General features: G+C 36.4%; 1 protein-coding gene across 1 annotated transcript; it reads right to left on the reverse strand.

The window, feature by feature from the left end:
* Positions 1–16,798: 16,798 nt before the first annotated feature.
* On the reverse strand, positions 16,799–52,696 carry tacr3a (tachykinin receptor 3a). The gene is made up of 5 exons (XM_028019308.1): positions 52,049–52,696; positions 46,829–47,017; positions 44,917–45,067; positions 21,776–21,972; positions 16,799–21,344 (listed from the first exon to the last, which is right to left on the reverse strand). Exons 1-5 carry the CDS (start codon positions 52,414–52,416, stop codon positions 21,020–21,022), a joined length of 1,230 nt encoding a protein of 409 aa, XP_027875109.1. The 5' UTR covers positions 52,417–52,696; the 3' UTR covers positions 16,799–21,019.
* Between the last annotated feature and the right edge of the window lie 8,252 nt (positions 52,697–60,948).

Consider the following 60,948-nt stretch of genomic DNA (forward strand, 5'->3'; position numbering starts at 1 on the left):
AATGTCTTTTTAATATATGTATATAATAATATATATAATATGTCTTTTTTGGCATGCTCTTCTTTTATCCCATGCTAATTCAGCTGTTTGTCTCAACACTTGTGACCCTCAGGAATATATAAACATGCAAAACATTTTGTCAGTACAATTCATCAACACGATTCTCACTGTAATAAATTGATTTTAAGCTTCCACGTGTCTTATGACTTTGTCTTCCAGCTCTCCTGTTAGATGCCCCAGAGATATTTTGGACCAAGATGGGTTTTTTTATCTCCTGCACAACACAAATCTCTTGGCTACTACATCCAAAACGAGAAACATCATGGTGATTAAAGAACACCAGAACACACTATGTTCCAAAAGCTCTGAAAAGCCTCCAGCTAATCTTAAATGCCGTGCCAGCAGTTTGGATGCAAAATGGAAGGAGATATCATTTTAATAAAATTATTTTCAATTCTTTATGAAAAATATTGGTTAAATTTAAAGCACTTTTCACAGACTGGAGAGTTGATAGAGCCTCAACATTTCTAAAGGAAGAGTGGAGGAATGTGTTTACAGTTTACATTCAAGAGACAAAAATCTTCTTTGTTTTTAAAATTAGGCTAAACAGTTTTAAAGAAAATTCATTATTAATGCTAAACTTTTGTAAATGGCAGATGTGTTACATTTGTTAATTTTTTTGATCTTTAATTACACATGACAAACCTCATAACTAATCCTAAATATAAAACATAAAATGCATGTATTTCGTTATGGGAGATAATGATGGATTTCTGTCCTCACTGTGAAAACAGATTTATCTTCTCTGCACAAGCTTTGTGAGACAAATTGCATCTCAGGGGCTGGATTCAAATGAATGCTGAATGCTTAATAAGCAGTACACAGCTGCTGCTGCATAACAGACTCTGAGAATCCATAGAGAAGAAAATATAAGAGATTCTACCTAAGCTGCCGGATAGGTATTGATGGGAAAGAATTTGATGTTCTTGTAGATTTTACTATTAGCCTTTGTAAAGTTAATTTAGACCAGTCGTTGTGTAATTCATGAATGCAAAGTTAAATTGTTAAGGAACACTTTCAAGAATGAGGCAAAGTAAACGCTACATTTATGTTACTTGTTGCAGCTCCTTAATGGTTTATTGACTGGTTTGAGTCAAAAGAGAAAATGAAATAACTCCCCTCCTGGAGGCAGCATATGCATTAAATCCAAGGAGATCTGTCAAGGAAGTCTATATGGCCAACTACGTTAGTTTAAATGTATCAAGTTAATGGGTGTTGAACCAATATAGTGCATTACCAGCATCGAAATAGTTCATTTCAAAGCAAAGATTGCATCCGTTACAACAATTTGCTAAATAAATAAATAAAATCATACTCTTGAACTCTCTCACTTTTTGTTATATTACAGACAAATATTCTTGTGGCATAGTAACAATAGTAGTGCAGAAATGGGAAGTGAAATGAAAACATTTTTCAAAGGAAGATATAAACACACAAAAAGAAAGAAAGGGGGGTTGAATCTACCAAAAAGGTCAATTGTAAGGTGAAGACTAGTTCTCTGACAGCTGCTTAGATCTCCAGACTCAAATGGGGTGATTGTTGACAGTTGTGTGATCTACAGCAGGCCAGCAGAGATATTCTATTTAGGAAGAAATCTTTCTCTCACACGCTCACACGCCCACCAACGCCCCCACACCCCCCCACGCCCGCACACACACACACACACACACACACACACACACACATTCCAAGACGGTATCTCAAATGGGCTAATATATCTGGGAAAGAGTTACATTATATTCCATCTAAACATCCTAAGCATACATTTTCATTCACAGGTTGACACTTGTATCTGCAGATTCTGTGAATTTCAATCCACATTCACAAAGTACAAAGATATATGACTGGAGAAATTGTTCTGTTTTATTTCCAACTGTAAATTTTTATTTAAATACAGGAAGATTTAAATCTTGTAGTCACAGTTCTATCTGAAAATCTTTCTAGTCAGCCAGTGTTGAAATGGTCATAAGAGGAAAACAGAAAAGCTGTGGACAGAATGTATGTGTTTGGTTCTCAATTAAAACTAAACAAATGGTTCATGCTTACATAAGAACTAAGGCTCTGCTGGGGGAGAATGTTAGTTATGTTTCACTGTTTAATGACCAAACATAAATCCCTCACCAGCTTGTATAAATAATCACCCTTGTAGTTGGATCTTTCTTTGTTAAATCTGTCACACTGCCATCTGAAATATCTTGAATCCACCAGTCATTTTCTCGTTTATAGCAGCTGAAAGAGGAGAGCAAAGCAAAGGAGCCATGATTGTCCATCAGTACAATTGACCACTTATCATAGAATACATTGGGTGAATTTAACGCCTCTATAATGTCAAGACTAAAACCAACAGGGTAAAGTCTGGTATAACAGACCAACGCACTGCATTTCAAAAATATCTTCCTCTTTCACATTCAACTTGTTATTTTGTGAACATCTGAATAGAAAGAAAATCTCAATAGTGATTATTATTTACTTCAAATTAAAGTTTGAAGTAAATTAAAATTAAAATTGCTCAGTGTAATTTTGCAAAAAGTTATAAACAGATGGTAACAGATGAAATATTTGCAAACGATCATCTTATTTAACTCAGAGCAGAGAAGGTTTGAAATTTGGAGCTGAGTAGAGTTACAACAAATAAACCGCAACACATTTGCTAGTTCAATTAACGGAAAAGTCAAAGGTTAACACAACATACAGCTTGAGCTTGTGTACAAATAAGACAATAATCTGGCATTAAATCCGACCTAATTCACAATACAACAAAAATAACCTATGAATCTGATTTAAAAAAAGAAATTCTCCAGTTATTCAAAAGAAACAACTCAAAAGGCTGGAGATGTTTTGTTGCCACATATCACTGGTGGCCATGTTTAGGCTCATTGTGATTCAGGCCACATATGTATATTTGTTGAACTGCTAATAAAAATGGAATCACTACTTTAAAAAAAAGATGTAAAGAATCTAATAACAATTAACAAGACATTAACAAGTCAAATTTTTTAACAGAGGAAAGGAAGAAATTATGTTGCTTTTTCCATTTTGAGCTACTGATCCCCCTAAAGGATACGTTTCAAGCCTTCTGCTGTTGCCACGCTGATGTCTCGTCAGCCAGGCTGGGTTTAAAAAGCGAACAGATGGTCTTTCAGTATTAGTACCCAGTCAAATATGAATTCTTTCTGAGCATTTTCTGTTTCCCTGTGACTTACTTCTAACATTTCTCTGTGCTACTGAGAGACTTCTTCCTGTGATCTCCTCAGGGACCTGTTTGGGAAAGTTTCTCCATGACTAACAAACCACATAATAGATTTACCTACATGGAAACTTCCCTGCTCCATCATTACTTTCTGAGGGGTGCAGCCAAAAAACTTAAGTCTGTTACCATAACCCACAACTACACCCTGGCAGCTCCTCCTCTCAGGTCTGAGCTTATTCTTCAGCCTACCTGCCTTCCGACATGTGTTTGGAAATCAGCATTTTATATCTTAATTCAGAATAAAAACCTACTTGGACCTGCTCCTCTGGAATCAGCATCGGGCTTCCCCTGATTTCATCTGAACCAGCAAGTGCCATTTGTCAAGCCATTCTAATTCAGTTTTTTTCTGCTCAGAAAGAAACAACTGTGGACAGTTATTCAGAGTACTCAATGTCTTGTAAAGTGAACATCTTAAACTTTTTTCTGATTTCTTGGAATGTACCGCATGGGAGTCTTTAATATATCAGAAATTATTATGTCTCTTTGCAGTTTGAATAAAAGTTTCTATACAGATAAAAAAGTGTCAATGAAAACTTTAAAGTCTTTTAAGGACTTTAATGTATGAAGGTTGGTTTTGGAAATGCCCCAAACCTTCATACTTTATTTTTCAGATATTCATCACAAAACTCCTTTTCAGCACTTCTTTCATAGATTCATAAATAGCGTATTTTCAAGCGTATCTACAGCAGCCTTGCATGGTTTTGTTGAGGAACAAAAAATAAATACAGTTTTTGTGTTTATGTGCCAGCGTCAAAGATTCGTGCATATTCGTATATGCATATTTGTTAAGATCTTTTTGATGTGCAGTTTTACAAGGTTTTGTTTTACCTTTGTACAATGAGATTATTTGGAGCTGTACAAAGAACTGGAAGGTTTTCCATCAGTGCAACCCACATACTCATCTCAACCCACAAATGCTTTGCACTTTTTAAAGAGAATCAAATGTTACTGCCAACAGCAGTCACAGCACAGATTCTTTTATTATTACAATGAAAGACAAAAAATCCACAGAACGAACTTCCTTACTTTTTGTGCAAAACGTTGTAATAAAAAATTATCTCATTAAAAGAAAAAGAAACTTCTTTGGAAAATATTAAAGAAGGGCTTAAGAAAGACTTTTTAGCCTTCTGAATATATGATAACCAACAGAAAAAGAAGGATTAAATGGCAGACTTTTAATTGCATTTGTGTAAAGCAGTGGACGAAACTGACAAATGGAAAATAAAAAGAAACCCAGGATGTACCTCAGTAGTAAATGCTGTGTCCAACTAACTTACTCTCAGCCTGGCAGCTGTTTTAACAAAGTCATTGAAACAAAAATGAGACTTCAAAGAAGGAACACCAGCAGCAACTAACTTCAGAAATATGTCAAGTTCTTTTGTCGCTATCATTCTGTAGCTTGATGTGGTTATTTACAAAATGTCTGGTCGGCAGATTAAGTGAAGCTATTACCTGGAAATTCCCTGAAAATTCAAGAAAAGATGCTATAAAAAGGGAGCTGGAGGCAGTCAAACCCATTGTAGAGCTGTGTTGTTGAGGCACAAAAAGTGTAGCTATAATAAAACAGGGAATAGAAATCTTTACTCTTATTGTGACCTGATCGGTGCTCGTTTTCAACTGTGTGATGAGAACTCACAATGGGCACATACCGATTTACTTCAGTTTGTGCAATCCAAGTGCTCCCAGCAAGAAAGAAAACCAAGAGTTCTTGGAAATAAGCTTTCAAGAGGTTTGCAACAGAGCTTGACAGGCAAACGTTATTCAAAATCTTTTAGCTGTCAGTAGGTGAGGATGTTTGTGTAGGGAAAAAGACATTAAAGAAACTATTACACTAGATGTAGTGCAGACGCTGACCATTTTCATTGAATTTGGACCCAGAGAAAGATGATATCTGCTACATTACTTGTCATGTTACAAATTAAGGCAACACACCAGGTAATTCTATTGCGCTGCTCCTGCTTACAGCATTAACAGGAAGACAAGTCCAAAGCAAGGCACATATGTTTTGAAAGACATTAATTATATTTAATACAATTGTTTTCTCAGAGCTCTAGTATTGGAAATGACTTGATGTAATGTAATAAAAATACTAAAAGTCAATCTCTTGTTTACTCTTGATCTGATTGTTCTGCAAAGATAGCCACATTTATACTATACTGCTTGTATTATAAGAAATAAAATAAGCTTTTGTTGAAAATTGTGTAAAGTTGATAGGATTTTCTAGCAAAAAATCTTCTTCACAAAGCCTTGCCGGAGGATATAGTTTGCTGCCGCAAGGGATAATTTTGGCCAACCAGATCTTATTTCAAAGTAGTTTTGTGGGAATATGGTACAAAAACACACAATAGCATGTGATAACGGTTTGTACACCTTGTGCCAAAAGTGTCTGGCTTTGTATCAGCGAGGCAATGACACAATAGAACTTGTGGGGCTTGTGGGCATGAATAGGTCAGAGCTATTCTTGAAAAGGCCCTGAGATGAAGCGCCCTAATTAACATGAGCTCAAGAGGTCTTAATTGTGATTTGCTGTGATAGGATCCCCTTCAGTCATAACAAATTACATTCACACAGCCAGCATCAAGGAGAGCTTTAAGTGTCACATTACAAAAAGAACTTGTGGCAAATGAAGCAGATTATGGCTGGGAAAAAGGTTAAAGACTGTAATCAGATGTGATTATCCATCAGGGAGTAAAATCGACAGGCTCAGTTTTAGAACTGTTTTAGAAAAATATTCAAAAATGCTGGCTCATGCTTTCTTATAATATCATAAACAGTTTGAATTAACATTTAATATTGTACAGTAAAGACAGTAACCTATCATAGTGATATGACAGTTTTCTGAAAAGTAACAACTGAATCCATGTGTTTTGGAAAGATTCTGACATGCCGACTTGAAACCTGCTTTGATTCACAATCTGTCTGTGAGCCTGGTGAAGGAAGCAGATAATTATTATCCAATCTCAGAATGTTTGTGTCGTTGACTGACAGCAGATTCTGAGAACAACAAAGTATTTAATAAATGCTTTCATGGAGCTTGCATGCAGATCACATTTGACCAGATTTCTGAATCTCCATACTAATGTAATTTATTACTACCTCATGAATCTGATTTCAGACATTGATTTGCGTCTTATGAAAACTCTGCTTTGGTCGGTTCAACACCTCGACCAACATCTCATCATCTTTATTTCCGTTTCATCTTCTCCTCTTTGCACCGTCCACCTCCTGTCTGACCTTCACTTGCTATGTCAAGCACAATCTGCACCTCAAGCTGGGCTAATAATGAAGATGACAAAAAAAAGTGAGCATCTCCTCTTTGCCTGAACAAGCAAGACTGATAGGTTCAGTGAGGTCAAGTGCGTCTGCCAGGCAACAATGTAAATTGAGTTGAGTTGATAAACTTGCTTTCAAAATCAGACTTAGTTCAGCGGCAGATTGTCACTTCCAAACTTCCAGCTGCATTATTGGGCAGCCTGCATCCATAAAATTTCATTTTGGTTTCGATCTGTGGACTTCCCATGGTGCAAGTTGGAGGCACAATCGTGCTCCCTATCCTCACTAATTGCTCTTCTCACTTCCCCTATGACATTCAACCCCTCTGGCTTTACAAACAATCCTATAGTTTGTATTGTATTAAAAACTTGGTGCCAGTTTAGGAGGCACTTCAAATTTAACTCAGCATCTACTGTACACTTGCTTCTTTAATGAAGAATCCCTTGTTTCAACCAGCACTCACAGATTCAACCTTTTCATCATGGGGTAATAAAGGGCTGACATATTTTAATGATTTTTACAAGGAAGGTATCTTTTGCAGCTTCACAGACCTTTCACTAGAATTTCATTTCCCTTCTTCTCACCTATTCCGGTACTTTCAAATTAGACACTGTGCCAAAGTTTTGTTTCCCAGTTTTCCGAACTTGCACTGGGAGATGTTTCTGAGCTGGGATCCTCTTCAAAGGTCATATATCTCTAAAGTTTACAATGAAATTCTGTCTTTTGATTCTTCACCAATTACCAAGGTCAAGGTGGCTTGGGAGCTTGAACTGGGTCTAAATTTAGGAGAGGACTGGTGGAACAATGCTCTTAAGAAAATTCATACAAGTTCAATCTGTGCTCGACTTTCACTCATACAGTTTAAAGTTCTCTTTAGGGTTCATCTCGTCAAAACTCGCTTGTCTCAATTCTTCTCCTCTGTTTCTGACAATTGTGATAAATGTCATGCACCTTCCTGTAATTTAACTCACATGTTTTATTCCTGTTCATCACTCCATAGTTTATGGCACACCTACTTTGATACAATGTCAAAGATACTCTCAGTGGTTATTAAACCCTCTCCCCATGTTGCCATATTTGGGCTCCCAGTTGACTACAAACACTTCACTTCAAACCAATTGGATATTTTAGCATTTACTTCCTTATTGGCAAGACGTCGTCTTCCTTTTCATGGAAATGAACTAATCACCCTCTAGCGGTCAGTGGCTTAAAGACACCATGTCTTTTCTAAAATTGGAGGATTAGATATTCAGTGAAATACAATAAAATACCCCTAAATGTAAGTAAGTAAGTAGTATGTCACGTAAGTAATGTCACGTAAGTAGTAGACAGAGTACTCCTGTGTTTAATCTAATCTCAATATGAATCCATCTTTTCTGAAAATACCTCAGGGGTTTGCTAGAGAACATCAGTAAACAAACAGCATCACAAAGACCAAGAAACACTCCAGACAAGTTGCAGAGAAGTAAAGCAGGGTTAGATCATAAAAGGATTAGGTTATAAAAGAACATCTTGAGCTCGTAATATGTTAGCACTGTTTAATCCATCAACTGAAGTGGAAAATGTAAGGCTAAATTAATTTGAAACAACAAACCATTGGAGTTCTGGCCATCCAAGGAAAGCAATAATAAGAACAGCAGCCAAGAGATAACTTTGCAGAAGCTAAAAAGATGCACTGCTTAGCAGGGAGAATCTGTTAACATGACAACTATTAGTCATGAAAAAGCCATTGTTGAAAGAAAGCCATAAGACATGCAATTGTAATGTGTCCAAAATCTTTAAGGATGTATTTAAGAAGGGAGTCTGGTCAGGTGAAAGCTAAAATATATATTTTTTCTCTTATTTTTTGCTTTCTTGCAGGTACAAGGAAGCTGGTCAGAATTGGTTGCACGATAGATAAGATAGATACAGGGAGGCCCTGGAAGAAAATAGTTTTAGACCAAGGCAGAGGTCAATCTTTCTGCAAGACAATGGAGCTAAACAAACAACCAAACATGTAATGTAATGGTTTAGATCAAAATGTTTCAATGTATTCTAGAAAGTCCAAACTTAAAACTTGCTAAGAATTTGAAGTAAAGCTTGAAACGTGATGCTCTCCATCTAATCGGACTGAGTTTAAACTACTTCGTGAAGAAGAATGAGCAAAAATGTTTTTTTAAACAAGAAGATTTTCAGTGGTAATTGCAGAAAAAGAGGGCCCACAGAGAACTGACTCAAATTCACTGGATTATAATTACAGTTACATGTTCTGTCTTATCAAAGAAACAATTCAGAGTTGTGCATACTTTTCCTCACTTCACAATTGTCCACTGCTTTATGTTGGCCTGTCACATAAAATGCTTGGAAAATTCCTGTGGTTGGAACTACAAAAAGGGAATTTGGAATGTAGGGGTGGAATGGAAAGACAAACAAGCATAATAATAATGCCATTTAAACTAGCAACCAGGTGTTATGTTGAGTTTTGATCCTAATTATGTCTGCTAGAGGGATTTGTGCTGTCAGACAAGAACTAAACATTTTTGCTGGTCAATTTCTTATGTGTTGGGCAAAAAAAGCTATTTACTTGTAAAACTAGCAAAGCTGAACTTCTACTTCTTTTTCATGCACCACTCTGCTCTTACTCTGCAGTAATTCATAATGGTGGTACTTATAGTCATTATTCCTCTCACACACAGAGGAGATTTCCTTTAGTGGCATTTTTTACAGCTTTAGAACAACAGTGAGTTCTGTTTAGAGAAAGTCTATCACAAATGTATGTATTTTTCTTTTCTAAGCCAGCACAGTTGGATGTCCTATACAGAAGCCCTATGGCTCAAACGAATGGATTTCAATGTACAAAGGGTATAGATTTTAAACAGTCTATGAGTTATGACGCTTGGCAACTACTGTTGCTTTGGAGGGAAACTGGTCCGAGTTGCTGTTCAGAGACAAAGTGAACAAAACATGGTGCAATCAATGCTTTTATTGATGAATTCATCTTTCAAAAAACTATGATAATTGTTCGTAAATTTGAAAGTACTTCATTTTGCACTTAAACTATTACGAATCTAACAGTGTGTGGTCAAGAGCAACAACTATGGTGATATCCTGCCTGGTTTTAAAAAGGTAATGGCAAGATTAGCTGGGCAATGAAACATTACATTTTACATTTTAACTGTGCTACATTACCTGATCATCAGCAGCAGCCATCTGTATCCAACAAGAGCAGAAGCTTTACTCCCTACAGTATTCAAGTTTTTGTTTACAGAGTGTCAAAAGAAAATGGATGGCATTTGCATTTGCAATAGAACTAATAGATTTTTAATAAAACAATGTATATGAGAAGGGGTTATGAGGTCATTTCTAAACAATCAGGAGCAGAAAACAGTCAGGGCATGTACCAATCTGTGCAGCAGTGGACAGGTCTGCAGGTTCACTCAGAGGTCAGAATGTAAAATGCTGAGAGAATCCGCACCTAAGACCAATATATCAGACTCGACATGCCTCAGTTCGCAAGTTAAATGTTAAAGGTCCTGATGGCACAGCTAAAATAAGGGATGGAAAAAGAGAGCTTGATGGCTCCTTTTGCCTGTAGAAAAAAAGACAATGATTAAATAAAGGTATTAGGAAAACTTGGTTGTAGTAAATAGGTTTGCAAAACTGCATTTTTGATCTATATTGATGGATAAATGGGTGAAAGCCCCCATAAACCTGTTTGACAACAATAGGTTTATTTTGGCTATGAATAAGTATTAAGCCAATTATTAACAACATCCATTTTATTGAACATTACCCAGTCGGAGCATCACCTGATTATCAGGAAATAACAATCAAACTTCTCTCAGTCTCTATCAGTTATTTTATGAATACTTGTTGAGGTGTGGCATTATAGAACAATATAAAACAATGGATAACATAGTGAATTTGCGCACTGGTGCAAGCAATACACACAAATACAGGATAGACACAACATTTCTCCAAAGATTGATATTGAATCATGATACATTTTTTAAATTTTTTATTTAATATTTTTATTAGAAGGGAAGGAGACATTACAGGCATAATCTTTACTCTTAACAAAGTATGCCGTGATATACATCTTCTTTATGGCATCGATAGAAACAAACAGGTTACAGAAATAGAAGAGGTAGAAAGTACCTAACTGACAAAAGGCATACAATTTACCTCCTATGAGTATTTTTCTTTTTCATACAAGAACAAGACACAAGAACAAACCTAGTAAAAAAAAAAAAGAAAAAGGGGTGGGATGGGGTGTAGCATTCAATCTGGGGGAAGAGACTGAAGAGAGTGAAAGAATGTCATGAGAGGGCACCATAAGTTATAAAATTTGGCTGTGTTGCCTTTCACTGAATATCTAATTCTCTCCAGTTTTAGAAAGGACATGGTGTCTTTTAGCCACTGATTGCTAGAGGGTGGTTTAGTTGATTTCCAGTGGAAAAGAAGACGGCGTCTTGCCAATAAGGAAGTAAATGCTAAGACGTCCAATTGATTGGAAGTGAACTGTTTGTAGTTAACTGGAAGCCCAAATATGGCAACATGGGGAGAAGGTTTAATATCCAATGAGAGTATCTTTGACATAGTAACAAAGTAGGTCTGCCAAAAACTATGAAGTGATGAACAGGAATAAAACATGTGAGTTAGATTACAGGTAGGCGCACGACATTTCTCACAAATGTCAGTAATCATGATACATTTTGATGGGGTTTAACTAAATTTTAATGAAAAGAGGAATAAATTAGTAACCAGAACAATATAATTATTTACTAATACACATACTCATACACAGGAAATGTGCTGTAAAAACAGTTTACAATGTTGCAGAGTCAGGCAAAATGTCGTGTTTCTACTTTCTCATATGAGTGCCTCTTCTGTAATGCCTTGTCAACACACTGAAAGTAAGTGGAATTTAGTTTGTGGTGCTCATATCTCATTAAACTGTCACTTGTAGGATGTGATATTTATGTGTTTGCCTCCTTTTTGCGAGTGCACAACTCTCCCCGGACAAGACAAAATGGAGATAAACCAAGAGAGGAGGTGTTTTACTATAAATCTACTCACTGAAACAGAAAGGATCTAATTTGCTGCAACAGGGACATTGATTGCTTAATGAACAAGAAGGCTGTAGCGTAAAGGTCGACTGGCTTAACATTAGTGTGGCGCATACAGAGGAACACAGCATTTACCGCCTACTGTTTCTTCTGCTATTTCCTTCATCTTTTTGATGAATAATACATTTATACTTTTGCTTCTTATAAAAGTCTTCATTAAATGGTACAACATAGAAAATGATGTCAGTGTATTCCATGACACTTTTTTCTTGGATCATGGACATATTCAGTGGATTCTACACTGCTTTTGTAATTGATAATTTTAGAATTGTTACCGTTTTTTAAAATTTTGTGTTACTTTTTTGCTTTGCTGTTTGTGGTCTTCAGTATTACCAATGTGTTCTGTTTTAGACATACACTGTTATGAAGATAGTAAATGTTGCAAACATCATGTCTCTGTAGACTTCTGACAAAAATGATTTGATACTAAATCAGAGGACGCTACTGACTATAATGGTGACAGAAATTAGTCACCTTAAAATTGCTTAACATTTATCACATGGCAAAAATTACAGCAATGTATTGCAGTATTTAGACTGTGTGTGTTCGTATGTGTCATTTGATTTTATGAGTTTATTTGTTAAATAAATGCATGTCTACCTCTTATTTAAATATATACCAGTGTAAACCAGAGATAAGAACAGAGACTGAATTTTATGCTCTTATACACGTGGCTGTGTCTCTGGTTGATAAGTGACTTGGAAAAGAAATTACAAATTGTATGGTCAGAAACAGAGAAAATCCACAAATTAACCAGAAATCATCTCATTACTTCTGTCTGAACAAACTTTCAGACGTTTTCTTATGTGGCTAAATAAAGTGCATGATATATACTAAGCACTCTAAAAGATGGATTTGAGCCTGTTGAATGCTGTGGGTGGATTGGGCAGCGACAGCTGTGCAGACTTAACCTTAAATCTGTTATGTCCTAATGAAACAATATCAGTTCCCTTTTTGTCCTGTAGCTCAGGATTCATCTATACTACAGGAAATCCTTCATTTCACAATCTTCCCCCAAAACAAATGTTCATGATGCTTCTTAGGAGAAGCATGAGTGAGTTAAGTACTTGCCATGAACAGACCCACAAATTATTTTAATAACCTTGTGTCTTTATGATCAAGAGCATTTTCCATTACAAATTGCAGCACAGTTCAATCTGGAGTCATCTGGTTTAGATGGCACAATCTGTTCAGTACTACTTCAGCCAAGTTTCCATACAGGCTGGGTTGACGCTAAGCGTGAACCTAGAGATTTGATTAATGACCACACTTCTAGACTTCCTTGTTCTTTGTGATTGGACTGATATTTCACGTGTCTTTTTGTTAAAACACCAAACTCACGAAGCTTTTTAAGTTCTGCATAAATTAACTAGAAAGTTGTTTTTGCACTATGATCATGGAAGTAACTTACATTAGAGAGAAAGAAACTTCTAAACTCCAGGGACATTTGCAAATGTCTTTTGCACAATATGCCCACTTATTAGATACAATCCTGCTTTGAGCACTGATACACAGTGAGTCCACCCTTTCTTGATCATGTTGGAAGTGTTCCTATAAAGTTTGGAGAATGAGATTGTCTGAACTGTATTGGAGAAGTATTAAAAACACTAATGCTGAAGCATTATGAATTTAATTCAGGGGTCTTCCTGAATTAAACAGTCCAACACTAATCTCCTCTGAACCAAACGTTACAACCTACGTAATCATGCAGGCTCTAAGCTCCTGGCAACTGCCAACCCCACAAATGGATTGTCACATAGAGAGACATGATCTGTCATTCAAGAGTAAACAGCTCCACTCTTCTGCAGCGCAGTAGTCTAATAAATCACTCTTTCCAACGCTTTGCATAGCACACTGTGTGATATTAGGCTTTGATTCAGCTCGGTTACTTTGTTATAATGGTTTTTTAAACTAATCTGAAGGCCACATGAAGTTTGGAGGTCTGTAGCTATTGAATCTGCAACAACTTGGTGTCATTCCCAAACACTTTCTTTTAAATATACACTAATAGCAGAATTCAATGCAGAATAGTTGGTTTCAAGGAAATTTCACTATTTTCTTGTGAAAATACTGGCATGAAAATTTAAATATGAGTAGGTACTATTGGCAGTATAGTGCATTTTAGTATCTATATTTTTTTACTGTATATATACTGTATATGTATATATATTTCTATTTTTTTTTTCTGAAGAAAAGTGTGGTATACATTGGTATTCATCCCCTCTTCTCACCTAATTAAAATCTAGTGTAAACAATAACTGTCAGAAATCATTTTCTTTCCAAACAGTCCACTTGTATTTTCTACAGAGCCATTTCTGAACCTGAAGTTGTGACTTACCTTCATTTAGTGAAACCTGTCTCCAGCTCCCAAACATACCACATAAATGTTTGATAGTTAATCATCTGGTTGGTTGCTGTTACAGACAGTGGCACAAGGGACTACCAGTAAATTAATTTGGTCAATTAAAAAGGTAATGGCAAGATTAGCTGGGCAATGAAACATGACATTTTACATTTCAACTGTGCTACATTACCTGATCATCAGCAGCAGCCATCTGCATCCAACAAGAGCAGAAGCTCTTGTCAGATCCTTCAGTGTCTGGTGCATACAATATCCAAGAGGAGCAGTGGACCCACAACAATTCTTGAATATTAAAAAGTCTCTTTACAGAAAGAAAGTAAAATTCTCCAGATTAAATATAAGGCAACTGGATACTTGACTTAAAAATGATACAAGTTGTAATAAGAAGAGGAACATATCTCTTCTGGGAGAAATCTGGCCAGGGATGATGGATCAAAGTCATGATCCACCATCCATTTCCAATTAAGTGAACATAATGTGAATCAAAATGCCTTCAAGTGTGGAGTAAACAGATGTTAACCAGGAGCAAACATTTTATTTCTTGTCAAGAAGAAAGAAAAAAACCAAAATGAATGAAAATAATCTTGCCGATAAACCTGAGACATGCAGAAAACCTGTGAACCTTTAAATTAGAACTAAAAGCAATACTGTGTATTGTAGCTTACACATCAACCCTTTTTATTGTCTAATTTGTGTTTTTCCCCTTATTTATATTGTGCCTTATCTCTTGTATCTTATCTCTATTACTTTCTTTTTAAACACTTTGAATTACCCTGTTTATGAATGGTGCTTTACAAACGTCTCCTGCCTTGATGCACCATCAAATAAACTAAGAAATATATATATGATTGTATTTTCAAGTTCAGCTGACACAACTTCATTTTTAATTTGCATTCAATATATGCACAGTATTGACTACAAATGATAAGAATCAGTTTGATTCTTAACCCGGAGGATTTAAATGTATTGATGAAACAACTGCTCCCATGCATTTTGTCTCCTTGGATGGCTACATTTTAAAATTGACAACTTCAGAAAAATATTTTTATAAGATTGATGTGTAATTTCTCAGAACAGAAAAAAGCAGTTCTTTCACTTCAAAACCAATGAATTTTCTGTGACAGTGCATGCAAATGGATAAAAACTGTTGTAAAGAGAACAAGGACTGCAAAGCCACACAGAAGCTGTTTGTCATATTCCACAGGAAATGTGGAGCAGCAAACACAACTTCTGCTGCCATCCAGGACAATTCTAAGCATCACTTACAAGCAATGGCAACAACTGCTCTCAGTGTTCAGGTAACATAAAAAACCAGAGCATGAATGACTGAAGTGTTTTTTTCAAAGATAAAAAAGGAAGACGTAAATAATTTAAACTACCACACATAAAGTGTTTATTTTTCCCCAGCAGCAGCGCTCAGGGAAATTGAGAGCTTTGTTCCCCAAGCTCTTGTCACTGTGGTGGGTAAGAGACAGTTCTAAAAATGACTGACACAGACCAGCACTCCTAAAATGCATGCAGCAGATGCTGATTTCTGTGGAACAATGTCCTTATTTAGTGATGCGAACCATGCCTGATTGCGATGCAAAAAATCCAAAACAATTCTTCTTAAAAATAAATACACCCATGTCACGTGAAGGAAATAATGTTCTCAATGCAATATATTAGGCCCAGAAAGAATTTAGAAAACAATTAATTCATTCCCCAAAGTAAGATAAAATAAATTATTTTATAGTAAATAAAACATTCATACATCCACTGAGAAATCTGTGTCTAAAGGCTTAAATCTCCATCTAAATGGTAAAGAGTAAAATGCCCCCAAAGGGAACTTTTTAGAGTATCTCTCATTGTTGATTTACAATGATTTAGGTTTTTAATAGCTTATTAAAAACCTGTAAGTTTTGTAAAAATTTGTTTTTTACATGTTTGTTAAAACTGTCACTATGCCTTGACAGTGTATTAAGAGACATAAAATCTTTGGAAAAATCAAGCTCCACTGTCTTTTCTGTGGTCCTACAGCTAACTACAGAAATGCACCGCTCCCAATCAGAACAACCAATCATATATATATATATATATATATATATATATATATACTTTTTAAAATATTGATTTTGTTTATATGTGGGAATCTAAACTACTATTACTAACACAACTGGCAAGGAAAAACATTACGGCTGATGGCATATGCCATTAAACATTGTTAGATGGTGTTATTTTCTTCAATTGGGTCACAAATTTGTGTTTATTTGAACAAAGCAACATCATATGCTTGTCCTAGGACATGTTATAGCCTTTACAAGCTGAATTTATTAGGTAATCTCGTACATCAATACAGAGAAAACAAGAAATATTGGCACTTTATACGAGGTCAAATTGTATAATACACAACATTTGTATAATCTCAATTGTGACTACTTTATTGTTCAGGCAGAATCAATGACATGCATTTGTACTTACAGAATCGATCATCGAACCAACATTATTATACAGTTGTGTCACAGCAGTTTACTAGTAGAAGGGAGTGCCAATTAATCCATGACATGTTTCTATTATTTTTTACAGAAAAACTGAAAGGAGGCATTAATTGGAAATTAGAAAGCAAGCTTAGGATTCTTCTTTATTAGACCAAACATTACAGAATTATCTTTCATTGATTCTTCAGTGGAAGTCCAAATTTGAAGAGTTAGGTGCTCTGAGATTTATAAATGTTGTGAATTACTACAATATCTCCCATTGTTTTTGATAACCAACATCAAATAATAATTACTTTACATTTTCTTTTATTCTTCTGATACTGCAACAAGCCACAGCTATGTTGTATCGTACACATATCAAGACACATGTAAACATGAAACTATGCAGAGGACCATTGCAATAAACCTACATAAAGCAGATAAGATTAATACTATCTGATGCAAAGCAATACAAAACATTTCAGGCTCAGTAAAAGTAGTATGATGCAACATTGAAATTGTGTAGAAACATGAGTTCACCATTCCACATAATCATAATACTAATTCTATTTTAATGTAAAGCTTCACTCTACAATATAATTATTATTATTTATTTCTGAGCACTTGCTTAAAAGGATAATACAGCTACTTTCAATCTGAGTTTCCATTTATTTTGCAGTTTTGCAAAACATAAATGTTATTCAGATGAGATCACATGATTTATTGCATCACGGAAAAAAATGAGAACCAAATGAAACTGAGCTGAGATCAACACATTATCCTTTAAAAGCACAACAACAACAACAACAAAAACAGTTACCCTTCAACAGATAGAGGCACATCGTACTGTACATTCCAACACATTTAAAAAGAAGGATGTTCAAATGCCTTAGAGGGCATCTATCACCATATTTTAGAGCCAAATAACCTAAAAATATTTAATGTTTGAAACATGCATGAATTACCACCAGCCTTTACACTGGCTTTAATTTTTAAAAACCCTCTTCTGAACTAAAAAGAGCCTTTTGAGACAACTACAACAGAAAGGCACTATTGTGTATGGAGGGTGGCATTGGATCTGTAATGTGTGCAGACACCTAGAAGCCTTGAAGTCTGTCACTCTATGACTGTGATCAGAAAAAAAAAAAAAACTTTTAAGGGAACTGTGAGAAATGGGGGACGGTGAGGATTGCACAATGCCTAAGTTGGTACCACTGCTGCCTTGCTACAAGAAGGTCCTGGGTTTGAATCCCATCCTGGGGTTTTTCTGCATACAGTTTGCATGTTCTCCCTGTGCACATGTGAATTCTTTCCATGTACTCCAGCTTCCTCCCACAGTCCAAAAACATGTTAGATTTAATGGTCTCTCCAAACTGCCCTTTGGTGAGTGAGTGTGAAAGTACATGGTTGTTTGTCCTGTGTGTGTTGCCCTGTGATGGACCTGTCCACGGTGTACCCCGCCTCTCACCCAATGGCTGCTGGAGAACAGCAGGTGTAGACAATGGATGGCAAATTGGTGTGTCAATACTTATAAAATTACAAAAAGAATGGAGTTAGCACTTTTTGTTAGAATGGTAATCTGTGGAAGTGTGGGTGAGCATTGTGGAACTAAATACAGGCAAAGACGATGAATATCTCCTCAACCACCAAAAACAAACAAAAACATCAGATAGGTAAAAATGGGTGATCCCAGCTGTTGTTTGTGAGCACAATTTTTATTGGATAAAATAATGCTTTTTAAATAAAGTAAAAGAAAATACAGCGTTGAAGGAGATGAACTTAAAAGTTGTTGAGTGGAATGAGACGTGGACCTTTTTGCAAAATATTAATATTAGTGACGTAAAAACCTTAGGAGTAAAGTATGGGATGGATCTAATGCAAGAAAATTAAGACTTTCTCATAAACTCCATGGCACAAAGTATAAAGTATTATGATGCTTCAGCAGTTTTCAGAAATGGGAGAACTGATGTTCATCAGCATTAGAGTGATAATTCCGATGATCACAATATGAACAGAGACTATGTCTATCTAAATTCTTCTATATCTTGAGTTTTAACTATTTTGCATTAATGCTAGCATTCTACTCAATTCCATCACTCACCTGCAACATTCAATCTCTTGTGCTTACTATTTTTGTTGTTTTTTTAAATCTCGTTTATTGAGATTATAGTCATTGTGACCTACGAGTCTGAACACAATTAGGAAGAGAAATAAATAAAAATAATGGTATACGCCTTTTACATTACCATCAATAAGAAGTTGAACACCTTGCACAAAAATGATCTGACAACAGCTTAGAAATGTAAAACACTCATATGCACAGAGCATTTCTATTTCCTCACATTCTTATGGTAATACTTTCATAAAGTCTCCAAACATTCAAATTTATGTTGACTTGTAACCATAATGTACAAAAGTAAAACTTCAACAAGTAAATCAATATAATACAATACAATAAAATCAGTGTTATCTTTCAGTCAAATAGTTTAACATGTTTAAAAAAAAAAAAAGAAGCTGTTTTTGGTTTCTTTTATGTTTTGTACTGTAAAAAAATTTATTGTTGTTTGCATTCTAACATTTACATTAAATTTTGTTTATGTGACCTACATATTAAATAAAACAGATAATCTCGAAGTAAATTTTAGAATTCGGTCACCATAATGCTCCAAAAGTAAAATAAAAAATAATATAAAATATTCATTTTTATAAGATTTGTTACGACTGGCTCAGGGTCATAACAGAAAAAGGATTTATTAACAAAAACTATAATAGAATGTGCATGTCATTATCAGTGGCGTAATGCATATACTTGGATGTGCTGTATGTATATGGAAGTGCTAAGATGCAAAAACAAAGACGTATGTGAATGAGGAGGTGAGATGAGGCCTAGCAGCAGAGCACCACATGCATGAGGAAGCAGAGTGGGTGATGAGAGTGGCAATGAAGGAAGAAACAGCCAGCCTTAAATATTCTGTGCTCTGGATTAGCAAATTCACAACCTGCTTTCCTACCTGACCACTTTCAAATAAGACCAATAGAGCCAATAAAACGTTAAAGAAGAAAGCACACGCAGGGTGAGTACAATCCTGTCAGACTAAAACACACACAGAGTAAAAAACCCATGGAGTCTAAGTGATCCCTTTCCTTAAGACTGCAGAAAGGTTAAATGTGTACAAAAAATCTCATGTTATATTCACATCAGTTGAGCCTGATAGCATAATGTCTTCAGTCAGATCTAATCTATATGTAAACTTTTTTTCTTTTATTCTCAAATCCTTCTTTTCCCCAAGCGGCATTTTTACTTTGACTAATCAATTCTAATCGAAAAATAAAGCAAAAAATAAAAAATAAAAACATTGTGAGGTTTGGCCAACTTTCAAACTAGATAAATGTCTTTAAACGTGGTAAATAGGTAATTACTAGTAAAAAAAAAAAAATGAAAGAAATATCCAGTCAAGTTGTTAAAGCCAACATGTTTTACTGGATACAAACAAGTAGAAGAAAAATATCAAAACTGCCCCAAGACTGTTTTATAGTAAGTACAAAAATGATAGTAAACCTAAACATGAACAATAATTGCCCAAAAATCTTGTTAAAATTGTCTCACTTTTAACATGATTCAATATAAGTTCCAACTACTGAACTATTCATCTAGCATAACACATTCTAGTAATACTGCATTTGCAACAACAAGCCAAAACCATTAGACTTTCTGAGAATTCACTGTAAAAACCACCGAAAGAAACGAGCTGCACTTAACTGAGGAAATTCACGTCATTGGAAAACGCGGCTCTGAACTGGTTTGTTAGGTTTCCGTCAGTAAGACTATCCCTCAGCCTGTGTATTGATAAGCTGCAAATGAATACTAGATTTCACCGCTGGCTTTTTGACAGTTAGTGGGGCACATCCCGTTCAATTGTTACATAACCGAGAGTTAAACTCAGAGCCACATATGGAGTTAAGCAGAGTTCAGTCAACAGCTTTTCCACTGATAACTCTGCAGAGGCTTGTCCATGTGTGGCCATGCATGGCCACAGGGGGAACAGCTGGAAAGGGTGTACTGTAAATCACATTATCTTATGGTTTTACAATGGCATGTATAAAATATTTTATTCTTACATAATTGCTAATATGTACTTTCAGATTACTTGTTTTTACAGGTGCTAATGCTGATTAAGGAAGTTTTAATTGAGGAATATCCTCAATTAAAACTTCCTTAATCGGCTACTGTGAGATTTTTAAACTAACATTTGAACAACAGTGGCTATGTAAATATGCAGTCAGAACTGCATGTTAGGCTGAGAAAGTAGGCAGATGATTATGGTTTGCACAGCCTCTCTACAAGAGTCCACTTTTAATCCTAGACATACTGCAGTGTCTGAGCCAAGCTACTGCAGCATGTGCCTGTTTTTGAACAGCCTATGCTGCTTAAAGTTCTTTACGTACACACACAAACATTTATATATATATATATATTAGGTTTTTATGTGAATCTCAGCAAATGTGCTCTTCAAGAAAATTCCTCAATTTCGGCTTTCGGTGCGACCCCATTTTGTGATCCTACACCAGTGCCACTGGAGGCAATGATCTCCGACTGGCGTGAGGTAACGTAGCTTCTCTTCCTGACAGGCAGGGAGTGCTCGCTTCCTCCTGCTCCGCCGTTGCCTTCAGCAGGGTCATAGACCACAACCATGGTGGTATCCATCCGAGTCAGCGTGTACATGCTACTGTGGCGCGTTTGGTGCAGTCGTATTGAACGCAATTCCAGCTCGTCGTAGCTGGATGCCTTGATGAAGGGGCACCAGCGAAATGCCCTCTTGAAGCCTGTTCGAAACCTGGGACCAGACAAGGAGAAGGGAACAATTGTTGACTATACAAGAAGGTGAAGCTGCAGAAGCTGAAGCACAGAACAAAATCTGTTTGATGTGCATTTTTGAGGCATTTCTTCAATAATATTGAAGCTTAAATTGTTTACTGATACTGGAGGCATGTAGCTTTCTTGGTAAGACTTTAAAGTGCTTTGCAAAAGTAATTGTACTTCTTTAACTTTTCCGTTAACTATTATGCTTTACTTTGTCCAATTAAATCCCTACAAAACACTTTCAAGATTGAGGAAGGGACATAAGAAATGCTTTTACGAGACACTGTAGTTTATTCAGCCCATGTTCCATAGTAACATGTAATTTTCCTGAAAAATAAAGTGTTAAAAGTTGAAGCTGAGTTGAAGCTTAAGTTATAAACCTTGAAATATCTTATGGGAACCCACCTGCTGTTGAGGCAGCAGTAGATAACAGGATTATACATGGTGGAGCTCATGGCCAGCCACAGCACTGACAGGTAAACCTGCTGGATGTATTTCCACTTCATCAGACGTTTATTGAGACCGGTTGCTATGAAGTAGAGATGATACGGCAACCAGCAGAGGGCAAAAGTCACCACCACAATGATCATCATCTTTACCACCTGTAACAGAAATAGAGGGCAGCAGTGAGGAACATACACAGTATTCTGCATGCCTATAAAAGTTACAAATTAAAAAAGGTTCTTGTGCATCTCTCAAAGTCCATCAGTTTATCATTTTGGCCATCACTTGGACGATTGTAAAAAACCAGAAAAAAATTATTTTGTAAATTATTATGTTTGTTTAGTTTATTTAATCTTTGCTTAATTTATTTGCCCCACCATAACAGGGTAGCTGTCTGCAGTCAGTAAATATGAGAACCTCATTCCTGTTTGTCAGACAAGGGCTCAAACAACACAAAACTCTTTTTAGAGATCGATTTCTCATTACAAAAATCCCATGCTGACAGAATTTTACCTTAGTGACACAGTCTACATTGTGTCAGATAAAACAGTTGATGGCAGCGGTGGAAGACACTTACAGAATGGGAAGCTTTGGGCACTCAACAAATGCTGTACTCATCTTTTAAGCTTTTCTTTCCCCTTTACCTCAGATGTTATTATAATCCATTTTGTACGCTGAAGTAAAATATAACAGAAAATGTTTGGACAGTGTTGTTAATTATTTATTTAAGTACACAATGTGCCAGGTCCTTCTAGACAACTAGTCAGATGCAAAACAGACCCACTCCTTGTGTGTTAACATGACAGCATCAGTTGCCCCCGTGGACATAATACTTAATACTAATATCTGTCCTGGTAGATTCAGATGAAATTAGATCTCGCTAAATGCAACAATTCACCTTTTGAAAATTTGTCCTGAATTTTCAGATCTTCCACAGGTACAGAGCAAAAACATATAAACATAAGCAATTTATTCTATACCATCACTATTTAATATGCTAAAGATGCACGTTTCTCTACTTTAATCCTCACTGCCCTCATCCTGATTTTAAGGATTCTCTCATCCTTATCAGGCCGACATCCTCCTGACAAGAGCTCTTGCACCTTCTCATTTTCATCACTACTTGATTCTAATTCACCTTCACTATGCCTATGAACAGTTTGGATTAGGTCTACTTTTTTTTTTGACAAATGTGCCTGTAAAGATCAGTCACGGATTGTCTCAAAGCACTGCGTGGGAATGCGGTTCTCGTGACGCAGGCTGGTTCTCAGAAGTGCTCAGCAGGGATTCTTGTAGAGGAACCACTAGAGACAAAGCAGCCTACTTTGAAATCTAAACAGTGGTCTTTGTTTTGATTGAAGGTTTCAAAAAGGTTTATGGTTTAACACAAGTCATGTTGTAAACTGCACTGTGTGGCTCCATGAGAGTCATAAAATGGTATTTTATTTAGTTTTTTTGTGTGGACATAAAATAGAAGCACTCAGGACAATATAATCCAATGTTATGGGGAAAGGGATCAAAGATTTCAGGTTGACAGCTCACCCCACTTTTTTTTACAGCATTTGCAGTGAACTTTCACAGAAATACACATCTGTATATTTTAACGCACATGTGCCGTTTCAGTACGTGTAGCTCCAATTTCTGTTACTGGGAAAAATCAAGTTTGTTAAGATTAAGTTCTTTGTTTTTTCTTAAGCCACATCAGGCCTGACATTTTGTGTAGTTGTGACACCTTTCTGGAGAGGACCCTCAGATGAGCCACATTAAGTGTTCTTAAGAAGGAGAACACTTAATGTTCTCCTTCTATGGATAATGCATTTGGTCCTGTCTTCATTTTTTTTGTTTCCTTTATTTAACCAGGTAAACCCCATTGAGATCTAGATCTCATTTTCAAGAGGAACCTGGGCAGAAGTCTGCAATACACAGCAACCTGGTTACAAAATAAAACTAATTAATACACATGCACAAATACATATGTCATTGTTTAACCATGACTAAGCTTTTGCTTTTTCATCCTATACACTTGAAAACAGGCTTAGAGTTTATTTGCTAAGTTTTTTTCCTAAGCGAAGCCTTAAACAACAGCTATTGCAGTTATTTATTTATTTTACTTTTTTCACAGAAAGTACTCCTAGGTCTGTACTTCTGTGTTCCTTATTTTTGTGTCTATGCTATGTCTTGTTTAAGCCCTAGTTGGTTGTGGCTGATCGGTATTCATACTGAGCTAGGTGCTGTTGGGGATATATATATATATATATAAATTCTCCCCATTAAAGGGGAATTTTCCTCTCTGATGTGGTTACATCCATATGAAAGAAATCAAAGCCATCATTGTTTATTGTCCTTATATCTGAATTTCTGCAGGTTTCAATTTGGTCACTATTGGCATGAACATTAGTGTACAGTCTTCAAATAGACATGGATTTCATGCTCAAATTATAATTCCTGATATTTATGCAGCTAATTTTGAGATTTAGTTATGAGAACATTTTTTCTTTTTAAGATTTCCCCAAGATGACAGATGCTAATTATGGCACCCAAAATAAATGGATCAGCCTTGTGTGAAACCAATAGGCCACATAAACTAATGTGAATTTTCTCTACTTACCATTCAGATCACAGACTGAAATGTCCTAACATTTAAAAGTCTGCCAGCAGGAGAAAGACATTTTCAGTCTGAGTCTGAATACCTGATTGATAAACCCAAGGCCTTAACTAGGATATAGATTTGAGGTCCCCAGTGGTGCTTTTGCATTCAGGCAATCCCACAGAATTACAGCACCAACTTCAGGCCCCTTTCACTTATTGCCCTCAACACAAGGGCTGACATGCTTTCATCAAGGTGTTGTGTGGACGTATTGAGGTAAAATGACAGGTGGAAGCCGAACTACCATTAAAAACAAATCTAAGCTGGCAACAGAGGCATTCACAGTGGGTGTGTAAAAAAGGAAACAGTATGTGCTGCAGTCTAATGAACAGTACTGTTGGCATCCAGCTGATTCTACAATGGCAAATTGTTCTGTGTAACCACATAGGATTGAATCACCTCATTTTGGTATGTGGGAATTACCAAACAAAACCAGCTTGACAAAAAAGATGTTGCTTTTTGTGCTGATTATATTTAATAGTGTGAAAAGAGCTTTGGTTCTATTGCATTGTGTGTGTTGTGTAATAAAATACTGGCAAATAATTGGTTTACAAAACGTGAAAAAAGTGATACATAAAAAACCTTCACCAGCTAACCTTTATTTATCTTTTACTAGCTAATAAAGCTACAACTCATTTTTGAGAATGTTCTGTCCCAACATAGTGTTTATCTGAAGCACTCATCCATGCTTTTCCAGTTCGCTCAGGTCATCTGCCGTCGGCCTTTTAAAAATACCAAGTGTCAGCTACAAAACCACCTTGCTTTCTGTGAACTGGTACAGCCAAACAGTGGAGTTGAATGTGCTCTATCACATCCTTCAATGCAAAATGGGGAGCTTTTACATGTTTCAACATAAACTCAGCTGTCTAGGATTTATTATTTCCTCAATAAAAAGAAAACCTCTGTTCATCTTTTTTGTTCATCTAAGGCAATTCCAATTTGTCTTGAGCTTAAAGAAAATCATCTTTTCACTCTAACCACAGAGCATACAAAAAATGTCTAAATATGTCTCAAGAGGTAAAGAGGCCATAGATTAACTCATAATCAAGATAAATTACATAAATAAGATACTAGTGCAAACTGCAGTTTTTAAAGACATCAATTTGTACAGTAGATAAAATATAATTTATGTAGTAAGCATATAAGCCAAATGTAAAACAGAGGACAGATGTAAATCTCAAAAGCTATTTTGAAACACTGTATGCAGCCAACTCTTACAACAAGATGGTCAATATTGTTGTCATGCAAGAGGTTTGAATTCTGGAGTTTTGCAAATGTGACAACAACTAAGGTTCTTAATCAACTATGGTCAGAAACAATTTATTTTGACCTGAACTGAAGTTTGGTGTTGCAAACTGACAAAAACTATATTCAGCATAGGTTTCTAGACAAGAAGAAGAAAAAGCAGCAGAAGAGTTTTGATTTTGGAAGGAAATTATATGAACAAACAATGTAAAGGTTACTGTAAAGAATACACAGCTTTTAATAAAACTTAATAGGAAACCTCTGATTTTTATCCAATTAAAGCTCTCCTCACCAGGCCTTTAGTAAAGGTGGACAGTCATGTCTTGAAAGTTTTGAAGTTCTTCCCAACTTTAAAAAAAAAAAAAATGGTTTAACACTGCTCAGTGACATGTTTGGACTGTATGATATTGTTTTATAGCCTCTCCGTGCTTTAAGCTTATCCACAACTTTACTCCTGACTTGTCTGCTGTGTATCTTTATATTTATGATTTTGTTTGATCACCAATGTTCAAACGAAATTTGTGACAAGCCTTTCACAGAAGAGCTGGATGTATGCTGAGAATAAATGAATCACATAATTTACTAATTCAGAGAATTCCAGAGAGAATTGGATTCACTCAATTTTATATACGGGTTTTAAGATTTAAGTCATGGTTGTCAGATTTCTATTTTTTTATTTTTAAAATGTGTACAACCTTCCTTCAATATTTTATGTTGGTCTAACACAAAATCACAATAATACACACTTACAGTTGTGGTTTTAATGTGACAAAACGGGAGAATGTTCAAGGTGTCTGAATGGTTTTACAAACGATTGCACCTGTTGACCTCTAAGATGAAAACCATGACATTTTTATGGAGAGAGCAGAAGAGAAAAAAGATGTGAATCCTGTTGGTTCATCTCTCTCTGCAGAAGAGAAAGCTTCATTCTTTTTCATGAGGTAAATTGATATAATGCTTAAGGACTCAAGGCACTTACTTATACACATATTTTGCCATTACCTCTATTTATCTGATTGAACTGGTTGATGTTTTGTTCTCTGGCAGAGTTGAATGTGTTTTAGCTTCTATTTATTTCACAAGTATAGTGTATGGGACTTGTTCCACTACTTTCTCCTGCTTTTCTGAAAACAATCATTCTTATAAGTTTAAAAACTACACAGTTCTGAAGTCCCTATTAAACTGCACGACGCTCTTCAGATCAACTTCTAATTGATCAGATCAGTATTTTACCACTTTGTTACTCTTTATTATTTCTGACATCTTTTGTCATGCAATGGCCTAAACTGTCTGAAGCATTCAACATTCTCCTTCTGTGTGTTTGTACAGCTAAAAAGGAAGTACAGAGATTATAATAAGATCAAGGCCTTGTTCAGGCCTGTTTAATTTCCTGTAGAGCTGGCTCTCAGAATTACAGTGTTACAATCTAAAGGATATAAAATCAGATTTCGATCTACTGCCTCAAGTCACATATAAGGTTGAGACAGAAAACCCACAATTTACTTGTTCCTGAATAGTGTGACATGTAGCAGTTCAATATTTTTTTTTATTACACAGTTAAATTGAAATGAATTCATCTACTTTATTGTTCTCGACAAAGGAAGTAGTTTTTCCAATTAATGAAGCTACCAAAGACAAAGAAGCACAACATGTGCTATCAGAAATTAGAAAACCCTATAAGATGAAACTCTGCCTTCATTTTATGAGCGACTTCAAATTTCATCAAGCAATCACCAGCATTTCAATTTCACAGCAAGATGTGCCTTTCATCAGGAAACGTGGTCTATTCAGTCAAAGGAAAGCAAACGATTGTTCAGGACTGTAGTGCTCTCACTTCAGCTGTGAAATACTAATGTATTTAAGAGGCGTTAGTCCACATGACAAAGGGGAGGAGTTCATGGGTGATGGAGACATAAAAAGTGGCTTCAAGTCCTTTTCTGAAAACTGAGCTCTACTGGTACTTTACATTTAGTCAGTTTAATTAACTTGCAGAAGCTGCTTCACTAATTATGAAATCTGTCCTAAGGGGGGAGATATTAAAAGTAAATATAGTGCCTTTACCTTTCTTACACACACAAAAAAAACCACCTCATTTTATTTGGGAACATTTATTAGGTTTTAAGATAATCGTACATTAGATTATAAATGATTTAGTTTGCTTCTATAAAATTATCAATGTCACAGCTAAAAGCACCCCAACAAATTCTATCAAATAAATGTAATATATTTTTTCAAGCTGATCAGCATTTTTAGGGAACTTTTAATTAGAAATGCACAGAATGCTGTTCCCTTCAGTATAACTACGATTTGACACAGAACTGTTTCTCTTTTCCACTATTCAAAATTGAAAAGATTTGAGCCCATTCAAGTAGCATCTATGTTTTCATAGCTGTTTGCAAAAACCTTTCCCATATCTACAGTACGAACAATACTTAAAATATTTTAGACATACAAAGAGATGGTCAGAAAGGTCAAGTAAATCTGCCAGCACATGTTGATAGAGAACTACACTATTTTGTGTAAGATGATACCAGTCTGGTAAACAATGTACTTAACAAAAATTTGTTACTTATATCTACTAAGGAGGTCAGTTATTTCAATGTGAACTGTTTAATGGTTTAAACATTCAAATTTAAAATGGTGGCCATTAGATAAATCACCATGACTTGTTCTTGAAAGTAGTTTGCAAGAAGTCTCTAATATTCTTTATGGCCGGGGTATCAAACTCCGGTGTTTAAATGTGTCTCAGGTCCAACCCACCTGATTCAAATGGCCGAACTGCCTCCTCCTCACCATCGACACACATACAGATTTGGTTATTTGATGCGAGTGAGTTGAAGCAGTGCCACATCTAACAGCTACAGTTCACTGGTCCACAAGGATCAGAGTTTAAGACCCCTGACTTATAGAGAGTTCTAGCAGAGTCTTGTTGGCACAAAGATATGACAATATTTGTGTCACAGCAGCTTCATGGTTCAGTAGAGGAAAAAGTTGTGCAGAAGCTTGAAGCAACATTAGCTCATAAACTAATATCCTAACATTGATGTTTTGCCATTCTCTTTTTAAAAATGAAAAAAGTGTGGCACAGCTGCAATCTTAAGAAGATATGGCCATCTACCTAAACTGACAGGCAGCACAAGTAGATATTTATTTACAGAGAAGCAGCCAAGAAGCACATGGCACTCTTGAGAAGCTGCACAGATCCACATTCCACAAATCTTTTATATAATAGTGGCAACAAAAAAGGCATCAGAAGTCCTATTTAAGGTTTGATGGCATGTCGAAGGCATCGCTGTGGTCGTACCAGTTTGTGTGATGGATAACTAACAACCTTGAACACATCATGCTCATATTTAAAAATGTTGGTGGGAGAACCTCTGCCATGCTTGAGACCGAGGTGGAGGTCGACTTTCCAGCAGGATAATAACACTAATCATAAAGCCGAAGCTATGATGGAAAGGAATAGACCAAAGCATGTTAATCAATAAGAAGTGCCTTGGCCTCTTAGAAAACATTTGGCGATATTAATGCTCACAGTTTTTCTCTTTAAAATGTGACTGAACTTGAGCTTTTTTCCAAAGAACAATCACCAAAATATTTTGTCCCTAGATGCACAAATGCTGATGGAGACACGTTCAAAGATGTGGTTATAGACACACTTCAGATTTTTATTTCTAAAAAATTTTGAAAACCATGTATAATTTTTTTCCACTTTACTTTCATGCACTAATTTGCTTTGCAAGTGTAGGATCCTCTGTATATATTTCTGTGCCTCTTCAGAGTGCTTCCTTGATCTTGTGATTAAATTGGTCCTTAAATTCAGATGAAATGAGTTCAGTCAGAGCACAGAGAATAAAAGATGGGTGGCAAACAAATAAAAATAAATTTACATACTGTGGAGCAGAACCCAGAGGGCCAGTGTCAAACATTCTTTTACTATGTTCATGTTTTATGAATCCTAAAGCCAGTGACGATAAATTGTACAAAGAAAAAAAAGGAAATGTCAAAGCAATATGTTGGTGTAGGTTGTCAGTCATTGAGGTCATGGCAATGCTGAATTTGAGGATCCTTCACGTCTCATTTGATAGACTTCAGCTCAGACTAATTCATGAAGTTTAATATTTAAAAGCTAATAATTAGACACTCACACTCAGGAATGATGAACAGGGATAATTACTTCATTACTAAAGCATTTATACTGTTAAGTGCCTAAATTTCTTTTATTGCTCTCTTTAGACAACCGCTTCTCCTAATTGTTAGAATTTGAACAGTTTAACCAAGTTCATGAGTTTGTGTCATTTAAAACTTTGGGGTGGATTCATAGAAAACAATGCTAGAAAACGTGGTCATAATGAAGAGGTTATTACCCTTTCACAGACACATAAACTATAGGTTTATGTATCTGGACATAATGAAAGTGTTTTGGTCTTTATGAGAATTATGGGAGGCCACCCCGAAATCAAACCATCAGCAAGTGTGACCAGTGACCGCCTCTGGTCTCTGTAACACTAGCAAAGCTGGAGCTTTGCTAGTGTTACAGTTACAGCAATATTAGCAACTGTAATATTAACAAACTGTTTAGCCATTTCTACATTTAAAGGATGAAAGGAGAAGCTTCTCAGTCTAGAGTGTAGATTTATAGACCAAGCGACCTGAACCCTGAATTTGGCCCTGGTCACTTCAAACAGAAGTGAACAAATGTGGCACTTTTCTTTCCTGTTTAGTTTACTTAAGACTTTCGCCTTTTATTAGAATTAAGTAGTCCTGTTGGATCGGGCTTGGACACAGTGTTGCGTCAGGTTGGATTTTTTGGGCCCGATTTAAACTCTATGCCATACTTAATCTTGTTCTGTTTTGCTGAAGGAGGGGCTGGCACACTTCCCAAAATAGATTGCACCAAGACAAAAAGAACATTATTTGGAAATATTGAAATGACACCTCAAGAAATCTGCCAAGAAGTCAAAGCCTGGGCACAAATAGGCCTCCTAAATGAACAATAACACCAAATTAGTCACATATAGGCTAAAGGGCAATAGAATCAGTGTACTGTTGTTGGAAATATTTTATGCAGGTTTTGGCTATCCTGTAATAGACTTCATGAAGTTCTCATAAGGTAATGCATTTCACTTACTTATCTCATGGTGCCTACAGAAAGGAAGGAATGCCCTGACCTTTAGATTGATGATGCTTAACTGCTAATGCAGAGGCACATAAAATAACAGAATTATTTTCTCAAGGCCTCGCTTCATGTGAGGAAAAAAAAAAAAAGACAAATGCTTTAACTGAGCAGGCAAGGAAGTAATTTATCATTGGGAAAAGCCTGGTAATCTTGTGGAGATTGAAACATCCATTCAATGCTTAATGTAGCTCCCCCTCTGTTTCCCAGCAGTATTCACACCTTGAAACGTGACAAAATATATTTCACATGTTGGCTGGATAGGTAAACAACTCATGGGTGTCAATGACCCATACGACCCACAGGATGAACAGGTGGGTCAGTGACACGTGACTTCAATGACAAGTGTGAATGTCCCAATAGCTACTAACCCGAAACGCCCTCTCTGTCCCACTAAACCAGCCAGGGACTTCAGATGTGACAAAGTATCTTTAAAAAGCGTAGGATGAGGTGCTGTAAAACATCTGATGATAGAATTATGTAAAAAATAAACTTAAATATACAATTATTCAAAGCTGAAGTTTGATCAGTAACATATCCATAATATTTTTGCAATGAGCTTTACAGAGACAGAAAAAAAATTCAAGAAAGTGAAGTGTCTAGAGAAAGTGACAAACTACAGTTAAACCTGCAAATTACTGTCCAAACTCTAAGCATGTATATCTCTGTGGGAAAAGCTTTACTTTAGGTGGAGAACTTATGCTACTATATGTCCATTTTCTGAAAATAATCACACACACTGCATTCACAACACAGATTGCATTAAGTAAATGGATGCAAAGCCCATGACGTCCAGCAAATATGAACAATTTGCATGTATTTTGATGACTGTAACTCACTTCAGCAACCGACACAGCAGGTGTAGAAGTGATCAAAGAGTAGAGAAAATGTATTTTTTCCCTAAAGACATCAGGCCATAAAACGATTGAGGCACTTCTGAAAATCTGTCCTTCTAATGATGGGGTTGAGGTGCTGCCTACATGCATCGTGTGTACCTCCATCTAGAAGCTTACAAAGCCATGACATAATCATTTGGGCTTTTCCAAATCGTTTAAAGGCTTAGCAAACTTGCAGTTTATAAATGTGTCTCGTTTTTCTGGCATTTAGAGAACAGAAAGCCTAACTAAGCTAAATGATTCTGAAATGGCATTGCCTCACAGGAGAAACTTCCAAAAACAGGCCTCTCTGAGATTAAATTTGTCCATTTAATTTATTGGAACATGGCATAGCGAAAATAATCAAGCGAAAATAAGAAAACATGAACCAAGACACTATATGACTTCATGGAGAAGGCAAATTGTATATGGCTCAAGGTCTTTCTGTATGTATTGAAATACAATGAAGTTAAAAGCAATAATCAAAGGAAATTTTTAGCCTAAGTGGAATCTGGAAAAAACTAATGAAAGCAATAAAGTGTTTTGTATCCTTGGGTATAGACTGAAGATGAGATTTTTTATATCAATCTTGTCTTCCGTGTTAGGTTCTTTAAAGCCTTCTGTATAATTATAAGCATTCACAGTTAACAGATATTTTTTATGAATATCAAACATATTTACTATAATTAGATAATTTCAGCTTTGCAAATGGCAGTCATGGTCTAGGAGCGTAAACCTCTCACATTACTAGAAAACCTGAGAATTAATAACTGAGCTCAGAGCAAATTCTTTCTCTGAGTAATAAAAATCTTATTACTCCAATTGGCATCTATCCTTTCCTTCCACAGATTAAATGCACCGGTGCCACTATTTCTATTGAAAAGGAAATTCACCATTTATTTTAATTAGTTTATCTTTACTCCAGTTCTTTATTTAATTGGTGTGTTCTTCGTAACGAGGAAATGAGCCTCACCTTAATGAGGCTTATTCTAAATGAGTAAAAACACTAGGACACTTTTGTTTGTAAACAAAATCCTCTGAAAATTAGGGAAGCCTCTGTCGCCGAGGGTTATAGCTTGCACTCATGCTGGTGTCTCACAGCAACATCTTCTAAATGTAAATGTGAAATAGAGTCTTTCAACAAAACACCAGCTGTTAGGTTCACTCTGAGCACAGACAAGAAACAAAACTGAATTACAAGTTAGTAATTTAAAAAAATATATATGTTTTTTCATGCCAATTTTCTCAGTATAAGTGGCTGGCGCAGACACGCTGTGACATGGTGTTTGGTGAAATACCTGTGAAAAAAAACAATCTAATTCTATCTATGCTTCTGAATTGAAGGCAAAAATATTTTTCACAGATTTCTAGAAAAATCAAATTTACCTGGAATTACTGGAAGCAATTCCAGATTGCATTAAGTAAATGCAATCTGGAATTGCATTTACTTAATGCAATTCCATCTTTCATAGTTGCACTTTGAAAGATGAAAGTGCAGTTATAAGCTAAATTTGAGATTTGCTGCATGAGAAAGGCAAGTAGAAATGACTATGAACTTTTGTATTAAATGTCAAGGTCCTCACTGAGTAGCTGGACTTGAGTTGTTTGTTTGTGCAAAGCTTGAGGGGGGGAATGGCATAAAATAGTTCAGTGACACTTGAGAATCAGCCTGAGAGCAGAAAATGACATAAAATGGCAGAACCATGGTACTGCTGGAGCTCCAGAGATCCACAGCTCAAGTGGGAGAATCTGCTGACAGAGACGTCTCTGCCTGCTTTTTTTCCTTAGCAGGCAGAGACGACTACATGGTCGGTAGGAGGATGCAGGCAGTTTAATACAGGGCAATATCGGAAAAAAAAACTGTGCGGGTGGTCACTTTCCTGAAGGCTAGCAACTCTAAACATACGGTTTAAATCAAAGCAATTCTTTTTGTCAGAATGACCCCTGATAATCTGTAGTAATACTTTTATAATGAGTTTCCATTAAGCTTTAGAGTGAGGTGGAGCTACTTTACCAGAAAGAATGGGCAAAATAAATTTGTCTCTTGATGTGTAAAGCTGGTAGAGAAGTACCAAGAAGACTTCCAGCTATAATAGCAGAAAAAGGTGTCATGACTCAGGGAGCTGAATTCACATATATGCCTCGCACATCTTTATATATTCTTTTTCTTTTTTAGTTTTGAAAATCTAGTCCAGTTTTCTTTCCATAGAATTCTGTGCCATTTTGTGTGTTGCTCTCCTATAAAACGAAATACTCTAAAGTGTGTGGCTGTATATGTAATATATGATTATAATGTGTAGTATATGATTTTATACTGATTAAAATACTCAAGCCTGTGTTCAGAACCAGTTAAAGTCATCCAGTATCATCTAAGACAATTAGCAGGTATAAATGTACATAAAACGTCTCTGTTTTCTATCAATCTGCCTCCCTTCAACAACTAAATGATGGTGTGGATGGCTGAGTAGAGCTTTAAACGACATTTTCACCACGGCAATAGATTAGTTTAGTGTCACTGCTGGGAGGAGGGAAGCAAAGGTGGAGTGGGAATGAAATTTGTGAACATAAAGGAACATTTCACTGAAGCTCTAATTTAGAAAAACAAAAACTAATGTCATTGACATGCTAATGAGTTTTTTAATGCCTTAACTTTGTACTTGGTTAGAGTATAGTCTGGAGGCTTGGCACATTACTAGATTGATGTTTCTTCATTAATGCAGTAAATGAATACCCATTAGTTCACATGGAAGCAAAATGGGTCTGGCGATTAGTTTGGAACATTTGGAACGTTTCTGTTCCAAATCTTTAAACTCTCAGAGATTAAAACAAGAGAGACCTACAGTCAAATAAATTTAATAAGTTTATCACTGCACAAAAAATTTTGGAGCACTGTATAAATAACATTTACTGAAACATCAACTGATTTAAGAATACCAGGATTTGTTTTAGTTTTTGAGAAAACAAAAAAGCATTTTTATTTATTATTTTTTATTCATTTATTATTTTATTTAACCACCTAAATATATTTAACATTCATTATATTGGCGTTGGTAACTGTTAGAATTAGTCACTTTTAAAGCATTTCTGATTACCGGTAGTTTCTTTTATATGATTGCCTATTTGTTGGATTCACTCCTCCCATTCCGCTAGGGGGCTCTGTAGTTGTTTTTGCATTGATTGTGGAGGGGAGGTGAAACAAGAGAAGAAACTTACGGCAGGCCAGTAATACACCGAGACTGCCGTTAGCTGAAGCTAACAAGCTGAAGCTACAATAAAAATCATATTCTACTGGCGTTCATGAGTGTTGCCCAACGTGGTGAGTTATATTAATGCTGTAAGCTGTGGGGAGATTAGTTTTTTTGTTATCTGTTCTAAGCGTGAGTTTGCTGAATTTGCTAGAGCTAATTAGCCCGATGCTAGCTGTGTTTGCTGCACTGATAGTTGAATGCCGATGTTTATTATATGACGAAGTGTTCTAAGAATAAACTGCCTTATAACTGGTTAGTCAAGCCTAGCTAATAAATCTATGTTTAAGTTTGTGTTGATTGAATTCTGCAATACTAAGTATTGATGTTTTGTTTTTTCTTACTTTATTTACAGTTTACCCGGACGGCACGTGTAAAAGCACTCGGCAATAAAATTAACAACAACAACGACTATCTTATGTTCTTTGTAACACCTATTGATCCACTAAACACTAAACTAATATGTTCAGTGGATCAAACTGGACTGGAGACAGTCCTGTTGTTCTAGTGAAGTTTGGCTTCATTTCACAGAAATAATATTTTCCTGGAAAAGTAGCTGTCAGTCCGGCAACATAAGTCAGTAGAAAACCTGCAAGCATCAGTAAACTTCAGTGGTGGATTTAAAAATTGTTCATATTATTACTGAGGATGGTTTTTGAGCTATGAGTGAATTTCAAGCAAGAAAGTGCCTCTCCTTTTCGCCTTAGAGGACAAAGAGCCATGATTTCTGGCAGGCATTTTTTAATAGTAGTCTAGTTTTACTCTTTTCTGTGAATTGGGTTTAATAGAGAGCAAAGCCACAAGGCAAAAATATTTAAAGTACATGGTTTGTTTCTATGGTATAAAATAACTTTTGGATGAAGCAACAAACCCTTCACCAGGAGTTGGTCTGTTATCCATGTGAAGTGTACAAAAGTTTCAAAACGGCTAAAACTTTCCGGCTACTTGACATAATGTCAGAGAAACTATGTAAATAGTGAAGTGACTCACCAAAACAAACCAATTTACATGTTTCACATAAAGCTAGTGGTATAGATATCATAGCTTAATGAATTAACATTTCTGAATGTTAGTACATTTTATTTGTATAGCCCCTTTCTGCAACAAAGCATTTCAAAGTGCTTTATATTATTAAAACACAAACATACAAAGTAATAGTAGAGTCAACAATTGAAGAATTACATTTTGTCAAGTGCCGTCATTACACGTTGGATTGTTGATTAATGTTTCATTGATTACATTTCAAATTGTACATTAATCATTATATCATATTGGCAGCAGTTAAATTATTTGTTGCTTCTCTCATTAAAGAATATCAAAGTCATATTTTAGGTCTTGGTGCAAATACTGTGATACCCTGGAGTTCTGGTAGTTTTACTTAATCTTATTTCATCTCCAGACTCTCCCACTGGTAAAGTTTAGAGTTTGTTTTAAGTGATTTTTGAGTGAATTGTGATAGTCAGAATAGTTTTTTTTTTGCTTGAATACAGCATTTACAAAAAGATAAAAACAAAAAAAAATACACACACACTAGGCCTGTCACGATAGCAAATTTTGCTGAGCGATTAATTGTCTCAAAAGATTATTGCGATAAACGATAATATTGTCTGAAGACCTTTTTACACTGATTTAATGGAAATGACATAATAATCCATGTGATTTCCTGCCAAAGATAGATACACTTTATTTTCAAAAGAATATTTAACACTGGAACTCATAAACAAAATAAACAAAACAACCAAAAACAAAATTGATTCTCAGTCTCCACTAGAATGGCTTGAGTTAGTCCACTTTGATGTATACCTATTTCGGCTTAGATAGTCCAACTGGCCTGAAGGATTTTATCTAGCAGGTGCTTTTGTTCAGTAAATAGGGCCATTACCTTAGAAGTACCCTGGTAATGGCCTCAACGCATCTCACAGTTGCACAATTGTTCCTTAGACTTCGACTTAGACTGACTTTGTTGTCATTTTCAATGCACAGGGTGTATACAGAACGAAATTTCGTTGCATACGGCTCAGGATAATGTTTGAGGTTCCAATGTTGTGAGTAAAATAAAATACAGTATAAAATATGAATATAAATATAAAATATAAAGTGCAGGACTGACAGTAAAATAGAAGTTATTTAGCTCTGTACATGTGCAAGGTATAAAGTGGAGACCAGTTTTTGAGTGCAGTCCAGTTAAGAGTTCAGCAGTCTGATGGCAAGTGGGAAAAAGCTGTTTCGGAACCAGGTGGACCTGCACCGGATGCTGCAGAACCTCTTTCCAGAGGGCAGCAGGGAGAACAGTCCATGGTGGGGGTGTGAGGGGTCACTGACGATGTTTCGTCCTCAGGACACGCATCCTGCATCGATGGTTGACCTGACACTTCGCCCTTTTGCCTGAGCTGGGTGTGGAAGGTTGTTGCCGAAGCAGTTTCTCCTTGTGTGCCTTCTTCTCACTCACATGAGAGTTACCGAACTCTTTTGCAAGCTCAACCAGGAAGTCCACCCGTCTCTCCTGCACCCCAATGCATGCCTGATAAAGCACATGTGCATTCAGTGCTGCCATGTCAATCATGTTTGCCAGGTTTGCTGACCAGCTGTCACATAGTGATGGAACCTTAGTCACCCCCCCGCAAGATTATGACTGAAATAAATGCCATTAGTTCTTGTGAACTAAATAGGTGAAGCAGTCACCTATTTATCCTCCACAGCACAAAAGGCTGCATGCAAATTTGCATGTGCAAAGTCTCCCAGATTTCTTTTGCTTACACTTTTTGCATGATTTTTTTGAGGTGGATCAACACAATTAATTTGGTTAGTTTATTTCTAAACTGTCATGTTATACCCTCTTAGCTTTATTTCAAAGAGAAACATTACTAATTTCTTTTAGAAAAACCTTTGCATATTTTTTGAAACAGATTGTATGTTTTGCGAACTCTATGTACATTTGGCAAAATGACCTGGATAATGCAGCACAACATCATGGATCAGCTGCAAAAGGTAACATCTCTCCAAAAACACTTCATGTATGCTTCAAAACTAAACTGAAGAGCACTACCTACAGGAGAGTCTACTGTAGAGCTGCCTCCATCATAGATCGCACCCACCCCCAACATGGACTATTCACATTCCTACCCTCTGGCCTGACGGTCAACGGCCACATTTACAATTGAAGAAGGGATGCTAATTTGAGCCATCAGAGTCGTCAGGGTGGACTCCGGCCTTTTGGCCCTGTTGAGCCGATATGGGAAGGACTCGAAAACCGAGCCATCCTAGTGTTAACAAAAAATGTACTTGATAAAAACTAAACAACATAAAGCCGAAGTGGAAATAAATACTGCATTCAACCAAAAGAGTGCAGATTATGAAGTCTGTATATTATGTTGCCCTTCAGTAATAAATAGATTTAAATAGAGAAGATGGGCACATGGACTACCTGATGCAATAGTTCACACTACATGATTTTTTGCTCCTATTTTTCCCCTTATGACAATCTTAGCACGTTGATCTTTCTAAGATTGTGTGGTGTGTTACGGTAGATCGTCGTCAGGGGTTTTTCCCCGACTGGGATCTTAAAGCAGCCTGTTGAATGTGACAGGCAGCCTATCAGAAAGCATGGATTCTCCTCCGTGTTTTCTGAGGGGAAATTACGTCGGGGAATCCCAAACAGCTGACACGGTGCAACCCGAAGTCCAGCCGACATTGGAGATGATATGTGGAAACAACATTAATGGTTGTCAATCTACCTGGCCCCTGCAGGATATCTGCCTTGGATTTCTCACCACTCCTCTCCAAATTGCAGTTAAACTCTGTTGAGCATCACACTGGACTCAGTAGAGCTCAACTGTGCAGTGAACATTTTTGTGCTTTTTTTGATTGAAAATGAACTCTTATCTCTTGGGTTCAGGACCGCTGCCACTGCAGCTATTCTGCCTGGCTGTTCGCTCTCTCCACCATGTTAGTCTGCCTACAATTTTCAGTTCACCCAAATCCTGGGCTTTTCCTGTGCAATCATCAGCGTAACTACTCCACACGGATGGAGCTATCCCTTCAAATACCTTCGCTTCATGGCGCACCAATCATATGTGCAAGCCACTGCATGATGTAGTGACAGATTTATTTGAGAGTAAAAATCCAACCATTGTTGCTAAAATCTGTTGTGCTTAAAGTTTAAAATACGGCTTATTTTATTTTCACCTCTTGTAATTTCTGGTGCGGAGAATAGCTGGTTATGTAACAATCGCAGTTCATAATATTGTCACATTAGTGTACTTTGATCAACCTTCTTGTAAAGAAAAAAAACCCTTAGCCACAGGTCATTCATACAGTTCCATGCTTCATCACAGACATGTGATGAAGCATGTGAAGAAGACTGACTGTAATTTATCATTACAGTCAGTCCTGCTTTGATAGTGGCACACATGATGGCTTAGCATTTTAATTCTTATGAGAAAAAAAATCCTCTTAGGAATGTAATCTATTCCACCCATCCCCTCAAACATAGGCAAAATTAATCAGGAAGGTAATGGGCAATCAGAAATGTTTGCAGTAAAAGCTCAAACGCAGAACACCTCAAAGAACTGTTTTAAGACGGTTCATTATTACTCCTTCTTAAAATGACATTTCCATTGCAGAGCCCCAGGCATGAGCTTAAAATAGAGCACCTGTGGCATAGTGATAGTGGCAGAGTGGATTAAATCAAAAGTGATTTTCTTTTATCCAACATCAGTGAGAATAAATAAAGGATGAAGTCTTCTATTGCTTCATGGAAAATAAATGAATCCAAGCAAGTGGAATTTGTCAGCATTGTGAGAAAGTGAACAAATTCTGGCACTTATGTGGTAATATTTGCCTAATATTCTTTTGTCAATACCACAGGTATTCTTCCTTTTCTATTTAATGGTCTCTAATTATCACTCATAGTCACTGATGAAGTCCATATGTTATTTTATAAAAGTAAAAAATATATATGTCAAAAGTGTATCAGATCCACAGGTTGGATGTTGGTCTGCTTAACGGTGTGTTCCCACTGAGGCAGGCCTTAAGGTACATCAGGGCAGAGAGAAGTATCTAAGAGAGCCAAGCAAGTTTACCTAGATTCAAAACTTTCTCTTTAGATTTAGTACAACTCAGGTGGAATGAAGCTTAGCGACAGGGCAGACACAACTCCAGAAAACCAGACAAAAATCCACTGGCACCCCTGAACCAAGATATCATCCAGCCACAATCCACAATGAAAGACAGTCTCAGATCTTCTGCTCTGCCAATATAAGGAGTTGGCAACCACAATCTCTTTGGGTCTGATTCCTAATAAAAAGTGCTAATTTTGCAAGAGCATAAAAAAATTGCACATGCAGTAAGCGCGAGTGTTGAACGTAATCTAAAAAGTTTGCATGTGCAGCTGATAGCTTAATTTAACTCCACAGCCTCTCACCCGCACAATCTCCTCCCATAGTAGGAGCCATGGACAGTTCTTTAAATGTAAGCTTCTTCAGCAGCCTTGTTTACCAGCCCTCCTACTTGGATGTGTTCCCGTTAATTAATGGCTTAATTTTCTAATCAGCATTTCGACAAGTTTTGTTGATTCAAATCGGGTATGTTGCATAAATCTTGCCAACTCACAATGCTACACATCACTGTGCTAATATAATAATTGATCTGGTTACACTGCAAATAAAAAAAATCTAAATGGATCACAGAAAATTTGCATTGGCCTTGAAGGACTTTAAAAGGTAGAATGATAGTTTTTCTATTTTGTGATGCACTGACTGACCACTGCACCAAAATGGAGATTCTTATAGGGAATTTTGCAGAAATTATATCAAATGACTATTTGCCATTGAGTTAATCACAAAAGATAAACTTATTACAGATTATTCAGATGAAACAAAGGTGATTCCACATTAAGCATTAGCAAACGTCCAACTTTCCAACACACAAAATTTTGCTGTCTGAACTAATCTTTAACGTTTTTCCTATGTACTAGTTAGGATAATGATGTTGGTACTTGGCCCAAAGCACTGCTGTTTCTGTGTACTGCTGAGCTTCAGAGCAACTGAGGCACAAACAGAAAATATATCTGCCTAACCTGATCTCTTCCCAAACAAGAAACCCCACAGTCCCTTATTCGTCACAAAAAATTATTTGTGAAACAGACTTTCTTTGGCACAGCTCATTATTATCACAGTACATTCATAGAAAAAGTAACAGAATGCCTGAAAGAATATATTAAACAGAGAAATAAAGCTGATCAATATTATTCCACAAAGTCAGTAACGGCTGACCTGATTTCATCAGGCTGCTTTTTCCATTACTATCAGGCTCTGATTGTGAAGCTCTATCGCCTCTTGTTTGCAGTGATGCCTCCTTAGTAAATCTCATTGTACGGTAAGAATATATGAACTTTAGAGACCACATATAAAACTGAGAGGTCATTACACAAGAACACCCAGAAAAACAAATGAGTCCTCTGAAACCTTATACAAAATTTATATTTTTAAGATGGTGAAACAATGAAATGTCAAACAGTACAGTGTGTTACACAAAACAAACTATTCTATTAAGCATCTTTGCAAAGGGCTTTTTGTTTTCCAGAAGTCATAGCTGAGAAAATTATAATTTTTTTTGAACTATTGCCAACTTGAAGAAATATTACAGTTTGACATTTTTCACACAGGGGCCTGTTTTAGTGGTAGTTTTTAACATTATATTGTCATGTTCCTTCAGTTTGGATTTGAATTTTTATTTCAGAGGTAAAATTTCAGAGTGGAACAAAAGAAGTACAGACTTTAATAGAGATTCAGTAGATGCAGCTGAGGGTTACGGTAATGACCTTCCAACGTTTCAAGATTGAAGTGAAGCAGGCAAAATGTTGGTGAGAAATTACTTTAAAAAAGGTCTGGTTGTTATAATGCTAATTAAGATTATTTGAATTGATCATCAATAATGAGATACAACAAAAAATGTCTTTTGACATGTCAAATGCAATAAAATGCAAAGAAAAGCTGAACTTATTGTTTGAAAAATGTACATTTCTTTTACATTATTTTATCTTTTGAGAGATGCAAAAGATAAAATCACCCTAATAGTGCAGAGTGACATTAGACAACCCTGGAGGTTCTGAAGGTTAACATCAGAATGTTAACCTTGTGTTCTATGTTATTTAAAATGGCTTTAAAAGATACAGTTTGGTTAATGTTCTTCAATGCATGTTCTGTTCTCCAATAAATGAGTCACAATGATTTTTAAAAAAATCGGCAAAATAGCACAGATAATTAGAAAAACCAGTGATGAATGAAGGAATCTGAACCATGAGACAGTACACAGATTGCCAGTTACCCAGAATATGAATCATTTTGACTGCTTAACTATATAAAACAAATTGCCTTGAGCAGTCATTGAATTTTATTTTTCTTTACAAATTAATTTACGTCACTGTAAGTCCAGAAAATAATACATGCCTAATTTGTTGACACTTGACAGCATTGCCTACTGCTGTTTTCTTCTTTCTTAAGCCTCTTCTGTTCAGAGCCTGAGTACTGACCTATACGTCTACCTATACTTGGCATATACTGCTGACACAAAATGGAATTAAATCAAAACCCTTTCCACAAGGAGCAGCACACACATCGAGGCACAAAATAATTTCTTGTCACTTATTGATCTGCTCAGTCTCTCAGCAAGACGTCCCCTGAGAACCAGTCTCTAAAAACGTAATGGACACCATGAGGAGACAAGCAACGATTCCCACAGAACATAAAGCGGGCATAGGGTGATAAAAGTTTTGACTCTGTATGGTGCCTTGAGACATTTATTATATTTTATAGCAGCTTTCTGTGGCAGGCCAACACAAAATCATAATACAATAATTGTAAACTGGAGTGAATAAAAGGCATCATGAAGATTTAGCACACAGCAGTCAGATCATGGATGAAGTAGTGGGGATGTTCAAGCAAGATTAGGTAAAAAAAATAAAAAAAAAACCTATTAAGAGTAAAGAGCACTGCTGGCTAGTTATCCGAAAATGGAAACAGTATGGTACAGCGGCAAAGCCACCAAGATATGAGTGCAGAGCTGCTGCTAGTCCTTTGGGTGCCTGAAGCACATATGATATAATAAATGATCTCATGTTCCTGTGCTAAAGCACATCTTGGATTAAATGAGACAACGTCACTCAGACCTCAGTGGGTGGAATGCTATAAATCAGTTTATTTTTGTAAAACATGGTTAGCTGTTGCTATTTAACTGCTTATAAATAGATTTCTTGTTCAGAGATAAATAAAAAGAACTTTGAAATCAACACATAAGCAACTATTGATAAAACAGAATATCTATATGGTGTTCTGTTACTTTATATATATATACAGTATATATGTATTACCACCTAGATATCACATCTGATTAAATAAACATAACTGACTGATGACTTAAGACACTCTTGGGGATTATCCCATTTTGCGGTGCAATATGCCAACACCTATTGTGACTTCAGTATTGGGGCCAAGGGAGTCATGCTGCCGCTGTCAGGAGAGTGACAAACAGGACTTTGTTGGACCTATGGAACATTTTGTTCAGTCACTAATATATTCAGACAGCTGAAATAAATCATTCTTCAAACATTTCTATGCTTCCGCCATAAACTGACTTAGTCATTTACAAATATTCATGAAGCTTAATGAGCTTTATTTTTCTCTCACCACACCTAAAACATTCCCCTTAAGACACAAAACTAACACATTTGTTTTGAAGTTTTTCAGTTTTAATAATTGCCACAAATCAGGGTCCTTTATAATGTCACCTAAAATTTAATGAATAATAGATGTGATTAAGCCAACCAAAGAAAAATATGTTGTTTTTAATCTAATAGAAGACATGAAAGAACATGGTTTCATACAATGACTTTTAAAGAGAGAGTACAACAATGATGCTGAAAGCACGATTATTTGTTATCCTAATCAGGCTCCAGAGTTTTCTCACATGTGTTTATTTTCTGTAATAGTTGCCAACAGCTCCAGAATGAAGACATGTTTGTAAGCAGATGCTGACTCCTCAGGATAGAGGAGAAGGTGCTAGACATGCAGACAAACTCATAAACCCTGAAGACAGGCCTGTCCAGTTGCATCGACAATAAATGACAATCATATAAGTTGGGGTCTGTTGAATTAAAGCTTTTGCTCTCTGAAATTTTGACAGAGCAATACCTGCCTCTTCAACAGATTTATGATTGCCATAAAGTGCCAGAGCCAACATTTGCACTTTTAGGTGGGAACATTCGTCAATGTGGCCTGCATTGTTAAATATTTTAGCACAGTCTATTAAATTACAGCTCTTTTTAATACGCCTGAAAGGACGTGAGATGATGTATGCTTAATTTATCTGAAGCAATCAAAGTCTAGAATACACTTGGTGCAGTAATTTTTTTTAGTTTTAATAAAATCTTAGTGCTTTTACATAAGAAATATGAACACAATTAACGACGTAACAAAAAGCTTATATAGGGCCTTAAGGTTTAACCTTTAATTTTACTAAGATGTTTTGTATTCATGTCTTTATCTGTAGGATTGACTTTCATAAAACATGGTGAAAAAAAGAAAATGGAGAATGAATGCTTTCAGCCACACTAGATGCATTCAGACAAATAAGCTTAAATGCAAATTCCTAAGGGATTGTCCAGAGATCTGTAATTATTCGGTATGCTTGAATCATGACAAAATGTCAAAGTACTGCTTCCAAATATCTTGATCTTAGCTCATTTTATGATTAAAGATCAGAAGAGCAGGTTACCTGAAAGTCTGTTACAGGCAAATATACACACAGTTTATTCCCCGTTTGCAGCATTTTAGCTTTCAGTTGCGCTGCTGTTTGAAGCAACACAAGTCATGCTTCATTTCCATCCAAAAGCAAAAACCATCATTAAGCTTGCTTACCTTCCTTTTAGCTCTGAGCTGTCCATGATAATTGTCAGATGAGTCTCCAGGAATCTCACTACCCCACAGTGTCACCCCCACGATGGTGTAAGTGATGCCCATCACCACTAAGGGCAGCACATATACTAGCACAGTCACTATGATATGATACCTGAGGGGAAAGAAAGGAAATGTCACAGGGTGTAGGAGAACATAAAAACTGTTCATGTTAAAACATTGCGGTTAATCCTTTGCAAGTACTGGCTAATCAGTTTACGTGTAGAGCAATCACAGATGGCACTGCTACAGAGTGGTTACAATCCTTTTGAACTCAGCTCCCATTTCAAAATCTGCAATCCAATTTAGCAAGCGAAGCACCAAGAGTAGGTGGCGGGTGGGACAGAATTAATTTTGTTCCTGGCTTAGATTTTTTTTTTAATGTTCCACTTTAAGCAGTAATTCACTCACACCTAACAATGCCCTGTTACAGCCCTGATGAGAAGCTTACAAGACTTCATCTTGACCATAAACCCTCACGGTTATTTGATTGAACCAGTGACGTGTGGTGAGGCACTGCAAAGCTGGCGAGGCACTGACTTAATCATAATCAGATATACAAATGTAGACCACCTGCACCTGAAATTTCGCGCATGCGGACAACGCTGGAGGGCAAAAAGACAATTCTTTACATGCCAGCTAAATAAAAAAATAATACTTTACAGTACAAACCACAGGGTGAAAATAGCAATATAAACTATTTTATCATTATATTTTTCCATTATGACAGGTGAGGCTCTGCCTCACTTGCCTCCCCTAACTGCACGTCACTGGATTGAACGTTTCTTTTCAAGTGGCATCTTGATCACACATTTTTTATCCACTAAGAAGCTTCTGGCATAATTGCAGATGGATATTTGACCACTGTTCTTGATCATTTCTGTAGTTTATTTAAATTGCCAGGTTTCCTGGCACAGCTTTTAGGCATAGAGCACAAATTATTTTGAGTAGGGATTCTGATAACAGCATTTCCATTCTTAATACCAACATGGTCAGCTATTCTAAAACTAGCTTTGATGATTTTCTTTATGCCACTTTATCAAAAACGATCAACCAAAGAAAGTATGAGAATAATCCATGATTCACCAAGTATAAGCTGACCATAAAGTGAAAGATGTTAGAATATGAGTGTCGTAGTGAAGAAAGCTCAACATCAAAGCAGTTCTAAATTAGATCGCATCAGAAAAAAAAGAACCCTTTCAAGTAAATTTGCAGCTTCCCAGAAGGAGTTGTGAAACACCTTTTCAGAAAAACATTTATCAGAGGATACAATGGTTAAGCTATTTGAACAGGAAGCATTTGCTGAGAAGCAAAGTTGATGCTTAAGTGTGATGGTGGCAGCATCATGACGAGGTGTGTTTTCTATCAGTGGTAGTGGTGCATTGCAGACAGATGGCAAGATAATTAAGAAAGATGACAATCTTCAACATCACCTGAAATTATTAGCCAGATGGTTGAAACTTGGACATACAGTAAATGGACTTTCCAACGAGACAATGATTCCCACTGAACCTAAAACTATCCTTCTGGTGTGGATCAAGCAAAGAAATTACCAATAAATTTAAGACTGTGCACCAAATATTTGTGTTTAATTTTAATTAATGTTGCATATTGTTCAGTCAAACCTTTGATTAAGATTGTATTTTAACATTTTCTCACAAGAAAAAGACAAATGTCAAAAACTAATAGCGTTATATGTCGTCATCATATGTAATACAATTACATTCTTTCTACCAGTTTGATTTAAAAAAATATCAGGTATCCCTATGGTGGTGGCTGAGTTAAAGCCACCACCATAGCTCAAGCAGAAACCTATAAACCTCTGAAAATTACATGGAGAGAAACAAATAATCTTTCTGAAATTATATTTCCTCACATAAAGTGGTCATCTGCCATGCGAGGCCAGGCGACATAGCAGATGGTTCTGTGCGGTTGAGCTCGAGTGGTGGAGAAATAGCACAGAGGGAAAGCCAGTACCACTGCCATGCTCCAGATACTGACGATGACTCCCATGGTGACCTTTGCTGAGAGACGGGGCTTCAGTGGGTGGATGATGGCCATGTATCTGCAGAAAGAAGGTTGGCATTTTTAAAGATGGTCTTTGTGCTTGGACACACAACATAGTTAATTACTGATTAATGGATTTATTCTTACTGAACTCTATGTGTGTTAATATTCCACACACAAAAAATTGTGTCTTCTGGAAATAAGAAATTTGTGTGAAAATGATAATATAATAAGAAGAAGGAAATTAAAACAGAGCAGCCTGTTAAGGATGTAATTTTGTAAGGGTTTGACCGGGTGGAATGACCTAATGTACCAGTTTTACTACAACTTCACTGAGCTGTAAGGAAAAATGTTGGATCTGTTTGTTGTAGTTATTGTATGCATTGTCTGTTGTGTTGAGAAGCTACATAATTTCCATAAAAATGATTATTTCATAAGGTTTCACATGCAAGTTTATTGGGTGCAATACACCTGGAGTGTATTTTAAAACAGTGCTTTATTCTGTGCAGCACAGTGGGGAGAAGCACTGCTGCTCTGCTTTCAGGAAAATAAACGAGGCTTTCCTTTCAAAACATTACATATACTGGTGCTGCATAACTACTGCTGTATTTCTCAGTGCCTTCAACTCCATCACATCAGCCAACATTGTCTTTCAATCTTGGTTCATAAATCACCCTGCTGCAAATACTTGATTAGGGATCTAGTGTTGGGACCAGTATAATGTAGTTTCACACAATTGCTTGTGATTGGATGAAGCATCTTTGTTGTTGCCCCTCAGGGAGCTGCTCTGGTAACAGAGAAAAAGCCAATTTTTTTACCTCCTCAGTGAAACTGAATTTGCAGCTCTGAAGCTTTTTGATCAGCAGTTTGAAAATCATGCAGCGTCCAAAATGGGGTTTGTGTAACTGGTAACTTTTAGAGTTTCAGTTGAAATAAAATGCAGAAACACACAGAAGCACATACACTGATTCACACTGTTTTTAGGCTGCAGGACATTAATAAGTTATATTCACCAAGTAGAATAGCAAATATTTCTGAGTTTGTAATTTGGCCAGTGGGAATGAAATATTCAAGAAGACGATGTTGTGAACCTAGAAGAAGTTACCTTGGAAGATGCTCACTCTAGCAGCTAAACATTATGCAATCAGTTAAAATCTAAGTCTTCAAGACTCAACCCTGGTTTAGAGTTTCACACTGGAAAACATTGTAGTAATGGTCCCCTTTTTTATCCATATTTTCTGTACAAGCCCTGAATTGGCAAACTATTGAATATTTATTAAACTTTGAATAAGGTCACTGACCAGAAATGGACCCCTTTTCCTTTGGGATAGTGGAAAAGCAATCTGGATGGACTGAAAACAGCTGCAAAGTTAGTCACTTTTAGTCATGTTTTGGTCCAATTCTAAAAAAAACGGTCTATTTAAAATCAGTGACAAATTTGATGAGATGGGTTCCTTTGCTTAAATATTATTAATCTCTCAAATTCTATTCAAATTGTTTTGTTTACTGACATTTTTGTTGTCGAAGAAAAATAAAGGCATTTTTTAAAATAAACATTTTAGTTAAAAGGTCAAGTCGTCTTTGAAATGTTGACGCACATTTTTATTGGTTTAGCCGCTTCTGCTAAAAACAGAAATGGTTTAGTTTTAGCTTGAAATACTGATATTCTACAATTTACTGTTTTAATTTGAATCCCTTCATTCATTTCCTTGTGAGATGGAGAACTTAATAAGTAAGTGCTGTTAAAAAAAATGCAATAGTTATACTTTTAGCAGAATTATTCAGTATTGCAGATCTGTACGTCCAGATATGTGTGTGAAGCTCATTAATGAACATTCTGGCTGACTAGGCACAAATAAAAGAAAAAAAACTTCACATTAGTGACACTCCACAACTAGAGATATCTTTCCCAAAGACAAAGTTTGTTATGATATCAAAACTTATGGTCATCCCTAATAATTACTTAAGGACCATGAATTTCCATTTTTACATAGTGTCATGTTAATGGTAAAACATGAATTTAACGTCAGGACCAAACTGTGCATGACTGTGAACAAAGCAACAACATCAAAGCAGTAAGATAATAACAATAATAAAAGGTATTACTGATCACAAAGTGTTCATATCGGAGGAATGTTCAAAATAATGATTTTGTATTCAGATCAGGACGAACAACCTTTTGCCTCTGAGTGTTTTGTTCAACACAGAGTAGAGAAGGAGAACTTTGTATAATTTGTGAAATTTACAGAGTTAGTGTCATTGTTTGGGATAAAACTTAGCTTTGTCCAAAAATAGTTTGGGAGCATTAGCCAAAGCATAAATTCAAAGCTGTGTTGGTAAGATAGAAAGAGAAATGGTATCTGTTTGGGAAATAAATCTCATCAGAATGTGAATCGTGTAAAAGAAACATGAGACTTAACACACAAGTGGTTCTACAAAAGAATAGATAAGAGGAATTAAGTTAATGTTTTGGAATGGCCAAGTCAAATTCTTGACCTAAATCCAGAGGAAAGGTTGTGGAGGGAACTGAAGCGGACGGTTCATATGAGTTGAAACTGTTCCGCACAGCTGAATATGAATATGCATGACTGATCAGGTTTCACTAGAAACTTTACATTGTAATGTTTTCAATATGTATTAGTTTTATTTAATTCTATTAGTATCATCTACTTCAAACACTCATAATTAAGCCTATATTTATAAACAATTTAAGCATCACTATTTATGGAGGGAGTGCTGTTCTCAAGCCGACAGTATATGTATGTGCAATAACTTAGTTGCAATAAATAGCTGGAATGCCTGCTGTAAATTCACTCTTTACGCAAAAACCTGTCTTTTGCAGCAGTCCCCATAAAAGCGCCTGCCTGCAGAGAGATTTCAGGAAGGACAAATTCACAGATGATCACGAACTGTGGCTTCTGCCATTTCAAGACATCAGAGCGGAGACAGCGCCATACCAGGGTTAAGGAAAGCATGACCGGAGGTTACATCTGCATCATGTAGGCTAGGTCATTGCAATGTTCTCTTTCTCAGTAAACAAACTGTGAGATTCAAGGGGCACTGCAGGCCAAAAATACCAATTGTAGTTGCAGTAGAGGAGCCAAAACAGGCTTTGCTCGAGGAAATACATTGTTTTGTGTCAAGGGGAAGCACTGTGCTGAGAAGACACCTCACACAACATCACAGCACGCTCAACATGCAAACTTAACAACACTGCTATTCCTTCTTTGCATCTTTTGTCTTCATCTTCGGCGAATAGATGAAGCTTTCATAGAATAGATCTTTATTGTCCCCTATAGGGGAAATTATGATAGTTTAGTAATTAAAGCCCAGCTGAAAGTGTTGAATTTCCAAATAACTGGAAACCACAGAGCAATAAGAAACAGAGAAGAAAGGATGACTGCATGTGACAGAAAACAAAAAGCTTAGAGCGTTAAAAATGGGAAATCTTTTCTAACATGCTGGCACAAACTCCCATTCACAAAGCTACTGATTCAGCCTGATTGTGGTGTAACAAAAATAAATATATTCTCAACTATTATTGTAACCATTTATTGTCTAATAAAAATCTAAAAGGTATGACATGCCTATGTATGCAGCCCACCTGACTTAAGATTTGTAAGACCACCTTCTGATATAACTTTGCTGATTTTTTTTATTCATTTGTCATTGAAACAAAGCTCAAGTTCAGTGAGAGTATGTGGTGAGCATCAGCAAGCATCAAGAATGGCCACATTTTCTCAGTTGGATTTAGAGCTGGGCTTTGACTAGACCATTTTAACTAATTTCTATGGTTTGAATTAAACCTTCCCACTGTAACTCTGGCTCTTAATGAGGTTTTCCTGCTTCAAGATAAACCTCTATTTATGTCTAGCATCAGGTTCTCTCCAGAGATTTTATATATTTAGTTCCATCTACTTGACAATCAGCCAGTTTCCCTGTCCAAGTTGAAAGAAAGCCTACCGACAGTCATCACCATGTGTTGAGGCAGGAATTGTGTGCAGAGTTGGTTTTACTCCAAGCATATTATTTTGCACGAATGCCAAAGAGCAACATTTCAGTCTAATTTGACCAAAGCAGTTTCTTTCACAAGTTCACCGAGTCTCTTACACCTCACAATCAAATGGCTTTGTTTCCACAATGGCTCTGTTCTTGTTACTCCTCCATAAAGGCCTTAATTGTAGAGAGCACAACTAATTGTTCTGCTGTGAACGGATTATAATCCCAAGATGTAAACCTTAATTGGCCAATCTTTCTAGGTGGACAACCATGACCTGCCCGGTCATAGCTGTGATGGTTTATACCATTTATACCATTCACTTTTAATTTTCAGATTACTGACCAGATCTCTATTCTATGCTTGCAATATTGATTTAAGAGCTAAACTTCCCAACAATTTGTTCCTGACCTGTCTGCTGTGGTTCTTGGTGTTTGTGATGTTGTTTCTTTAGTGATGCTCTTTAACAAACCTCTGAGGCCTTCTTGGAACAGCTGTGTTAACATGAATAATACGCAGGTGGACTCTAACTCTGTGAATTGTGAAAGCAATTTGATGGACATGGTTTTATTTAGGGGTATTATAGTAAAGAGTTTTGCATTTCTCAGTTTTCTGTTCTTTATAGAAAAAGGTCAAACAAAAGTAATAATTTACTTAAACTTCCAATTTGCTCAACATGTTATGTTTGTCTAAACCTCAATAAAACCACTCTACGTTTGTGGTAGTAATAGGGGAAAATGTGAAAAAACAAAACAAACAAACAAAAAAACACCGAAAAAAAAAAAAACATGAGAGGATGTCCTCTAGTGGAAAATAAACATCAGGGTGGTTAATGAAGAGAGCAAGAAGATAATTGGGAAGTTCAATTCAAACCGAAGTCTCGGAAAAGACATAAAAGCCGAATAAACCGCAGTTTATCTTCAAGAATTAAATACGAGAAATAATCAAGTCTAATTCAATTCAATTTTCTACCAGCCCTGGTATAGCCCTGCATAATTAAATTTAATGCAACCATACTTGCTTATATACAACATAGACTAAGAATCACTGCATTATCTGAACTATTATTAATGTTAATTTCCATAGACCCACCTGTCCACAGCTATTGCAGTCATGGAGTAGATGCTTGCAAACACAGATGTCACTGGGAAGAAGTTTTGGAATTTACAGTAGGCATCCCCGAAGTACCAGTCTCCATGGGCAGCGTAGATAAAGTTTATCAAAGTGTTAAAAGCGGCCATCGACGCGTCCGAAAAGGCCAAGTTAAGCAGAAAGTAGTTGGTCACCGTCCGCATCCGCTTATGGGCGAGAATGATCCATATCACGATGAGGTTTCCAAACACGGCCACCGCCAGCACGGAGCTGTAAGCGACCGACCAGAGAGCGATGCGCCACGGCGGCTGCACGAACTGGTTGGTGTAATTCGATGTTACATTGGATCCGTTGTATGGCGTCCCCATCCTCCTCTGCTTTTATCCGAACTCAGTTAAGATCTAATCTATCAATATATGTTGTTTTTTTTGTCCTTTAATCTATTTATTGAAGCGCAAAACTGGATTGGCAGAAGAGGATTTGCGCATAGGCGCCATTGCGCGCAAATTAAAGAGTCCTTATCTTCCTCGATGTCGGTCTGCAGTCGCTCTGGACAGCTCTCCAATCCGTGCGTAAACCAGCTGTGATCCGGTGCCTGTTGAATGTGGGTGTGAACTCACAGCCTCCTCCGTCCGCAGCAACAGGCGAAGTGACGCACAAGTGCGCCGAACAGTGAAACAGATTGATCGATAGTTGTGTGGCTGCTGTTTCAAACTTCATGAATAACAAACAACATGAGCTGTCTGTCTCCGCAGTGTATAATCTGTCACGGAACACTGAGGTTTCTTTATCTCCAAAATGATGTTGTGACAGCAGAGTTCCAGATACAGGATATGAAATGTGGCAGGAATACTTTTTTTTTTCTAACACACCTTTTGAACAGTTAATTGTGGTAGAAATCCTCTAATTTATTATCACAAAGTAAATTTACACCTTACGCCTTGCTAAAGTCTTATTGATGTGAACCTTTTCACATAGTTACAGCCACAAACTAAACAATGAGTTCAGAGAAATTAACATACTTTTCAGAATCCTGGCGTTTCTCTTTGAATATCCTTTATTTATTCTTATGTAACATTCTAATTTTCTGAGACCTGAAATATGGATTCTCATTTTCTGTAATCCACAGTCATCCAAATTAAGGTTTTGAAATAATTCATGCTTTGTGTAATGAATTTATACATCAGTTTCATTTTCTGAAAAATTGTTGAACTTTTTCTTGATAGTCTATTCTTTTGAGCTGTGCTTTTATGTAGGCAAGCAAAATCCATTTCAATCATCCATGTTCAGAAGTCATCTAACTAGTAACTGGAGTCCATCTAAATGGAGTGCATAATTTCACAGAACACTGTTCAATCTATTATCCAGATATGGAAAAAGTGTGACACAGGTGGAAGAATCCAACGCTGGCCAGAAGTCATGTAGTTGAAACAGAAAACATGTTGAACGTTCTCTGATCAGATGAAACCAAAAGTCATCTAAAACAACATGTGTGGAGGAAAACTGTCATACTGAACAGACCATGTTAAATGTAAACATGGTGGCAGAATCATGCTCTTTAGAAAAATTGGAAACCAGGTTCTACAATCATTTAATCAATCTTTGTGATATATTTTCATTTCATTCATGTCATTTATTTTCCTAAAGTTAAGTGTAACACAAAGGTTTAATGCTAAAGGAGACATTGAACCACGAGCCACACTAAACATGTCAAATTAAATTAACAGATGAGAACAAATTATAATTTAGATGATAAACTGTTAAAAGTGCTAGAAAATCGTACAATTATAGAAGCAGATAAACTGGAGTAGAATTGTTTAGATCAAAGTACATTCATATGTCCAAATGGTCCAGTCAAAGTCGAGACCAGAATTGAATTGAGATTCTGTTACTCTGTTGAGAATTATTGGTCACAGATGTTCTCCAGCTGATCCATCTGAGCTAGTTTTCAAAAAGGAATGGGTAAACAATTTAATCTCTAAATGAAGAAAACTGGTAAAGACATGACTAAAAATACTTTCAGGTTTAATTGTAGTAAAGGGTGATGCTATAAAGTACTGATAAATGAAGACTTAAGACATATGTGACAGCCTTCAGGTACACATTTGTAAAAAACCTTGAAAAGCATGTACTTTTCCTTCAGTTTCATAATTATGCAATACCTTGGCTTGGTGTATCACACATAATTCCACAAAAATACTTCTATGGACATAAAGTGATAAAATATGAGATAGTCCAAGGGGTTTAAAGACTTTTCAAGACACTGTATTTGTATGCAACTTGCAGTATCAATTTTAGTATGGAGCTGTCTTAAAACTACAACTGATGGTGGAGCAGGAGTGAAGCCTTTTCTGCCAGGGCAGCACACATAAACAAGCTGAAGTCCCCTACAGACACCAAACTGGTCACATTAGATAAAGGCTCTTCATCCGCCTACGTAGCAACCAGAATAAATAGTGTGGGTTACCAGCATTTCTTTCCAGGCTGAATAAATTCAATCAGTCAAGTAAAGCTTTTGACTGCAGCCCACAGGTGATTTTACTCTTTATAAGCCACATCAAGAAACATGCTTTCATTCAAAGGTGACTCGCAGTGAATGAGGATGTCAATGAAAGTTAATTTAAAGGTAAAAAGTAAAAATAATTTACTAATAATTTTGGAAGGTAATTTTTTACTCAAATCAAACATACATTTTCAAAAGTATTGTAGGTAAAAGTTTAATTCTAACATCATTACCTTTCTTATTTTGGTATAAAATAAAATAAAATCCATCCATCCCAGTTTTTTTCTACAATGCATTTGTTTATGAGAAAAATCCAAACTACTTTCATAGGTTTAGAAAAATAATTTAATGTTACATTTTTCTTTTGACTGGTTGTAATAGCAAGATCCAAGTTGACTTGAATTTGAATGTCAAGTTTTTTGCTGTCTTAAGCCACCTCAGGTTTTGCCTGAGGTTTTCAAGTAAAAGAAAACCTTTTACTTGAAAAGGTTTTCTTCCTCCAAAGAGACACAGGAACAACTCATCTCAGTGACATATTTTATCTTTTCTTTTCTTTAGATCAAGGGTCTCAAACTCCAGTCCTCGAGGGCTGCAGACCTACAGTTTTTAGATGTGCCACAGGTACAAAACACTGGAATGAAATGGCTTAATTACCTCCTCCTTGTGTAGATCAGTTCTCCAGAGCCTTGCTAATGACCTAATTATTCTATTCAGGTGTGGTGCAGCAGAGGCACATCTAAAAGTTGCAGGACTGCAACCCTCGAGGACTGGAGTTTGAGATCCCTGATCTCATTGACAGCATATGAACAAACATGTCACATGAGTAGTGGTTCACATGAGTAGTTCAGAGTAGTCAAAGAGTAGGTTGAAAACCCTTCAAATAGAAGAAATATTAATTACAAATAACAATGAGTTCATTTTAACTTTAAATAATTTACTCATTTCTCAAGTGATGATTTAATAATTTACTTGTAAGTTAACAGTGAATGAATAAAATAAACTATTCCAAACAGTGCAATTAATTTGTTTCCAAACACATGAAAAACATTGCATCAAGCATCTATTTTGGCCTTCTGAATGCAAGTTGAATGATGTAAACTGAGAATAATGTCCATTCCTACCAGTGGTGTCTTTGAGGAAGCTTTAAGTTGGAGGTTCTTTGTCTGAAGAGAGATCATTGTGAGCACAGGTGTGCCAAGTTACCTTATAGATTTGGCTGCTGAGCTTGAGAAGTGAAAGGGATAGGTGCGTTTGATTCTTCGTGAGGTGCATGCCAGTTGGGTGGAGATGGTGAATACATTCAAAAGTGTACCATTTGCTGTTTGAACCCGACACTGATAAAGAATTTGTTGAGGGAGCTAAATATTAATAATGGCCAAAAGGACCAACCTGAAAGACTTGGATTTCATCAACAAAATACCAATTAGAATATGCAAGTGCAATTACTACAATTACAAGGAGGGATTGATTGTTATTATGTCAACAAACATAGGGTGTACATATTTTTGACATACCTTTCTTTAACTGAATATAAACAAAATGTTCTTGTTTTTTTGTTGTTTTTTTTCAAAATTGATTCCTACTTTGCATTGCTTTATCATCTGAGAGATGCCAGTCTTATTTTTAACAGACTTTTTGGTCAAAAATAGTTTTAAATATAAACCTGAATGTATCTGATATATTGATTTGTCTTTTTGCTGTTTAACTTGCCTCATTTCCACTCAGAAATACTGATTAAAAACTAGTCAGCCAAAAAGTTAGCAGATTGCTATACCAGTTTTATATTATTAAATTCTAACAGTTTTATTCACCAACTTTAACCTTAAATGGACTGCATCTAACACAGACTTGTATTTCATGGGGTTATCATCAGCCAGAACATTTTATTTGTTCTGCAAAACCCAGTGCTGCAGGAACAGTACGCTTCTGTGGAAATTACCTCAGTAGAAAGCTACACAAATCATCCGGGCCATTAGAATTATACATTACATTTCCTTTCTACAAGTTTAGTTTCTCTGTTTAAATCACACTTTTGAATTCCACCTACAGAACGTAACCAATTATGCTGGAGTAAAATGCAACTGCGGGAGGGCTCTGTTGCAGAAGCAAAATCTGTAATACCTATAATTTAAAGAATCACTGAAACACTTCAGATGTCGGAATGAGAGATGCTGTATGAAAAAGGCAGATGTATATTCTGATCTAGCCTGCTTGAAAGAAATAGTATTAGTTGATGTAGATTCCAGATGAATTTCACAACAGAAACTTGTAACTTTGGGGTTTAATTGTTGGAATTTGTTAATGAAAATCACTGCTAGTCATAAACCAGTGCAGAGAATAAATATCACAAATAAGCAATTAGTCATATTTTTAGATGAAATGAATCCCTGCTATTTGTACAAAGTCTGGGACATGTGCTTGTGAACTGTTTGTGACAAGTTTATTATTTTTCTGAAATGTGAAATATGGCTATATAATGAAAAAGTGCCTAATAGAAATGCTGAGCCTTTATTTTCACTCCGCAGACTCAATTACTCCGATAAACAAAAACTAAATCACACGTCTCTTCTGTTTTAACCCTCAAAAGTTTGCTAGAGAACATTAATGAAAAAACAGCATTATGAAAACCAAGGAATACAAAAGACAGATCATTTATAAAGGTGTGAACAAGTTTAAAGCAGATTTAGGTTACAAAACAATATCCCAAACTGAACCTTTCATTCTCAAAAAGTGGAAAGAATATGGGACAACTCTAAACCTACCAAGCCATGACAGTCCATATAAACTGACAGACTGGAGATTGTGAGCATTAATCAGTAACTTCATTTTGTCAAGAACTAATTTAATTGTTGGCTGCCACTTTAGCAGCTGGCCACTTAACAAACCCTACACTGTGCTATTTAAAGAACGCTTCTCAGCACTGTCAATGCAGGAGCTATGAATTGCCTTTTGCTTACTTATTAAGTTTGGCAACCTTCCTAATCATACAGTTAGCCACAGCACAATTATAGACAGCCCATCATTGTCTGTTCATGTAGCTATAACTCTGATAAGCTGAGATTGCTTCATGCTGTTTCCAGTCCCCTGCAAAGAGAGAATATATTAACAATCAGCATAATACGGCTTAAAAAGCAAATAGTGTATTACTGGTCTCTCACAGTCATTAGGCGCAGTTTTTATTGTTTCTGATACAATATTTGACAGTAGGAGTTCACCCTGGGTCACTGGGTTGATTCCCAGTCTGTCCGCCTCTGTCATTGTGTCCATGGGCAAGACATCTCCCACACTTTTCCTACTGGTGTTGGTCAGAAGGGCCAACGATGAGACTTGGCAGACTTGCTTCTGTCAGACTGACCCAGGGCAGCTGTTGCTACAATCTAGTAACTTACCATTATCAGTGTGTGAATGTGTGCATGAAAGGAAATGACTGGTTTCATTATAAAGCATCTTGGAGGGTCCAGAAAAGTGCTATATAAGTCTGATGACATAATAGGTAAATGTTCAATGTTCACAGGGGGGGCAGAGAAAGAAGTGACGGATCAGACAAGAGGCTGGAGATAAACAAGGGAAGACGAGACTGAACAAAATTGTCTGACAAGGAGGAACAAAAACTGTAGCAAAAGAGTTAAGCGCAAAGATAACATTTGAGTCCATTTTGTCGAAATACCTGAGATTCTACAGACCTGTACCTCCTGCACCCTTTTTAATTAAAGAACTAATAGTAAGATAACATTTCAGTGCAGTTAATGAGTAAGTATTCAGCTGTTTTGTTGGGTGTAAACCTTGATTGAAAAGGACCAGGAGATTGTAAAATCACAAAGAGGGGAACTTCATGTGCCATGGACCAGTAGGTCTCCATAGCGACGGGGCATTGAAAAAGTTGGTGCAGAGAATTTGGGGAAGTAGGTGTGCGTGGTCTAACAGAAAACTTTTTCATGTTTTAAAATGAAATGCTATTTGCTTATCCTTCTCAATGAATAATCAAAGTTGGTAACACTTTCTTTGACGGCTTGTGAATAAGACTGTCATGACACCTGTCATGAACATGAGTAAGTCTCCATGAATATTTATAATTGTTGTCATAAAGTGCCATTCGGTAAATCATGACACTTTTGATACAAAATTGACATTATTCAAAATGTCTTCATTATGACAACTTGACAGTAAAGATTATGTAGCTTTATGTTATTAAAGCTAAAGTTTAATCAATAATACTTTTATAACAAATTTATGTCAGATCATGATTTCTTGGTTAATGTCAAGTTGTCATAACAAAGACATTTTGAATAAAGTCAACTTTTTTGTTTTTGATTTTTGTTTGGAGTAAATAAATAATCTACAAACAACTTCATCATCTTTTAAATTATCTAAATATATTGCAAAAGAATAACAAATAGTATAAAACCAATCAGCTGCACAGTGGCGCAGTTGGTAGCACTGTTGCCTTGCAGCAAGAAGGTCCTGGGTTCGATTCCCGGCCGGGGTCTTTCTGCATGGAGTTTGCATGTTCTCCCTGTGCATGCGTGGGTTCTCTCCGGGTACTCCGGCTTCCTCCCACAGTCCAAAAACATGACTGTCAGGTCAATTGGTTTCTCTAAATTCTCCCTAGGTGTGAGTGTGTGTGTGAATGGTTGTTTGTCCTGTATGTCTCTGTGTTGCCCTGCGACAGACTGGCGACCTGTCCAGGGTGTACCCCGCCTCTCGCCCGGAACGTAGCTGGAGATGGGCACCAGCAACCCTCCCGACCCCATTAGGGACAAGGGTGAACAGTAAATGGATGGATGGATGGATGGATAAAACCAATCATAAGTGTTGCAAAACAACAACAAAAAATTATTTTAAAAGAAAATCCACCCTTTTTAATAGAAACAACAAAGTTAAATATTTGTTTGAGGCTTCCTGCCAAATCCTTGCCTGGCCATTGCTTTGCTAATCTGCACTGCTTGGAAAAGATACGATTCCCATAAGCTAATTCTAATTGAATAATTAGCTTCCAAGCCCCAGTTCAGAATGTGCCTTTGGTATTGCTCTCTTGGAGCACATTTCTTGCGAGACTATCAGAGCAGTAGATTTGACACTTCAGTCACATCCCTGTTGTCAGCTTTCGTCGGGTCTGCTTTAGTGCTCTGCCACAACTCGGGTCAGCGCTCAAGGCTATTTGCTTTGATTAACTAAAAATGCAACCAGGAATGGCAGTTTATTTGCTAAAGGAAGAATAATGGACCTCCATTATTTCCTAATTATTCGTTAACTGGTATAAAAAATATGCTTTTCTTGAAGAATATCAGATGCGAGCTTCATTTTGCAGTTGTTTAAGTGGGAATTTGTATAGGTTATAGTGACTATTGATCAACAGCAGACTGACAGACAAAAATCAATGGGATAATGGCAGAGGACATAGTGGCACAGAACAATAATTTCAACACAAACTCTAAAGAAATTGCACAGCAAAGAATTGAGCGCACAATTGACTTCCTGCAAACCGTGAAATAAATGCACTTAAAAGCATTTGCTTTAGGCCTTAATACTTGTTTTCTTTAAAGCATATTTTCTAGATGAATTGCAGTAACACAGTTGGCTTAAGCACTATTGATTTTTAAGGGGTCGTGTGAAGTGGATTTCAGGTGAAACATTTTGTTTAATAAAACTCCTATAGCATTTAATCTTGTTTAAAAGTTTAACTATCTTCTTTATATCATCACTACTTTTTATGAAAACTGAATCTTAAAGCTTAAACAGCTTGATGTGCTGTTTATAAACCCACAGTGATTTAAACAAGCAGGTAGACTGGAAGTGGACAGGGAAGTGTTTTTAGATCAACACTAAGTGGGGATTTTATTGTCTAAAACATTTGCTTCAGTATCAGTGAAAGTGGGTGATAGTGGTTCAGGATAAGGCTTTATTAGTTAACTAAAATAAAATACAATTTAGAAGTCAGAGTTATTGTTTCTCTTTTTTGTTTCTCATTTCCTTTAAATTTGCCTTCTTGGGCACAACTTTTCTGTCACACTGCTTGTGTTTGAAACATCTCTGTGGTCTTGGGGCTTATTGTAAAATAAACCTCGTAGACTCAAGGATGTTAAAGTCTCAGTACTGAAACATAATAAGCTGATTTTTCACCATGACGAGAGTTGAGTGAACAAATGTAATGTGACTATTTTGAAGAAATCTTCAAATGTTTAGACTCCTGCAAATATCTAATTGAAGGAGATTTTCCCGATATGCTGCACAAAAACGGCTGCAATTGTGCCAGCTGAAGTATCTAACAGTAATCCTTTTGTGAGTGCCTCCTCTGTAATTACAACAGTGCTTGTATGAGTCACTTAAAAGATTGTGTACGCACTGATAACAACTGCCTTAATGAGTATCTTATTCAGGACTAAGCTAAATGGTTGCT

This window comes from Xiphophorus couchianus, chromosome 5, assembly GCF_001444195.1.
Source record: "Xiphophorus couchianus chromosome 5, X_couchianus-1.0, whole genome shotgun sequence".
NCBI lineage: Eukaryota > Metazoa > Chordata > Actinopteri > Cyprinodontiformes > Poeciliidae > Xiphophorus > Xiphophorus couchianus.

Bases quoted from the DNA above. Each gene is read 5' to 3' on its own strand.
- tacr3a (XM_028019308.1), bottom strand. From the start codon at position 52,416: ATGGGGACGCCATACAACGGATCCAATGTAACATCGAATTACACCAAC. The intron at 47,018-52,048 runs GTGGGTCTATGG...TTCTTTCTGCAG, and splicing joins ACTGCAATAGCTGTGGACAG to ATACATGGCCATCATCCACC. The intron at 21,345-21,775 runs GTGGGTTCCCAT...GTCTGGTCCCAG, and splicing joins TACTGCTGCCTCAACAGCAG to GTTTCGAACAGGCTTCAAGA.